General features: G+C 40.9%; 1 protein-coding gene across 3 annotated transcripts; it reads right to left on the reverse strand.

Annotated features, from left to right (window-relative positions):
* Positions 1-2,592: 2,592 nt before the first annotated feature.
* Positions 2,593-32,676, reverse strand: cpeb4b (cytoplasmic polyadenylation element binding protein 4b). 3 transcript variants are annotated; one of them, XM_086225684.1, is made up of 11 exons: positions 32,219-32,676; positions 30,173-31,404; positions 19,750-19,840; positions 15,811-15,861; positions 11,931-11,954; positions 10,236-10,406; positions 10,046-10,135; positions 9,466-9,584; positions 9,264-9,378; positions 8,145-8,326; positions 2,593-6,598 (listed from the first exon to the last, which is right to left on the reverse strand). In XM_086225684.1, exons 2-11 carry the CDS (start codon positions 31,355-31,357, stop codon positions 6,371-6,373), a joined length of 2,256 nt encoding a protein of 751 aa, XP_086081810.1. In that variant the 5' UTR covers positions 31,358-31,404; positions 32,219-32,676; the 3' UTR covers positions 2,593-6,370. The 3 variants fall into 3 exon arrangements, with proteins under 3 accessions (XP_086081810.1, XP_086081811.1, XP_086081812.1); XM_086225685.1 differs by lacking the exon at positions 11,931-11,954; XM_086225686.1 differs by lacking the exons at positions 11,931-11,954; positions 15,811-15,861.
* Between the last annotated feature and the right edge of the window lie 31,077 nt (positions 32,677-63,753).

Genomic DNA, 63,753 nt, shown 5'->3' on the forward strand with positions numbered 1-63,753 from the left:
TATTTTTAGCACAATTTATTCGAATTTTAAATGGGTTCTTTTTTTTCATGTTGCTTCATGCTACTTTTACATGTAATCTTGATGCCTCTCATGCAGCGAGTGTTGGATTTTCCGGGACTGTTTTACCTTCGGGGCCCTCAATTGGCAGTCGGCAGCTTAATCTGAAAAGAGAAACATGCTTTTGATGATGACCCCTGTTTTAAAATAAAAAATGTTGCTCGGAAGCATGTCCCTGGAGAAAGTCTCATCTTTCAGTTCTTTATAATTATATGGTGTCACACATTTTACCTCCATCTGAAAGAACTGCAGCTCTTGCGATTTGGTGATCACTCTTTACTATGATTTAGCTGGTATTTAGATTCATTGTGCAGCCCTTCACGCTCTCCTGTGGTTATTTGTCGAAGCAGTTGTGCTCTTACGCCGAAGTGAGAGCTGTATTCTGTGTTCGTCTATCACCCGCAGTCATGATGAATACAACTATTAACTGCTGTTTAATGGCTACTCCGAGCTGGGATGGTGGGCTGTGTTATTACTCAAAGCTGCATCACACAGCCGGAGCATCTTACTTGCACAAATCAGTTTTGCAAGAAAATGAGAGCTCACGCGTGAAACATCTTAGCCAGCAACATTAGAGTGACGGATGATCAGACTTTCTCACACTGGATAGATGCAGCCAGCTGGTGGTGTTACTGAGCTGCTTTAACAGCCAGACAGCCTGTCTAGTATTTCTAATGATGTGAGCGAATGGGTCGTTTGCGCACAAGCCTCGAATTAAGTTATCATGAGTAGGTGTCTTGGCAAGGCTCAGAGGAGAGCAGCTAGAGGTGAGTTCAGTAGCCTACACACTCCTACGGATGAATACGAGAAGCTGAGGGGGATGATGAAGGTGTTTAACACACAAAAAAGAAATCTTTGTAAAAAATCTCAATGTCTGGAACAACCCGGTATCGCAGCAAAGAAAGTACATTTGCAAATTAGCAAATCACTGGCAAGGTCATGTCAACCCAAAGCATGCAGCCAGAGGTGCGTCACAGATCCTGATGGAGGACAAATTAGAGGAAATGCCTGCTTTTAAATGCAACATACAGTAAAACTACAATATCAATAACATCAAGAGACCATTATGAGATGAGGTCACGCCAGCCGCAGCCTTTCCCATGAGTACTCAGTAATCGTTTTTACATTATGACATGAGTAACCATTGGTCTGATCACACCAATCTTCTGCACTTCCCGATTAATCAGAGTGGGAAGCCGTTTCCAGAAGCTTTCACAAAAGACATGAAACATTTGATTTTCTCAGGAAAAGGTCAGATATCTCACCGGGAATTGACCAGAATCAAGCAGTCATGCAGTGTGAAAGAGATTTACAGTTGATCAACTCAATATTTTTCATTTTATTACATGCTCCATGACAGTAAAGTCTCTGATGACACGTGCACGTTTCAAAGGAGGTAACATTTCTGAATCAATTCTGTCTTTATCAGCGTGATTACACAAAACCTAATTTTTCAGAAGCACTTTAAGGAAGCCGTCGATGAGTCACTGAGAAGACCAGGTGGCCGATTTTATCGTAAAAAAGTGTAAAAAGTGACTGGACTCCCCATCAGAACTCCACAGGTTTGAAGAGGCCTGTAAACGCCTAACTGAGTTTGAGCCATAGTGACCCCTAGTGGTTATAGGAAGTTAACCTGATGCAATAAACAATCATTTACATCAAAATTGCAGTGTTTTTCTATTGACATACGATAACAGTACCTTGTGTGTTTTCTCTAGCGCAGCCTAGTGGATACAGGAAGTGACATTTGCGCCACCCGTGCTGCTTCATGCAAAACCCAAATATGAAGCCTCAAGCTCAGCTTCAAATGTCGCTAACGTAAATAAGCACACCGGGGGACATACTTTCATCACAGTTAAGATTTATTTCATTCAACATTTCACATTACAAATATTTAAAAATTATGCATACTGTTATAAATAGTTGGCCGCAAACAATTAAATAACATTAGATTTTTCTTTTTCGTTTCACTAGCACTTCTACAGACCAACTCCTAGAAATATGGACATATCCGTATTACATAACTTAATTAGAAAGGAAAATACAAAAATAGGAACTTATAAAGTGAAATGACAATAAAAATTAAGGTGATATCTTAAGTAAAAAATGCTATTAATAAATACAACAACCTTCCCATACACAGTTAAAAACTATTGAAATCTTGCCATTAAGTAACATCATTAACAGACAAATATTTAAATATTTATTTTCCTTCAGAAAATGTGAACCATATATTGTGGAGCACAATATAGCAATTAGTAAAAACTAGACACTTTAACATATTAAAAGCTTCACCTCAAAAATATAACAAAAATCTGATCAAAATTATAAAAATCAATTATACATTCCAATTAAAAATATACCAATAAACAGCTAAATACATTGTTGACCTAATAATTACAATGCAATCAATCACAGTAGCTTAAAATAAACAAAATAAGCAAATGAGCACAAAACCTTTAATGTTTTAAAAATAACTTCAATTATTTATATTAGTACAAATAGTTTGATTTCTTTTCTTTTTTACAAACACCAGCATGAAAAGGATTACAATAACAGTAGAAAATGACTGTGAAAAACATATTAACATCTTCTTTAATTAAATGTCTGCAATTAAAAATGGCATTAAAGAATTACATTGCAAAGAGTCTTTATCTGGAAAAAGGTTCAAAAGAAGTATTGCACATAACAACTTGAAGTTAACTTGCAACATTTACCACATTCAAGTCTTTAAGCTCCCCTTCCTCCAGATAGGTCTATATAAGATCACCTCGACAGACAGCGGGGATGAGTTCTCAAGTCTTTTTTAACAGTGTTCTATACGGATGCTCTAAGTCCTGCACTGCCAAATCCGTTAAAGATTATAGATTCTGTCTGGTTTCTTTATGTCTCATGTGCATCCTGCTGAGGTCTGCGAATGGGGAAGCGAGGAGATCGACACATGGGGAGGGAAGAGGGGTGAGGTGAGGTGAGTGGGTTTGGGGTGTCCTTAACAACTTAATAGTTGAGAAACATTTGGTGCACACCACAACGATTAATTTTAATAGCTAATTTATGTACTTGTCTTTTTTTTTTTTGTCATGCATGCTAAGGATTACAATAGGTGCTAGTTGGCAAGTTCAAGAATATATATATACTTTTTTTTTTTCAAATATTAAAATATCTAAACACCAAACATCCATTCTTGTGATACGAGATTCAGCATTAAGCGTGAACCAAATTTTGCATTCTCCTCATAATAAGTTATACTCCATCTATGGAGAGGAAACCAAGACAGAAGTTACCATTTTCCAACTAGTATAGCCATGTTTAGAGACATTAACATCGATTTCAAATTACAACTTTTTCTCGCCATGCTATTTTTGACCAGATTGACTGGAAACATCTAGTGTACGAAAAGCTAAGACCAAGAGAGCGATACACTTTGGTCTTTCCTCTGCAGATCTGAAGTCGCATTCAACACAAGTGCGCACTTAGTTGTAAAGATTCCTCAGCACTGAAATGTATAAAAAGCATAATTGAAAATAATATATATTGAAATCACTCAACTTTTTTTTTCTTAAAATGAACATTTCCATATATGCAGATCTCTCAGTAACAAAAGTACAAAAGCTACCTTTCACAATGTGAAAAATTGAGGTATTGCAAAAAGGAGTTTCCCCATTTGTGAAAAATGTGCCTAAAATGACTGTTGGAAAAAGAAAAAATATTTAGAAAAGTAGTGCATAATAAATGTTTATATGTGCATGACAAAATAATTTAGCTAGAAAACACTGTACCAAAAATCAGCAGGCCATGTATAAAATAATCTTTTTTTTCTCATCTCATTTAACAGCAAATTCTTCACAAAGTGTTTTAACTTCTAAAATGCTCACCCACCACACCCATAAAACTAATGTCCAGGGTGCAAAACTGGTGCAACGACACCACGCCGATATGAGGATACGTTTTTCACTAGTGAGTATAATCAAGTTTCTGCACTAACTCCCTGACATATTTAAATGCTCGGCTAGTAGGATACCACTGAGTGACTTAAAACGTCAAATAAATGTGAGGATCGGTTTTACTTTCGCTGTGTGTGAATGTGCACTTTGTTTTGTTTTTCCAAACATGCGGACCTATTTGAGATTTTTTTGTTTTTTTGAAAAGAACTGGTGCCTATGAGTGTACACCTCCACTTTGAGCTATGGAGAGTGTGAGTGACGCCGTGTGTGTGTGTGTGTGTGTGTGTGTGTGTGTGTGTGTGTGTGTGTGTGTGTGTGTGTGTGTGTCTGTAAGCCCTGTTGTTTCTCCATTGGTCTTCTAATGGGTTTTGACTCCACTGTCTAATATGTATGTATATAATTATACTGTATGTACACATACATATATGTATAAATACATATTATGTTCAAGGCCAATCTTTGGTTTGCTGGAGTCCGTCAGGGCTTGACAGTTTAACTGGGTAGGAGTGACATTAAAAAAGAAGAGAGAAGATTATCCTTGAAGAAATGAGAACAAAAATAAAAACCTAAACAGGAAATGAGCTGCAGTATGACCCACTACTGCACAGCCATCTTTGGTTCCCAACAAAGCCAACCTACTGGACCTGCAGTTCAGCCATCAAGAGTAAACTGGGTCACGAGTGTGCAGTAGTAGAGCACGCTGCAGAGACTATCTTCATTTATGCTTCAAAAACACTGGATGCTGAGTTGGATTAGCTTGGCAGGAGAAAAGATCGAGGGTTCGCCGAAAGGGCAGATCCCTCCATGACTCAAATGTGTGCTGACTATTTGGAAATCAGATGAACTTTCATTGCTTTTTCCATTAAAGTAGCTGACTCTTGGATGCAAAGTAGAACCTATTCATTAAAGACTTGGGAGAATTGCACAAATGCGTTTAAAAAAAACTAACAAAAGACAGGCATTTCCCATTTGGTGGTAGCCCCGTTAAAAACTGCAATAAAAGTGGCTACTTCAGCAGCCTTTCCTCGTGGAGTCACCTTCACCTCAGTCCTGAAAGGTCTGAGTTCAAGTCCCGCTGTGTGCAGGCACACCAGTGGGTTCTTGACCTAGCCAGCCTGCCCTCGATCCGCTGCTAGCTTAGCAACAGAGGCTGCAGGCAGACATGAGGAGGGGGAGGGATGTTGGGCTTCTCTCTTTCTAACAGTACGTCTGTCTCTCCTGTAGCCTCCCTATGCAATACATTCCCATAATACACTCTATACTGTACGATGCTCCCGTCTGCCCCCAGCACAACGATAGGTTTGATTACAAAAATAAGGAGGAGATGAAGCAAGTCAGTACAAAACTGTGCCAGTAACATCACACACTGCCTGTTGCATCACTTCCCTTTGATTGTAGTTCTAAGGAAAGAACACCAGCAGGCGTTCATATCGTCTTTCTTGCTCTTTCTTTCTTTCTTTTTTTTTTTTTTAACTGTATTCGGCACATTAGCAGCTGAGTTTGAGGTATTAGTTTTGCATGTCAAAATGGAGATCAAAACCCAAATATGTTTTGCTAACATTTTGTTGTGATTTTAGATTAACATCAAAATATTTGTGTGGTCTTGAAAATCATAAAGAGAGAGGGGGGTGGGGGTTGATCTGGGAGGGAAAAGAATCGTTCAACAATGGGCCCTCTCTGCAGTTAATTAAGTTTCAGCTTTGGTTAACAACTAAGGGTCTCGTATACTGTTATCAGCACTCTTTTAAGCTTGAAATAAGTGCACTCTTCTTTAGCAACACCTTTTTCAATTCACATTTGCTCTGGAGCCTCTTGTATCAATAGAGAACCAAATCCTTCTTCTCAGAAATAAATAGCCAATGATATAATAGAATTTTCTCTGGAGACTCACATATATTAAGCAATAGCTCTGCTACGAAATAAGTCAATCAAATGTCAAATGCAGACTATTCGTTTAGGGGCTTCTTGTATCAAAATTAAAACCACATACATTAAGAAAAGCATGCCAATTGAATAGCAGAGTACCATAGCACACCTCAAACTTTCCTATATATGCATTTTCTTTTTTTTTTTTGAACTAATAAAAATATTTTAAAAATCAAAACACATAAATAAAATTATGTTACACATCTTTTTTTTTTTCCTTGCTGGACATCCTTGGATATAATTCCAGATTTTCTTTTCTATCTTCAAAATATAGATATATATTAACTTAAAAAAAAAAGAAAAAAAAAGACAAAAACGGTTTGTTGAAATTAGAGCAAAAAGGAACCAGCAACAGAAAAGTGCATTTATTTGTAAAATGATTTGCGACTCCTGCACTACCTGCCTTCCTGCTCCCCTGTTGCCTCTCCCTCTCTGTCGGCCACTCAGTTCCAGCGGAAGGAGATATGACGGGGGCGATCGCCTCCCTCCTTCACCAGGGGTTTGTGAAACTCTCGTCCTGCACGTGAGTGGATGGCCGCCCAGCAGTACTCGCAGTAGTACTGCAGACAGGTGACGTTAGCGCAGAAGAACGGCGCAAACTTCCCACCGCAGCGAGTTCCCTGGCACTCATCGCATAGCTGGTCGTCCAACACGTATGGCTTCACTTCCACCTACGGTGAGAGGTGGGAATTCCAATGTTACAACTTTGTACGATTCTCGCTTCTGTATAACTATAATTCAGTTTTGCTACATACAACACTGGAAAGCACAATTTACAGTTCCGCAACACAGAAATTCACATCCTTAGGTGCCCTCCTTACTGCTGTAAGGCATTCGTTCCACTGGGAGATATTCACACACCCAGCTGAGTGAGATGCAGGTGTGCTGGAGAGTTGGAAAATACAATTTGAGTCATAATAAAAGTAGCTTCCACACACTGCTTGTGCTCAGTATCACAATGTATTAATCACGACCCCCCCGGACCTTCATTAGGAGTCTTGGAACACTCCTGCTAGGAGAAGAATAGAGTGCAGGAGCTACATTTTTTAAGCTCCATGGCACAAAATTACAAAAGTATACTCCAACAGATTTTGGTTTTATTCTGTGCAACACCAGTCATTGTAATTGAATTGTGAAATTTGTGTAACTTCTCCCACTGCTTAGCATTGAGGGATTGTGCTATTAGCACATGGATGTCATTAAAAACTCGCCGTGTTCAAATTCTAAACACCAATTATGCTAATGAGCCTGCGTATTATTAATCTAGTATTTTGCATTAGGCTGTCGCCTCTTCAATAATTCCTGTTAGAAATGTGTTCAAGTTGTCTTTCAGTTGTGCAAATAATATAAGTGTCAATTACGGGCCACCGATGCTGCGTCGCAATTCCATAGCGGCAGAGAGCAGGTGGTGAATCATTGATTACGTTTGTACACGTCAAACAAATGTATATTCTGTGATTGTAAAATGATGGCAAACAATAAACAGCAGCAGAACATATCAGAGTAGTAAACTATATATTAACGTCTGTACTGTGTTCATCTGTTTTCACTGTGCATGTCTGCTCACTGTCACTGTTGTGACTTGGTGGGTTACTTGTTTGTGACCTCCTGTGGTGTTCGGAAAAACCTGTAGTTCGACTTTGACGGGTCAAAACGTCTGAACAGCTTTTAGTGTTACTGCAGCAGCGTCATCAAATCATCTGGCAACATCAAAACGCTTTCTGTAACTGATTGCCAAAATTCTGTGTGTACATCCAAGCTAACGTGCACTTTATAAATAAGGATAAACAGTTAATATAGTAAATAAGGAGGAAGCGACATACTTATGCTGATCTAAATTGAACAGTCTTTATGAAGAGTGCACTATGTTGTTACTATGTGGCAGACATTTTGGTCCTAGAGTCAGGACAAGTATTACTCATTTCTATATTCATTCATTCATCAACCATTTTCTCAATTTTCCTAAAAAAAATGGCGTTAACAGTTTTTCTAAAACAGAATGGAATGAGGAATAAAAGTCTGTAAATGCACTTCCTTTTTCTTCTACCATTTCTTCTCTCCTAAAATAAAACCTGTAAGACCTCCTCTCTTTTGTGCAACTCAAAGAAGCGGGGATTTGAAGGTTTGACAGTTTGAGAGATGGGGGGGAAAAGGAAGTAAGGTGAAGACGAAGAGAGAAGAAGACCAAAAAGTCAGAGTTATTTTCCTTCCACTGACCCGTTTATCAATTTCTCCATGTTGCAGCTGTACAAAGCGAGCACTGATAGCAGCAATGTAGCTCTGCTGATTAGAAAAGGCGACCCGCCCCGCTCCTTTGGGGTACTTCAGCTCAGGATCGGTGTCAATGCCAGCGTAGCAGACCCCACCGTACAGGCGGTCCATGATCATGGCCAGTTCCACTGTACACAAAAAAACAAAACAAAAATACCTCAACAAAATATCTAGAAAAAACACTCAGGAGCATAATCCATGAACACAATAACTAAGTAGCAAATACAGCAATTACGTGCCGACTCACGCAGCTTAATACATAAACCCGTGCACATCTCGCCTGTGTATACAAACACACACCAAGTTAATGAGGGCTGTTGATCTGAGAGCTTAAGCCATCAACACAGATGGATTAAAGGTCAACAGAGTTTGATGGAGCAAATATCAGAGCTGGCCCCTATAAACAGCGGCCATAAAAAAAACAACACTTTTTATTGAAACAGAAATTAATAAATATGCAAATAGGGGGTCGATAACCCAGCGTACTTACTATGCAGTGCTGTGTGTTGGAACATCCAAAAATGTCAAAATGTAAATTTAGACAGGTCATAAAACATTTAATGCACTACAGGGCATGATGAGCCTGGTCATTAGCACTCTGCAGAAAATACTGACACACAGGACACACAACACTGCTATTAGGAGGAAAATAATGTATCCTGGAATTGAATATTCTACACAGCTGATAGGACCAGTGCAGGTCAAAGCTATTTAAGCAGCACAGCAACCCTCCGCAGGCCTGATGGTAATTATGAACACAGGTTGATCACATTGCAGCATCTTACCAAAGGACACATTTCGCTTACAGCAGCCATTCGAAAGAAAATGGCTAAACACAAGAAAAGGTATAGAACACACTCATCGTATTGAAAAGAGGGTCAAAGCAAAGGTAGAATACCAGGCTCTGGGGTTTATTTTGTGTTTATGCTTTTCCATAAATGTATGAGAACAGGAAATACAGGTTAGAGAAAATGCATGTGAGATACAACTCGTATGTGTTCATTATCAACACTCATTCCCCTGATGGTGAAAATGTAAAAAGAACACCCTAAACATATCAGATACCTGCGCGGAGTGGGCGGGGGACACCTCCTACAAAGATGGTTTTCCTCGGGTCCAGAGGTTGAGATCCATCCATCACAAAATCACTGTCGTTCAGGTTCCACGGGCGGATCTGGACCTGTCGACACAAATTCAACAGTTATTCAACACATGGAACAATTTGCAGAAGCCGCACGAGCAGATTTTTACTTGTATTCCCACTGACCGGCTTGTCTTTGATGGTGGGGCTGGACACGCAGAGGTATAGCTTGCCGTCCTCCTCAATGCAGGCGTCGATCAAAGCCTGCACGGAGCTCTCATCCTGGAACAGCAGGAAGGCGTATCCTAAACGAAGTACAGCGGGGTTATTCATTCTGCTGGCGATGATGAATATTGACAAAGAATCATCGTGGAACTGCTGCGACTGTATGAGTGATCACAAACTTTCTGCATTCACAGCCAGATTAGAAGCTTTTATATGTGCTGACAAGGAAAGAGACAAAGAGCCCAGACGTGGTTACAAAAAGCTTCAGATGATATCCTGAAAACAAAACAAGACTCCACAGATTGATCGTGTTGGTGAACGGATACAAGGTCTGTTGTAGCAATGAAAATGAAAATCAGTTGCGAGAAACAAATCTGCCTTTTTCTTCATGCTGAAGAACATCAGTTTAAAACCCGAGATGGAGAAGTAATGACGGATTAGTTGGGGAAGAGGTTCAGATAAATGGAGGCATCCAAAACAAAACCCCAAAATTATGAGATAATATGACACAATATGAAGAGGAGAGGCTAACAAAACTTACCTTTGGGGGGGAAATAAGATTTGCTCTCAGCTTTATGAGGCCAATCCACAAAAAGGTGTCCAAAACGCCGGAAACTGGCTGTTATCTCATCTGAAATCAGACAAAATACAAAATGACTTGCAGCCACAAGATTATGAAAGGAAATGCTGAACATTTGCTGTGTACCATGCTTCACACGTAATTGTCGTACCTTCATCTATATCCGGAGGCAGTCCTCCCACAAAGACCTTACGTGAGTAGCGTTCAACGCGCTCTCCATTCTGGTGAGGAAAGCAATGTGGCGATCCCAGACCTGCAAGACCCTGGTCGCCGCGCTCATCATCAGGGAACCCATCCTCCATTGGGAAAAGAGAGGAGTGGCCTAAGAGAGGAAAGAAGGGGAGCAGGAGAGGTTTATTCCCTGGGGAGTTCAGTAGAGGTTGCTTATGCTGTTGTAACAACACGAGCACTAATTTTACTTCAGAGCAAGTATCGTGCATTTTTCACAGTGCTGAGTCATCCGACTGTGGCTGAGTAGAAAAAGGTAGAAGGAAGCATTCCTTGATCTGACATTTAGGCATGTGAGGAGCATGTAACACAGTGACACATTAGATCATATATCATCTATTCCCTTGAGCAATGTGGGACTTTGATACCATCTGGCAAAAAATGAAATATTGCTGGTTTTTCTCGTTCAAAAGATTATCAAGAAAAATCTGCTGTCTGAAGGAGAAAAATAAATGGCAGTTAAAACGGAATATACAGCGCGGGTTAGTAAGGGACGGAAACATAATCAAACTTCAAGTTTTACTACAAATCAGTCCATAGTTCTTCTTATAGTTAAAAGAAACAACACGGACACGTCAAGAAGTGAGTTAATTCAAGTCATGCAGCATGACATCACAGTCACACATGAAAGAACTGGACTGAACAAAACAAAAATGTACAGCATCATGCGTTATTAGCTCAGTCAAGAGGTTGCATTTCTGGAATATCAGCAGGACCAGGCAAAAATTACCAGGCCGATTTTCACGAAATGTGGTGGAAGAACCCATTACATTTTGAGGCAAATCTGAAAAACTGCATTTGGTTTTTACATTAGCGTTGGAGGAGCTCTGCACCCTCCAAGGTTGCCTTCAATCTATATTTCTTGATCTTTAATTAGTTGTCATGACTCACACACAGGCAAGCAAGCCTGGAGGAATGAACAAGCATGCAACTTCAAACACACACTGGCTCTGTCAGTGAGTGAGTCTGAGTCGTATCACAGAGGACGGTGCATAAGTGTACAAGTGTGTGAGTGTGTGTAGAGGTTAAGCCCTCCCTGGCCTATTCCTGCTCCCATACAACCTGCCTGAGCTGCTTTATAAAGATTTATGCAAGGGAGTTAGCCTCAGCTTACTGTGTGTGTGTGTGTGTGTGTGTGTGTGTGTGTGTGTGTGTGTGTGTGTGTGTGTGTGTGCGTGTGTGCGTGTGTGCGTGTGTGTGTGTGGCCATGTGCCTGTACATGTGTCTATAAATCACACAGCATACTTTGTGCGTCTCTTTGCCTCATTAACTTTCAGCTAAACGTGACACCAACAACCTACGATGTCAGACTTTATAAAAAAGTGTGTGTAAATGAGAGAACATAGTCACAGACTAAACTTTACAAGCTTATAACAAGTCCCCACACAATCATGCAGACAAACAATTCACTTTACTGCAAAGACACAAATTGAAGGGAAAATCACAACTGATGTGAGCATTGAAATAAATCGATTTTACAACAAAGAAACAGCCAAGAGCGAATTAGCTTAAACACCACAGCTGAACATCACAAAACAAATTACAATATTTGGATAGCAGTTGAATGTATGCTGACAGAATACACATTATATCCATGATTATTATTTATTATTATTACCTCGTCTCCTGCTATAATTCCTGGCTGCATGTGAAATAAGGACAAATCAAAGAAGACGGTGATTATAAAAGATGCATAATACACTGGTCAATATAGTGTCAGGTGGTACGTGACAATGGAAGGATGCTCTGTAGCCTGCAGGCCTTCCCATCCTCTAGTTCATCGATCAGCAATGGATCAGCTATAATCAGCCCATGGCACTGCCACCTTGTTATGTCACTGACTACAGAAAGTAGCGTTTTAATTTGATCTCACTTTAAGCACATTTCATGTCAGACACTTGCAACATGGCTTTACATGCAGCATTTCAAAATAAAGCTGCAAATTGCTTCAAAATCAAAGGAGATAACAGACACAATCCAAAGGTCCAAGGAGGATCAGTAGAACAGAGGGCTCCACACATCAGCAACACTTCTAATGTTATTATTACATTTCATTTCGCAGTAAAAACAAAAGTAAATTCAAGCTGTGGATGACATTAGCCAGGAAATCTAAAATATAAAAAGGCATGTGAGTCAGAAATTAAACGTGACAATGAAAATCTGATAATCATAAAAGACGTGAGGTAAACTGCTTCAATCATCAGGAAAGATTCTCAAGGACAGACAGAAAAGAGGCATCTGTGTTTTTCTCCCACAAACACACTGGAAAGTCTTGATGGTTGCAAATAACTTAATTTATAATAATAATTTATATAATAACTTGCAAATAACAGAAGAATCTTTTATTCACTTTTCTGATTTCTATGTTTCACTGTATTAAGAAAGACAGATCAATTAAGTATTTGAGAGCTAATTCATGTTTGCATTATCTTGCCAGATAATTACTTCCATGAGCTGCATAGAAACGGTCCAGTAAGTGAATCTTCAGTAGCATCCCAAGTAAATACAGCAGACCATGCGGATTTAGCGAGAAGCTCATTTTTCTTAGCGGAACAAAAAGGTGCTGTCCTTGTGTTCAGTCCTTTTGAATGTCTCAAGGATCCACTGTGACTGTAGCAGACAAGGGAGGATGACGACATTGCATCACCTTGACCGATGTGGACCCCCACTGACACAGAAACCATGTACTGACCTTTAGTCAGGGGGTGGGGTACTATTTGGCGCAGTCGCAAACACAAGGTCAGTCAGCACTGACATACTGAACATCCATGTTAAAATTGAACGATAGCAGGAATGGACAAGAGCTGAAATGCCTCCACTACATCAGCATGGCTTTGGTAAATTCATACACAGCCAGGAATGACAGGATACGCTCAGGTTGCCTCGACTATACTCACGTAAACACGACAGCAGCCGATGAAGGAAGCCAGTGGTGGCACCAAAGGCAGAGAGGGCAACTGCCACACTTACATGTCCATGTCCACAGGTTTTCTGCTTATGTAGTCACTTAGCCACGTAGCCACTGTGAGCTTGTTGTGTGACCATAGCAACCGCAGTATACACATTGAGGGAAAATGTAGCGTTAACCAGTCACTTTTTGAAAGCACTGGCTTTTAAAACTATTCCATCCAGGAGACCGAATATTCTAAATGTACATTTTTTTATGCACTTATCTCACTAGAAACACAGAGAGCTGAAATGAAATGACTTCAAATATAGACACTGAGGAGATTGAAGCAGTGAACCATCTAAAACTCTATGAACACAGACTGCATGAACAAGTGGCCAGAATACACAAGCAATAATCCCCAACTCCCCAGCTCAGTGGACTCCAACCCAGATGGACATTAACTCTGGGGAAGGTCACAGAGAGCTAGAGAGAGTGAGAAAGTGAGAGAGAGAGAGAGAGAGAGAGAGAGAGAGAGAGAGAGAGAAGAAAACAGATTGAAACAGCTATAAAAAGATTGTATGTGTGTGAGAGGGGGAAAAAAAAGACTGGATAAGATAGAGAAACAAGCTGATAAAAAAGCAACGTGGGGGTGAGAGAAAATGAGAGTGAGCAAGAGAGATGTGTGCAACCTCTGAATCCTGCCTATCCGCTGGCACCATCTGTCTCAGGGCTCGCTGACAGGTCCTGCCCATGTGATCTACCCATGTGACACACTGATCTTGTGACGAAAATACTGCCATCGCCTGTTTTACATCCTAACCCGAGACTGCAGAGCAAAAGCTACAACAACACAATTACGCGATGGTAAAGGGAGAGTGTGGACAGGCAAAGAGAGAGGGAGCAGATTATTAAAGTGCTGCATGTCAAAAGAATTTGCTGGATTTTTTTTTTTTTCTTCACTGACTGGAGAGAGGCATTGCTATTTATATACAGTTCAAAGGAATTCTTGTCTTCAGAGCAGCAGGACCATATGAGGAAACACTAGCAAGGGTCAAATTAGCAGCTCTGAGAAATTAAAAGCACCGTCTTCATCATCCTTAAGACATTCAATCAAAGCAAGAAGCACAAAGGAGCCTACATGTTGAATCAAGGCCACTGAGATCAGAGGCATCAGCAGTCTCGGACACATACCACAAAATTGTCATGTCTGAGTTTCACCCACTTTTTCTCCTTATTTTGTCTGCGTCTCTACTGTATTTATCAAATGGAGGAAACTCTCATTAAAAACATCTAAATTTGAAATCTGAAACATAAAACCCTGTATGTAACTCAGAGAAAGAGACATTAATTACAGGGCAACCATGTTTTGGCGCAAGGAGCTAAACTGACACACATCGAGTCCCATTTTAAGCCATTTTCTTGTTTAATCCATCACCTACCCTCACGCTCATTTCCTGGTGTCAAAACACACTACTCCCCCTTCTCTTTCATTCCCTTCTTCATCCATCTATGTATTTTGAGAAAGGAAGCAGCACCAACAGTCAAATGAAAGGGAGGAGCCTGACAGAGATGACAAACTAGGTGAAAGGTCATTGTGTTGGTGAAAACTGCTTTTCCTGGAAAGAACAATTAAGTTTGGCATTTTATTATGCATTTTGAATATGAACAAAGCAGAGGAGCACAGAGATGATGAAGTATTTGGATGATTCACTTACAGTAGGCTACAAAGTACCCAGTGAGCTTCAAAGGTTACCTCACACAACCGCAACTATTCCTGATTTACTTAATGTCACCTACTAAGGGATTAAACAACTTTAGAACGCAAAAGCTAAATTGAGCAACTGATACTTTATATAAGTGTGTTTAACTGCGAAAAAACTTTCATGAATTTACAGAGGTAGAACTAAGAACATTTCTTTGCTATTTTGCTATTCAATTTTTCTTCCATTTAAACAGCCAGTTTGGTGCATATTTTCAGAGTTACAGGACATTTCAGTTCTGATGGAAGGAAATTACTTTAAAAAGTAATATTTTATGAAGTAAATGACACCTTGACATTCTATCAGAGGGTGTTTTAAATGAGAAATTCATTTACGTTAGCAGATTACTTTTTCAAAACAGTTCCCGGGGTTCCACTTCTCTTTGTGGCTGAATCAGTAATCCAGCAGTAGAAACTGCTCTGCTGCAGAATATCTGCGTGATCAAGGTGTGCCATTGGTACAGCAGTTGAGTGTAGGAGTTTCAAATTGGATGCTGCTGCCCTCTCAAGATGAATCAGTGAAAATTGGTGTCAAAGCTCTTCTCCTTCCCAGCAGATAAACGCCGTAGCTCCAAATTGACAGCAAAGGAAAATTGCCGCTAATTTGTGTGTTTGCGCGAAAGCCAGGTGGCTGTTGGTTTGTAGCCTTTTTCCACACTTGTGATGGTGGCGTGTTGCAGGCTGTCATTTAGTACTCCAATGAATAAAATAATATTAAAATGAAAACTGTAAATGTTACAAACACACTGACAATCCCTGGGACAAACTTTAGCTTCTAATACTAAAACAGGTACAGGTACACACTGAGTTTTGACCTAGCTATTTAATGTTAGTAGTTAAGATACATACCATTGAGGGGCAGAGGGTTGTCCCCACCGGGATGGGGGAACCCCAGACGACCTGCACAGGGAGACAGAACAGTCATATTTAATACGAAAGGTCCTAAAAATCACTGAATGTCACAACACATATATTTTATTTCCCCCGGTGCCTTTGCTGATGTCTCTGTGAATGGAGTAAGACCGAACAAACAGACCAGCACCTATGCAGACTCATTCTGTTCTGAACTAAAGATGCAGGATCAACTTCAGTATAGTGATCAATGTATGGCATCTGGAAAACATTCCCTGATGGCAGTTTGGATCAATTTAAACTTCTGTGTTTACCTTAGACACATTTGAGACACATTAAATAGTGAGCACACTGACCACTGACAAACAATCAGAAACCATTTAGCACCACTATGTATTAAGCACTTCCAATAACCAGGATAATGCTACCGGTTGCTGTCTCAAGAGCACCCATTTACTTTGCTGATGGGTGCTATTAGAACAAATTTTGCATGTAATGTAGGACATATTCCCGATAAATGAGCAAGGTTTCAGTTTGAACTAGTTTATCTTCTTAAACATTGGGAGTCTGAGAGAGTTCATTAAGAGTGATAATGCAGAAAAGACTTTGGCAGTGACAGCTATGAGCACACACAGAGTTGCTTCGACATCAATCTCATTAGAGATTACATCTGTGGGATACCAACCATCGCTCTCCCTCTCATCGACCTCCATTTCCCTGTCTGTGCCTCTCTTGCTCTCCCTCTGAGCCTCATATCATACATTTTACACTGAACCATTCGCCAGGACAATCCTCCCCACACACACAGACACACACAGACACACACACACACACACACACACACACACACACACACACACTTGCTCGCACCCACACAAATACATGTTGTGATGCCAAACAAGCTTCAAAGTTATTCGAGGCCCGCTTGCAGCAGTGGGATAATGAGATGAAAGAGCTGAAATAGTACAACCATTGTTGTATGGGCACGGACCGCCCTGTGATTGGTGCATTCCAATGCCTCGGTCACATGGAAATCTGCTGGCCCCTCCCCCACACCGCGCCTACTGAGCCCCATAGTCAATGTAGTGCACAAAACAGAACTAGGACTTGTAAACCACAGAAACCAGGACAGACAGACCACCCATAGCTTAAAGAAATGGATCAAAACCAGAGCTTTCTATATATTTGAACATTTTATCATGATTTGAACATCACGGGACAAAAGGTTTATTTTGAAAATAAAATAAGAGGTGCCAACCAATAACAGGACACACAGAAAAGGAAATTTCCACTTGGTTGCACAGCATCATTCAACAGTTTAACTCTGTCTGTAATTTAGCTGGGTAATTTATGGGCCAATAGGTCAACACCTAAAAAAAAAAGTCCATCTGATCCTAATTCATCATATTAGATTTTAAGAGTTGTTAAATAGTGTATGAGTGTTGTGTTTGAGCTAGCAAGTAAGCACACAACATCCCAGAGTGTCTACAGGGTAGCGTGTGCCCGTTCAGTGAACCTTATTTGCATGGCCCTGGTCGTACATGTACAGTACAGTCACAGTCGAAGCACATGCATGCACAACATGGCGGTGTGTGCGTGTGGTGGCTGAACAGAGAGATCCATTCTGTCAGTCAAGACAATGCTGGAAGCATTTCAAAGCCAATTCAACTGTGGACATTTTGTTTCAGCCGTGCCCCTGCTTTATTGCTCTCACTTTGTTCAATATGTTTGTTGGAATGAGAAATTTGTGCTCTGCACTTGTGTATGCATATTGTCTGTGTTGATTATCTTTGTGGGTGTGTGTGTGTGTGAGAGACAGAGTAGGAGAGAGAGAGAGAGAGAGAGAGAGAGAGAGAGAGAAGGGGAGAGAGAGAGAGAGAATAGGGGAGAGAGAGTAGGGGAGAGAGGAGAGAGAGAGAGAGAGAGAGAGACGGATGGACAGCGTGGATGGTATCCATGCCCAATGCAAAATGTGTTGTAACTGCGTTTTTCGTCCTACTCTGCTGTGAGGGATGGAAAAGGGAAGGATTCACTTAATTCATTGCTACCACTTGGCACAGCACTGTAAAATCCTGGACTATGACAACAAGAAACAAATTGTGCAATATTGTGCAGGCCAAAGGCTACAAGACCAAAAAAAAAGATATGGTGTGATACATCATGTGATAGCAGTCAATAACTAAGGTACTGTATAGGAACAAATTTAAGAAGAGGATGCCTGAAGAAAGAAGAAGACACATGAGTGTCAACATTAACCACAATAACATAGTGAGATTAACATGCCATATCACAGATCAATGCAGCTAAAAAAAAAGGTTATTTTTCTTCAAAATAGACAAAAAAAAGAGCTGTGACACAAATTGACAGAGAATCCATTCACACAACAATTATAGGAAGATCGAATCAAAATGACTTCCTCTAAAGAAAATGCACTTTAATTTCAAAACCCTACATGGTTTGATTCCTAATGAAGCAGATGCTTGTTTTGTATTTAGAAGATAAAGTGTTTTGTCTTCTGGTGCCAAGCTCTTGGATCTAATAGTCGCAGGAATCTGTGCCAGCGTGGCTGGAGCTAAGACACCAAAACGTGGATAATGAGGTAGCCTTGCAGTCCTCTTCTCTTAATATTAAGGGAGGATTTACTAAGGTTTGACAGCAGAACATTAGATCACAGCTGGATGTGGCTGAGCTCAGTGGGTGTAAGGCTGGAATAAATACGAGGTGTGAAGTGTCTAGAGTTTTTACTCATCGTGGTATTCTGGTAGTGAAACTGGTAGGTGTATGCATACGTTGTACATGGCTGTAAACATGAACAAAAAGAATGCACGCACTTGATATGAAACAGGTAAAACTTTGCACCGCCATTGTTATTTTTGGACAAAAAGTGGTGAAGTTTGATTTTCATTTACAGATTTATTTTGGAGAGTTCAAAATGGAAAGATTCTGTTTTTTTCTTGAACAAACCCCTGAGAAACAGATCCAGTAAACCAGTTTTGCCTTTTAAAACAAGAAACACCACCTGCTGCTCGCTACATTCAATAGCCTATTTCTGGGTTACCAGTGACCAATGTTGCACAATATTGAGCCAATCGCTGACATCGGTTATTGATTAACAGAGATTCGTCAAAGTATGACAGAATCTAATCTTAGCCCATTTCAAATGGAGAATTCTTCAGCTAAGAAAGTGTCAGCTCCTTCTTTGTTATATGTAGATTATAATGTGAAAACAAGCAAATCTGCAACGAGCCTCCCAAAAATAGCAGTTAACCAAACACACATAACATCAATCTCCATATTGCAGAGGTTAAAGCAACATGCACTTGTGTCTACCACAAATTGGCCAGGCGTCATTTTTTTAACTACAACCTCAGCTCAGTTCAGTGAGTTCTTCCATCGCATTCACAAGCCCACTCTTATATATAAACTTTCACCCTCCACCACCCTCTAGTCTCCAAGTGTCTCTTTTTTTAGAATGCATGAGAAAGAGAGGTCATCCAAATTTCACCACAATCAGGCACAATGACAGAGGAACATTCAGAGACGACTTCTACACAGGTTGACCTCTCTTATTAGTGTTGACTGGGCTGTCCAGATCAAGTTGGAAAGGGTGGTCCTCCGTGGTCCAAAATAAAGTCTGTGAGTTTAATTGATACATATGATATCAACAGTCCAAGACAATCATGAGTCCTGGAAAAAGAATGTTTTTAAGTCAAATCCTTAATGTGCACACAGCAAATGAGGGATATGCACGAGTCATGCTCCTGTTTATACTGAACAGTTCATGCATGCATGACAATCATAATAATCTTATCATCATGTACATATTGTCAAATACTGTTGTGTCATTGAAACTCTGTGCACTACATGTCTCGATACAGTATAAAAATGTCAGTATTGTTACTTAATGTTTGCATGATTGACGGCTGACGTCTTCACCTTTCAGGTTGTCCTGCTCAGCCCTCATGATGTCGATCAGGGAGCTCTCCAGAGTGTTCATGTTGAAGCTGTCAAATGACCTTGTACGTTCCTAAAGAGAGGAGACAAGGAAGGACAAGCCATTTACTTAACAGACTTTAAAGCAAGAAGAATTTACAAAAAAGGTTCAAAATGCATGGAAACCAACAGTGTTTAGTTTTGGGCATGAAGCAGCTCCGCCGGAGCATTTGAAGCAATTAAGTCATCTACATCTGTATATAAGACTCGCTCAATTAACCCAAACTCAACAGTCATGACCACAGTAACCTAAACCACATTGAACAGAGTATCACCCGACAAGGATCAAATGAACAGATAAATTCATTTGCATCAATATGCATCTCATTCTGCCATGCTTTGAAAAGCAACGTACTGTATTGTGAGAATACAAATGCTGCGTGGCCTCTTAATTATTTCACTAAACAGCAGGAGTGACAAACAGATCAAATTAGAAGCAGACCCCCAGGAGATCTGCCTCAGAGTGCAATAGGCTCCTCCTTGAGCCATGCTTCATCCCTCCACCAAGCTTCATGAAAATTGGCCCCATACTGTGTGTGTAATCCATCTGGCAGGCAGATGCAGGTGAAATCACAACCACCTCCTTGGTGGAAGTAACACATTCAATAATCTTCAAGAAAAATATTTTACTTATCAACTCTGCCATGCCATTACAACCAGAAAAATACCTCATTGTCCAGGTTTGTGAAGGTTTGACAAGGACTTGAAAAGAAATCTAGCTATGAGAGAGAGAGTCCTTATTTGGATACAGATCTTTAAGATTCAAATCTGATTTCTGCTGCCTCAACAAATCCCTTGGTTGATTTCTGTGTTACTTTCTGTGTTCTGTGGCATTAACTGTACTCCAACAGACGGGGGTAAACAAGCAATAGAACCAAAACAGGAGCCAGTTCTTGGGCAACAGCTTTGTCATGTGCAACAGGGACATCTTTGGCATACCAACTATTCTTCAAGTAGTTTTATTTGTATGCTCTCATGTCATGAGCATGTGAGAACACACCCATAAAAGTGTGTATACACAATGTGCGCACATCTAAAACATGAGCCCATACACAAACACAGACACACCCCCCCCCCCCCCCCCCCCAGTGCTGTGATGATAAGGCTTCTTTCTGTCTTGACTCCGCCTCAGTTAAACAAAATACACTATCCAGCAACATGTAAACAAACTTCTTCTTTGTTCAAAATCATCAGAATCCAAGCACTCCGAACAGTAAGAGATGTTTTTCCTTCTTATTGGTACTAATTATGAAATTTCATGCGTCCTCTAAATACAAGTCAGTTGAGTGCCTCATTCCTTCCTGTATCTCTTCCCCATTTTTCCCAGTCCCCACCGCCACCATGTGCTAACTTAAAAGCAGAAACTCCTTTTAAAAAAGTGTCCTGTTCCTCCTTTTTTGCATCAGATGTCACACTTCACACAGCTGACAACTCTTCTGGCTGCAAGCTGATATGAACAAGATGACTAAAATGTTAAGTCATGATGGGGTTTTTTTTTTTTGGTCTGGTCACGACTGATATCACAGTTTTCTGCATCAAATCCATCAAACGAGCCTTTTGATCACAGGTGTAGTTTGTGCTGGTTCGGGGGGTGGGGGGGGGGGGGGGGTTTGGGTGCTCTCTTAACCCCCCTTAGTGATGGTAGCCAAAAATGCCCTTGCCAGTTGCATAAACATTTACAGGAATTGCCCTAAATCTGCAGTTCCTGTTCAAGGTCCCAATTCAGTGCAGACTCACAAGTTCAAGCCATAAATTTGCTACACCAAAATAACAACAACAACAACACAGAACACACAGAGGAAGCAAAAAATGGAACATAAGTATAATGCAGCAATCATCAGTTCCCCTTCTTCATGTCTAGTGGGATCTATCAGTATTGAGCTCAACCACAAGGTTTTTCTGGGCCAGTCAGAAGTACCCACCTTGGAGTAGGTACTTATCTACCCCCCCCCCCCCCCCAAAAAAAAACAGCCCTGAAAGAGATTCTACAGGGGCTGTGTTTCTGCACTCAGACAAAGATGCAGGCTGGCCTAAAATGCCCTGCAAGTTCCCGTGGAGGAAAACCGCCTATGAGATTGTATAACACAGACAAAGAGCCCTTTAACACAAGCTAAAAACATTTAGCACAGGGATAGGGAGAAGGAGGGCCTGCTGGACCACTGGACTGTGTTTGTGTTTTAGGTTCAAGATTTAAGTTTGGAAAAATTCTACTTTGAATAGATTGAGCCTGACAAGATGATGAACTGATTTTCAACCATTTAAAACTTAAAAACCTCAGCAGCAACACAGGTATAATAATATAATAAAATGTATCGATCATCATCTCCTGAATCTTTCCTCTTAATTGAGAAACTTGCATAGGTTATGAGATAAGTAAGGTTTCCATTTTATTATGTGGATTCTGAAGAAGCTCTGACATCTCATAGTTTCTTACAACAATGGCAATAAAAGTACTTTGAATCTTTAACTTTGAATATTTTTTTCCAGTTCAAAAACAAGAAACAAAGACTAGGGTCATGTAAATAGCATGGGTCAGTGTAACAATTTACCCTTAAAAAATATATTTTCATTAATTCTGTTGTATAATCACATCAGTCAAGAAAAACAGAGAGTGGGCTGACATTGCCAGGTTTAACGTAACACATTAACCTTAAACAAGAGGAGCATGACATTGAATAGAAGCCTGTTGGTTTAAAAGAAGAAGAAGCTGTAAGCGGTCAAAAGGAAAATCATGACACAGTCATACAGAATCAAAAGATGTATGTCAAGTTCACCTTAACTTCCCAAAAAGTTAGAAAAAGCTTCTTGACATCAACAGTGCGTGATCAGCTCTGCCCTCAGCCTGACTGATTATCGACGGGCCTTACACAAGAATTACCCAACAAGTCTGCCCAACTGCATGCAATCTCTCTGAAGAGACACTTTTACCACTAATTTTGTCTTTATAACAGATGCAACTATGCCCAAGCTCGTATGTACTTGTTCACCAATCACCCATGACACACCCTCGCTACATACTGCAGCCAACATTTGGGGAGAAAACTTCCAAGTGTAAAAACCAGCTAGGAGAAGAAGCCCGTGACATACTATGACACACCATGAACTCCACAGGGGTCAGATGTTCAGAAAAACAGACTTACGTCAGTGATCCACATGACCAAAGGCCAAGCAGGCAGGGGACTTTCTTATCTACTTTCTGCAGTGATTTCTAAAATTCAATAACAACTTTTACAATCTCATCAGCCAAAGACTGTGGCTGAATGTCTATCACATGGGCTCATGAAAGATCCAAATTTTACCAGCATTTTGGCTGGTGCAGATTACCCACGCCGATAGAAGACATATACAGTACTGAAACCAAGATGATGCATATATGAAGAACACACCCAGTATACACTCTCCTCCAAAACAAATATCAACAGAAGGATATAGGCCAGACTCTGTGTACCACTTTCTCATATCCGCCTCGGTACCTTAAGAGGACTTAGGCCATTGCTTTGAGTTAAATAAACCAAACAGTCAAAGACAAGGGGGGCAGAAACAAGTGACTGACTAGTGAGTACATGCTTGCATAGGCAATCACACATGCTGTTCATTAGTCACATCATATGAATACAGATAATAGGTGGAACAACGTGCAGTATTTCTGAGACACACCACAAATCTAGAGTTTATCTAATTAATGAAATAATATAATTTGAAATCCGAGCAGAAGCAGCAAATAACAGCCCTTCCTGCTTTTGTGCTTCCAGAGCTTCAAACTGAACGCATTCATTAGGTCCTAATATTCCTTATTGTACCATCTCCTTGGTACAGATTTACTTTGGCTGGTGAAGTAAAGCAGAGTAATCCTGTAATATTGTTTTAGAAGAAAAGGAAACCATTTTGTGGCTGAGATGGACTCAGTGTTTTTGTAATGAAACCTGGCTGGTGCAGCGCAGTTGCTCAGCATTAGCCTGAAGTAGTGTTGTGATGACACCAAAGTCATGACTTTGATATCTTGATACATTACCACAACAAAAACCTAGAACATGAGGGAAACTTCATTAAATAGGAGATGAAAGAATGTAAAATGTGTCGATATTTTTTTAGATGGTACAGTGTAGGGGGTGCAAAAGCCATAAAGTTGATAAAAATGTTGTGTTATGTTGATAGAAAATAGTGAACCACAATCTGCACAGGGCATTTTATTTTGAAAATTGACTGGATTCTCTGCCGTTCCTTTTTTTGATTTCCTCCATGACTCTATCTGCTTCACACGGCTTCTGTCAAAAACAGACCAGGCATATGATCTTTTCAAAATATCCTTCTAAAAAGCCCACCGAATCAGTTTCAAGACTGCTTTCCTCATGGGTAACTATTTAAAATATAAACCAAATTTAATCATATGCACCAATAAACAAATGGGGCAACCTTAAACAGATCTCGTAAAGAAATTCAGAATGATTGAACACAACACGCTGTGGGTGATTAATTCCAACATTAATCTTAAATGTCCCCTGCTTTTAAATGAGAAATGGAGAGAGGCTGGAAGGGAAGAAACAGTACGTCTGGTGAGGCCAGAGTGATATATATGGAAGCAATTCATGGTTTTTTTTTCAGGATTTTAGAGGTCAGAGATTATTTTTGATATTTACATTTAAGTTGGTGGGGAGTTGTTATTGTGTTTCTGATCGCCACTGAGACAAAAGAGCGAAAGAGGAAACCAAAGCAATGAAGGGAAGGGGGAAATGACAGATGAAAGAAGGGGATGATGGAGAATGGGAAAGTGTGGTGAGGTGATGAAAAAGAAAAAAGACAAGAAAAGGGGACAGGAAAGGGAAGCAGGTTGAGCTTTTGATGCTTGTGTTTATGGTTCCACCGGGTCAAAGTATTTCGAAGGCCTGCTTTGACATAAAATATTCATAACTGTAAAAACAACCAAGTGTGGGCTGAGTGGCCCAGTATTTGAGTATGTGAGCATCCGGGGTGTCACAGGAGTGACAGAGGTAGGAATTCAGGAGTGACAGAGGTAGGAATTCTAGCACAGACCTCCCTTTCCTGAGGGATTGTATAAGACTGACTTACTGTACCCAATAAACTACGCTAAACAGAACTCAATACTTCCACAGGCATTTGGCTTTGTCTTCTTTTTTCAAGACACATGTGCAAAACACACAGGCAGGGGACTAATTAGAGCCCTTGTAGCCAGGAACATGTGCACATGCACACATAAGCATGCACACTTGCTTTCTCCTGCTTCTGTCAAGGGTGTTAGAAGGGCACAATGCGGCTGTATGGGCGGCAGAGTTATGTGCTTGCCAGGGTAGTACAGGCCACTCATTAGTCTAAAAAACATTTCTCTCATTTAGCGCCAATGTCACAATGACCAGGGGTAATGGTCGTAACCTCAGGCATCTACAGCTTAATGGCTCTGTCAGAATTAGTGTTTGTAGATGTGCATGCAAGAGAATTTGCATGCACACGTCATGGAAAAGGGCAGAAAAGCTTTTTGAAATGCATGAGGAGTCTCTCTTCAAATGAAACCCACCAATGTCAACATGAACCGGTTTCCTTCATAAGAGTCTTATACCACATGCAGGAAAACAGGCAGCTAATTATGTGAAATTATAATGTAATCATCCTAACCCAAATTACCTTAAATGTTGGATTGTATTGTCAAATCATCAACATCACGCATAGGTACAGGTAAGAAGTGTAGCCCAGGTGTAATTCATGCTTTCAAAATGAAGCTGTCAGCTGACAACTTATTGTCAGGACATAATTCATGCATTGCTCCTTATTATTTTAGATCATAATTCATATTTTTCCCATCAAACTCACCTTACCTGCTGATAAAAACTGTGAATCTGTACATCACTGGTGTCATACTCGGGTTTGCAGTTTATGCTTGCTCATAACCATCAAAATGATTCAGTGTCCTTTCAAACAATCCTAAATTGGACAGAAGCTGAGCGCTAGTCAGACAACAGATGCTAAGTATGCGTTTCCAGCAGAGGCCAGAAGAGACTTTTTAATAACCGTCTTTGGTATAATAGCACTGTATATGTAGGAGACAATATATCTAAGCTCTACAAACAGTGAAGGTTGAGCTGCAACCCTGAGTTACCCAGGTGGCTTACTGAGACAATATCCTGTCCTGGCTTACTGCAGGTAACCCAGAAAATCTGACACAGGAGCAAGTCTTCGACCTTGAATCTCACATGTGATGAATTAGCAATAAGGGAAGAAAATCAAAAACAAAACAGAAGGTAGGGCAAAAAAACTGAAGGCTTTCCATTTGAGCAAAATACACATTTTTCATCTGAAGCTTGTTAACAGCTGACCGGTGCATTAGCAGTTAGCAGCCGTGTGCCTGGCCAGCAGCCCATCCCAAATACTAAAGCTGCTCTAATACAGCAGTGTCCCTGCCTGCTGCAGCCAAAGCTACAGCACTGGAACATTTTCTTCTTCCGTATTTGCCGTGGTGCTCCGTGTTACTTGTGAGATGAAATTTCCAACAAACAGCATATGGCGACGCTTTCAAATTGCATCCGCATATTTTGTAATAATACAAACAAAGAAATTGACAGTCTTGCCCCAAAGAAAATCAAAGGATAATAAAAATCAATTGAAGAGGGTTGAGATAAGGTTACTGCACAGCAAGCTGTTGCAACATACCTGACCAGTGGCTTATTGATGTGTTATTACCTCCTAAAGAGCATCCTACTACAAATTATAGACCACTTGGTGGCTGTCAAATATCTTTGTGTCCCTGTGTACCAAGAAACTGACAGTGATTAATTAAATCTGATCATCACAGACAAAACAATTCTAAATACCATCATGAGGAAAAGCCACACATCCTTCATCTGTTGTTTCAGAAGAAACGAAGTAGAAACTATGTGAGGCAGCTGAAAAGACTTACAATGGAACAGTGTGTCAACACTTCCTCATGGAGTCTGTTTAGTTCAGAGTCACAGAAAGAAACTTAAATTACAAAATTTACGGGTGCCTTGTGTAAGGCAAAATGTGTCACCAATCATCTGAACAGCGTATCATCTCGGAACCATTTCCACTACAGTTTTATATAAGAAATAACAAATTCATTTTTCTGACAGGGTTCATTTACCTCATCCAGAGGCTTTGTGGCTACAAAAACAGCCACCAGCAGAACAGCCATAAAACAATATTGTGTGACTACAGTACTTGACAGCTTGCTACAGCTATGTTTGATCTACTGAGGTATAGGAGTGCAACAGCAGAAGCTCATCTCCTCTGACCATGTCAAGGCCGAGATAGACATCACGACGATCAAACAAAATGGCCTTTGAGGGACAAACATGGCACTAATGGTATAGATCACACAGACTGCTTCTGATATGAAATTTAGCCACATATCTGAGACTTATATATTCCTTACTTTTCACTGCTTTGAATATTTTGTTTACCTCATGATATCAGTTTCAAATTATCGGAACTAAGGCTTCCGTGTTGATTTTGTTGTGCTGTAATTGAAAACTGGCTGACACAAGAGCAATACTTAGGAAAGAGGGAGCAAGCAAGAGAGCGGATGAGGCAATGCTAACGTGTTGCTGTTAAGGAACAATGTGGTCAATTGCATCAATTGCCTTTTCTGAATGTTTTACATGTGTTCATATGTATAGCTATGGGGAAGCGCTTTAAAAAAAAATACGGTCAATCCCTGAATGATTTTGACAATGGAAATTCTTGATTTATGAAATGGGAGTGAATGAAACGAGAACTGCTCCGACATATATGGCAAATTTAATGTACAGTAAATTTAAGCCTGGACACTTAAGAGTCCAAAACAATACTGACACGGATGTAATTAAGATGGAATTACGAAGAGGAGGCCTCTGAAGAATAAACCTGACACTTGGTAGCCTGAGTAATAATTCAACAGCGGTTTCTACAGTGACGGCCTCCATGCTGCAACATGATCTATATGCTCACATCAAAATGACATATTTTCCAATTCAATTACGAAGGTTGGAACAATACTACCAGCTTACGCTTTAGAATCACCCATGATACATGTTCACAATTAGATACGTGCTGGTAAATTCTTTGTTTATTTCCAGAAGGCTGACGTGTTCTAAAGCATGTGAGCATGTCATAGATACAGCAGCAGAAAGGGGAAGTTCTAGAGGAAAACACGTAACAGGTTCCTGGTAGGATATATTAGCCTATCCAAAATGCAAATGTCCAAATGAAACTCATCAATTGGCTCTTGAAATTATGTGCTTCTTGTTATGAACACACCTAGTAATTACAAACTCTGTCATTTAAAGGCAACTTGTCAATGGCTCTATCTTGAACTCCTAGCAGATATGCTGCTTATCAGTTTATTTTACCCCAGTAAAATACAAACAGGACAAAGTCAAGGTCCCAATGATTTGGACTAGGTCACTTCTAAATGTGTCCCATGCATGCATGGGATATATATAACATACATATATAACATACATATATATATAACATACATATATATCATATATATATATATAACAGTCTAAGTACTGTATATATATATATATATATATATATATATATATATACACACACAGTACTTAGACTGTTATCCAATAGTTAGAAGTAATCTTTGATACTTGTTCAGCAAAAATAATCCAGACATGTCAATACAATGTCCTTACTCTGTGGTTTCAGGAACACTGAGTCATTAAATGCAACTAGAGATAAGTGGATAGGCACTAAGTTTATTTGGAGGATTTTAAATCAGTTCTAAAGACAATGTTTCTTAAAACCAATTGAAAAGATTCACATGCCCTCCTCTTGGTAAGACGATTTTCAATTACTTCTGTGCGTTCTACTTCATAGTTTCCTGCCGACACTATTTTTGTCAAGCTGCGACTGCGGGAAAATTTGAGTTGTTTCTTTCTTTATTCCTAATAACGGAAAACTCTGGGCTTGGAGCCAAGAGTGTAACACTTGTTGGGAGATGGGCCTTGTACTGTAAAGCAGTGTGACTTCCACACACATCGAAGAATTCTGCAAAAACTCAAATAAGATTGCAGGTGTAAGCATGTCTGCTACACAATTCAATTATGTGACCAAGATCAGAACACTCCACGTTTTTATTGTGATAATTGCTTCCTCCAATTATGGCCTTGTTCTGGTTAAGCTTTTGAGAAAATGGTATTAAATGGCAGTGCAGTTTACTTAGAGAACACTATTAGTTGGATTAATATCAGAATATTGCCAAGAAAGTTCTTAGAGTATTGACAGGTGAAACACCAAGCAAGTATTCAGATAACATAACCACCTAAGATGATATTGGTACTGGGGGCATCCAGGTATGACTGATCCAAAGTTAGACTGAAAAAGCAGGCAGCCAGTAAATGAATGAACATCATCCACAGTCAAAAAGGCAAGGGTTGCATAGTTTACTTGAAGAAACCTTAGAGAGCACCAGACCTAGCTGAGCCTGTCACAGCCCTCATCCCTCCACCCACCTTCTTGTGATGACCTAAACAATCAATCACAAGCTGGATCAATAAAATGAATTTATCTCCGTGCTCCCTTTAGCCCTTCCCATCAATCCCATCAGACGTTTTCTACACGTGATGATGCAATTACTGGTGCCATCTTCAACATATGTAGACACAGCTATCAAATGGAATAAGCTGACATTTTGCAAATGAGTGCTCCTGCTTAATGAAGCAATAATCCTGAAAAATAATTTGGCTCCAACATGCTATATTGATCATTTGTGATGAGGAAGGAGTGAAGAATTGAGCTCAGTTCCCCCATCAACACTATTATCTTTTATTTCTTTGTTTCTTAACAGAATAAAAGATTTTTACATCTCCGTCATTCTAATTCATTTACAACCAAGTGTTCCCCTCACGTGATTTATAAACCATCTCTTCCATTTCCATAACCTTCTCCCCCTTCTTTTCTTTCCATCCCTGATGCCTCTCTACAGCGATGCTTCACTCCAACCCCCCAGCTCGCATATGTGGCACACACCGCTGCAGTGACAGAGCCACATTAGTCATCATCAGGGACACACAGCTATGGAAGTGCAAAACCCAACGACGGATAAGCTAAGCTAACACGGTAGCAAATGCAGCAAGTAAATCCGAGCCTTCCCCTGTGTCTAGGAATAGCAGCTGCACTACGTTTACTGTAATATAATTAACTACCATAAATGACAGGTTGAAGTTTTAGCTTTTTGACAGCCCACAGCCTCTGCTCATTTTATTCTTTTATAAAAGCAAGAACAAATACATGCTTGCATAGAAAAAAAAAGATTTAAAAGTGTTTCTTTCAATTTAAGTAATAGCATGCCAAAATTATTTATAGGTCACACAATGAGAATGCAATGCCAATGCAAACAAACCTGGAAGGGGAAGATGTTATCACTGCGGCCGACTCCGTCATCCATCCAGGACTTGGGATTGAAACCTGCAGGACTGTTTCGAGGGTACTTCTGGGACGCCACGTGGTTATTGGGAAAGGTCTTTTTCAGTGGAGAGATAGAGTTGATAGGGGTCATCCCTCCATTCAGCCCTCTGCGATAATCTCTGCCCTGAGACCCTCCCCAGCCACCGCCACCACTACCATAACCTCCTCCGGGACTCCAGGAGGTAGAGGAGCCGGGGGAGGGAGAGGGGCTCTGATAGCTGGCTGGCCCCCAAGGGGACGGGGGCTTGTTCAGGCTGTTGGACAAATGTGGCAACTGGCTGAAGGCCGGATTCCTGTGCGGAAAGGGCGGAGGAGGGTGTGGAGATGCAGGGGAACGCCGATGCTGCTGGTGTTGGTTGTGGGGATGTTGGAAGTGGGGGTGTGGTGGGGGAGCAGGGTGGTGCTGGGACAAGGCCGCCGCCGGTCCTATTTGAGGAGAGAAGTTTCCACCAAACCCTGGACTGACATGATGTGAGAAGTTCTGGAACAGCAAGGGTCCGTTGTTAGCTGAGGCTGGGTTAAAGAAGCTGACGTCCTCATTGATGATGGTTGATGGCGCTGGTGGGATTGCAGCTGACCAGTTGTTGAAGCCAGTGAGCGATGAAGAGGTTGTACTGGACTGGACTGGGCCAGTTCCCCCTAGACCAGATGTCTCCTGGTAATCGAAGCCTGTAAGGACTGGAGACTCAAGACGTAGCTGCTTCTCCTTTCCATTACTTCCTTCAGATGCGCTGGTGTCTGTCTTGCCTTCCTCTGACCGGGCTTTTTCCAGTTCTGAAATGATCCCACCACCACTTCCACCCTCCTGGTGACTCCCAGGGGACAGTTGCTTTTCTTGCGTTTCTTGCATTTCCTGTTGCTGCTGTGCTTTGGGCTTCTCTGAGCCCCCGAGAATTTCGTCTTGCACACTGTTGTGGGTGGCAGAGGCAGGGAAGAGCCAAGGAGAGCCTCCTGTGGTGCCATTCCCTGCGGCTGTAGTGCTGTTTATGAAAGCAGCAGGGCTCTGCGACACATTTTGGTGGTGGTGTGGGGGCTGCAGATGCGGGTGGATTCGGACTGGGAATGCAGACTTGTTGCCAGTGTTGTTTTGAACTAGGACTCCAAACCCGTAATCCCCCATTTGTTTTCTGCCCCCACACACAAATGCTATCCCGTGATCGTTTGGTCCTATTGAGAGAGGAGCACACAGGATGGCATGCACAGAGTTAGCAGTCAGCCCCTCTAATTCCACTATAGATGAAGGGATTATAAAACAACTAGGTGATGGACAGACATTTACTAGTGACATAAAAGATCCTTCTCTATTGGATCTGTTTTCCTGCCTCAGAGAATTCACAGACATATGATAATCACACAACTCTGTCCTGAATGAGCTCATTCTCTTACTAAACAATCTACCCTTATTACTCTGGGCAAAGCCCACTAGTTAACATTACATCTTTAGCTAATTATAACCCCGTGACGTTGCCAGCTTGTAAGTCTACAGCTGAGCTGCTGGCAGCCTCTAACGTAGCTAGAAACACTGCTGTGTCGAGCCGACACATTCTCAATTTGGAGACGTTATCTTGACGCAACCCAACTGAGACACAATTTAAGACACACAGTATAACCTAAAGGAGGACACAGAAATGTAAAATACCACTAAATGAATGTGAGAATAGTAACAATAAACGAACGTGACGATGTAGAAAACCGTCGATCTGTTTGACAGCTGTCAGGAGTCGAACGATAGCGTCAAACCATAATTTTAACCAGATATGGGAATGGGACTTTACTTTAATCGAAGTGTGGCAAACACATAGTGGTTACAGTTATTGTCCATTATTCCCTTTGAACGCTATGAACGACAGTCGTATGTTAAACGGTTAAAATTAACCAGTTAGCTGATTCCCATCGTTGCTAGCAATAGCTAGCTAGCCATTAGCATGAATGCTAGCTGGCTGGACAGAACTGGATACAGACGAGTAAATGTAATATTCACCTTCTGATCACCACCTTCGACCTCGGCGATGTCTTTGTCGAGATCCTTCCCTCGGGTTGCTAGCGAGGTGGTGTCCTTGAAAGGCTGTGAAAGGCAAGCGGAGTTTTTCTGAGGCGATTTGTTAGCTGACTCGTACAGTGCAGTCGGTCAGCTTTTTTTTTCCTCCCTTCTCCTGACGTGTCCTGCCTGCTCAATGACACAGCTCTGTATCTGCTGCCTCTAATCAGGACTTTGTCATCCAAGACCTTTGTTGGCGTGGCAATGTTTGAAATATACACGGCCGCGGATCGCTCACAAGCCTTGTTCGGTCGGTTTCATTGTTCGTTTGATTTCGATATATTTATATATGTATGTTATATTTTTTTCCTCTCGCTGTCTTTCCGAAAGAGCCAGCCGATTCCTGTGAGCTTCTTGGCTGCCCCTCTCTCCTGAAACCGACCGTGGCCGAATGACAGCGAGAGATCAGCCGAGACACACTTCCGCTTCTGGCACCGCCTTCTCTATGATAACCACACCCTCCAAGGGCCACACCTCGACATGTGATTGGTTGCAAACCCGGCAGCCTCGCCTGAATTCCTCAACGTTTCTCGGAGATGCACCAATAATAAAGCCATGCCATGCACGAATACGCCCCCACTGAGGTCAGAAATGATCTGAAAAATCTCCTCCTAGCACCGTCCTGCCTTTTCACGATGCAGCCGGTATCAGGTCGTGAGAAAACTAAGGCACCCAACCCCCCCGCCACCACCACCCCTCCTTCGAAAGGATGCAGAGTCTCAGAGAAAGAGCACACAGGCCCGAGCTTTCTGCTCTCATGTTTGTAAATGTATTATGCAAGTAAATCAGTAGATTGTCGTTAACAGTGTTCGATTCTCAAGGTTTGCTAAACAGGGTTAAAAAGCTACGATTTTCTCACATCCCATCCCCGCTTTACTGATTTCATCCAATGACGTGATCTCCTTTTTCCTACATTTATCAAATTAATACAATGAAATACTCTCTGTAACAATCATTATGATGATGCATTGTGTATTTGTAATTTTGAAATTATTGTTAAATCAATGCATTTTTTTTCTTTCATAACTCTGTACCACTGAATCTCTTTTTTTGTTGTTGTTCTCCTAAATAACCAGTTCAGAGGTCAACCTCACAGTCATCGTTTACATTAAACACTCAGCAAAAGACTACATTAATGCTGGCAGCCTCGTTTCGTGTCTGATTCCAGATATGATATGGGGCACCAATATGGAAATATCACAATACCAGGGTCACAATGAGATTGTTTCGCATTCTGGTGTTGATACCAGGAGCTGGAGGATCAATATAATATCAGGGGGAAAAAATCACCAAATATATTTGTATTGATTTTATTACACAGCCTTCAGTGTAATAGAGTTCCACTATGGGAGCCAGTTATTGTACAGCAATTGATTTTAGTCCTACAAATGTGTCCAAATTTTAGGATTCCATTTCTATTCTCTTGCCTTCTTTTAATAGTCTCTTTTCTCAGCGGCCATTTTGATTTTTGATCATATTGCAGGGAGAACACAGGTGTAACTACATCAACAGTGACACTGTTCTGTTAAGCAAGCAGGGTTGTAGTATTGCGCATGCTAAATCACCAGAAAGGGTGTGACACACAACACAGAACAAGAATTAATTGCATTAATTATCTGTTTTTATTATCTGCTATGTCAAAATGGCTGCTGTGAAAAGGGTCTATTAACTAATGAATTTGCAAATGAGGGTGAAGTATGATTCATTGTATTATTCCCCCCAGTTCTTCTCCAGTATCACACTACGCAAATATATATACCAGCTACGATCTCCGCTCAGTGCTCCGCTGCCAGATGTCTGACCATCCAACCCGTTTCCCTCAACCCTTCTCCTCATCTCCACCCATACCATTTCCCACATCCCTTTATCTCTCTCCCCGTCCTCTTCGGTGTCCTTCTCTCCTGTATGGTCATTATCACCTGGAGGTCATCGAACAGCTTTGACTCTGTCAGTCTCACCAACCCTCATCTGGTTGTGTTTCACGCAGCCACAAATGGCTATCTAATAAATCTGTCACCTCAAGTCCAGCTGGGAGAGGGTGATAAATTAGGGAATCTGTTGTGTTCTGCATTGTTGAATGTGTACAGAAAGGATGAGCAGGCAAAGGGAGGAGGATGGCAGGTATTGGCAGAGTTAGCTGGTGACCAGCTTAAAGTAATCCGATTAAAAAAATAGATTACAGATGTCTGATAGTAACACCATTTACATTCAGCTAGGGGACTGTTGGGAGCTGTGCAAATACCTGCATTTGCAGGTAAATACCCTCAACAGTGGTTCTCGGTTGTTTATTTTGACAACTAAAATAATGAATTCCAGGTGGTGGCATGGCTAAGAGGTTGAATGGCCATGTAGCAACTGAAGGGTCGCTGGTTCGATCCTCACTTCCCCCCAGTGTCTTGCTCTATCCTTGAGCAAGACACTGAACCCCTGATTGGTCCTGTTGGCCCTGTGACGGACTGGTGACCCGTTCAGGGTGAACCCCGCCTCTCGGCAATAGTCAGCTGGCATAGGCTCCAGCCCCCCCCCCCCCCCCACGACCCTTAACGGATAAACAGTATAGAAAATGGATGGATGGATGGATGGATTGATAATTAAATCTGCAATTAGAAGAGAATTTGAATATTCAATCTTACTTTCATCCTCAGTTTAGTGCTGATAACTATTACGATATGTTATTCAAAGTACTGTAAACTTTAAAAAGGTGAGCACATTAAAGGTTTTTTTCTATTCAGTTAATCAGTTACCTTTAATTCCCTCCATCAAGGAAATAATGTGATTACCAATGTGTGTCTGTGCTTTTTTTCGCTGAACATCTCAAAAGCTAATTTAGATCAAATCTGTCGGAAATATCGGGGATATAACAAGGACATGCCATAGACAAATTTCAATCAGATTGAGGTAATCATCTTCAATTTGCATCTGTGACCTGTTTTCAATAAAAGGGCTGATTTCAATGAAGTATTTCAGCATATTTTTATAAACTTTCTTGAGCCCGTCTATTTAATTTAGAGGGATAAGTATTAAGCTCCCAGAGATGGTGTGGATTGTGTTCTGGATCTGGAAGACCCTCTTTTTTTTTGTCTTTTTTTTTCCAATTTGGGAAAAACATTTACGAAAACATTTTGATGAGGCTTTGTTCATATTCTCTAGTCACGTAGTGTCTGTTGTGGACATATTTATACTCAGAGTGCTTCATAGTTATAGCATGAATCATTTGTAATTAATATTCTGCATCAGGTAATACTAGACTTTCCAAATTTAGCACGCAAGTCATTGCTCCCGGAAGGTTGGTTAAAGGTAATATAATAATATGACAATGACTCATAATTTTTTTAATTGAGCACTATTAATAATGGCCTAAACACTGATATCATGCATTTCTATCACATTCTATTGCCTTATTTGCTTTCCTTATCTTCAGATCTTTGTTCTCTTCATAAGCTAAAGTGACATTTTAATTATGCAACAAAGGCTAAGGATTAGCCTGAGGTCGGAATGAGGTTTGACATTCCTAAATGAGCTATTTTACATAGGACGGGGTATTTTTCTCACAGTGGGGTGGATGATTAGTGCTTGATACAATAAATGGTTTTCTAGGACAGAATAACAGGTCTTTCAGGCCTCTCACATGAGGCAACACCCTTCACCCTCTCCGTCCCTTTCTCTCTCTGTCTACCACACACTCTCACATGACATGTTGTAACCCTCTGTGGTGTTACTTGTTCCACGAGCCTCCAAGCTGCGCCTCCTTCGGGAGGTTGTATGGCCCACTTGGCCATCTGAATTTGCCTGGGCGTCATCTCATTCATTTTATAATCTAAATGTTGCAGAAATTTTGGTCATATTCTAATTTATTAATCTGCTCCTCCTTTGTTGCTCTCCCTCAAGGTCCATTTTTGGGGGATATTTTTTCCTCGCTGTGGTCGAGGGTTGGAGGAGAGAGGGCGTCCTTCCTTGTACAGATTGGAAAGGCCCCTGAGGTATGATGTGAGGCTTTATAACCACACATTTGCTTACTTTGGGGGATTTTGCATTGACTTTCATTAAATTCCTAGTGTTTTTGTCCCCAATTAAAAATGTTGTCCTCAATTAACTGGTCTTCTGTCAGCTCTGTGTCCTCTATCAAACTGTCCAAATGAAGGCTCCTGGCCTATGAAATGATTTACAGCTACATATGTCCGCCTACATGGAGGTGTAACCAGGTCATTTGTCCCCGGGCTCCAGCCCAAAGGGGGCACAGAAATGCCCTCTAACCTCTAAATAATCTGCTGTAATACTTTGTCAAAACTAAATTGGGAATCGTCGAGTCCCCAGGCACGTGGAAGACACACGGCGTGCCTGCAGCTACATGTAGATGAGAGATTCACCCCAATTTGTCTGTGAGATGTGTATTTTCTCTTACCACCATGCGTACTCTTGCTGGACACAGTTTTGTGTGTCTGCTCTGCCAAGACTGGATAGGTGCTATGAATAAAACATTGAATCCATTAAAAAATTAATCGTCGCTACCTTAGGCATAATTATGGTGCCATTCCGCCCAGTATGCATGACTGTTCATCTGTAGTGTGTGTATCTCTGTGTGTGTGTGTGTGTGTGTGTGTGTGTGTGTGTGTGTGTGTGTGTGTGTGTGTGTGTGTGTGAACATGTACAGCACTCATAAATGACAATTTTAGTCGTTAAATTTCAATTTGAAAAATTCTCCACTTAGGTGGTAGAGAAAATTGGGCTTGTGAAGTCAGTCCATGTGGTTGAAGGAATTCAAAAATATCTAAAAAAGCTGAATAACTAAGATGACATTTGGGGGGAAAAGGAGGATTGGACTTTGACAGCTATTGTGTTTTTGTAAATTATGTAGATGCTTGCATGTTTGTGTCTGAGAGCAGGATAAACGGTTTGAGCATTGTAACAATGCTGAATGATGCGTCTGGGTAGCATGAAATATTCAGAGTACATGATGCTAACAAAACGGTGTGGAGGTGCTCTTGGGTGGATTTGCGCAACAAAAAAAAGTGTGTGTGTGTATATGTTTTTGTGTGTGTGTGTGTTTGCAGGGGGGTGTCTGTGAACGTACCTTAAATACTACAGTACACTTGATTCACCATTAATATTTGTTTTAACACAATATTTTCTGTTTTTACCATATTACCTAGTCTTAAACCAATAGGTTATTTGTAATACTTGATAACATGACTGGAAATACAAATAAATTCAATTAGCTTCCTGCATTACATTATGCAATTCCTCTTTGTGTTTTTGTTTTTTTTGTCTGACAACCTGAGACCTTTCACATTCGTCATCCGTCTAGTGTAGTTTGCCCTGTTGTGTCCCCCCGGGGACTCTACACTAATTAAGCCAAAGAGGTCTCTGTTGAGTAGCGGGCCAATGCGACTGCTTGAAAAAGACACATGGACCGACGTGTGTGTTTGCGTGTGTGGACCGACGTGTGTAAGTCACTAAGGCCAGGCTGATTTCATGACTCCACTGGGTACAGAAGGGATAATAAATTACACGAGAGCAGCAGCTGGAGGTCTGTGATGTGTGTGTGTGTGTGTTTGTGTGTGTGTGTGTGTGTGTGTGTGTGTCTGTCTGTTTGTGTGTGTGTGTGTGTGTGTGTGTGTCTGTCTGTGTGTGTGTGTGTGTGTGTGTGTGTGTGTCTGTGTGTGTCTGTGTGTATTTGTGTGAGCACAAGCATGTGCATAGATTCTGATTATTCTGTCGCCTCATGAATGTCACATAATGTATCAGGTTTTATAAAGAAATGGCCGTTCCTAATGTTCCGGATAATGTATCAACAGAAAGAAACCATTTTTAAAATTTTTAACTTGGAATCAGCAGCCATTGATACGACTCAGATTCAGGGATTAAAGTCAAGACATTACAGTGATGACCCTGAAACCAAAGTCAAAGTTTAGTCAAGGAGGTTTTATGGCATCGCTCAACCAATGGTTCCTCAAACAATTGCACTTCTTACATGAAGTCCATGAACAAAGAGAAACTCACCCACACTCTCACTTACTGCTGGAATATTCAATCACCCAACATTTCAGTCTGTCCGATTTCTGGTCACTTGGAAGAAAGGTAACTATTGTCTTTTCAAAATGTCAAAGCGGGAGATACTGTGGCAGCCAAAAATCCCAACCAAATCCCTGAAATAAGGACTGAGAAACTGTCATTCCCTCTCAACAATGAGCCAAAACTTTTGAGTCAACAAAATGACCGCAGCTATTCTTTTCTCTCAAAACACAAACATGTCTCATAGGCAGCAGATGATGGACAAATTGGTGTCTATCAAAGGCCTTTAGAGGGAGTTCAACCAACATCAGGCCGGTGACATTTTATTGCCATTCAAAGACCTGGAAATGATTGCTGACTAGTTGTACAGCAACTTGGGCTGTAGGTCTGTTTATGTGAGGCTTATTGTCTGTGTTTGTCTTTCTATTGTTTTCTCTTTCCTGTCTGTCCAGATACACACACACACACACACACACACACACATACACACACACACACTGCTGACATAGGCTGAAAGAAAGAGCAATGGACAGAGGATTGCTGAGTCAAGCAGACCACCCCCCCCCACACACACACACACACACACACTCCCTCTCCCAATAAATGTACAGAGCATGTGGGCTCATCAATAATAGAGAATCCTCCTCAAAGTGTCACCAACGTATAAGAGAAAGGAGGAGAAGTAACATTTTTGCATTATGCTCGTTTGTTAATACGGACATCAGACTAGTCGTCTTGCATCTTTGTGTCTGTGGTTGGGAGGAGCACACAAAAAGACACGGCTAGGCTTATATTATAGGTGGAGCTCCACTTATCAGTTGACGCAGATGTACCTTCCAAGGACACTGTGATGTACTGATGTGATGTACTGTGGTGTGTGCCTGCATGCTTGTGTGTGTGTGTGTGTGTGTGTGTGTGTGTGTGTGTGTGTGTGTGTGTGTGTGTGTGTGTGTGTGTGTGTCAGCGGGCAGATGACGTTTCCAGACATGACTACACGATTCTCCTTCCAGCTGCTTTGTAATCCCCTCTAAAATCTTAGTTTCTTTTTCTGTGAACTGGGAGTGCTGGAATTTCCACAGGCTGACCCTCCTGCTACACATGTGCAGAGCAGCTTTGGCTGTGACAAAGTAATCACTTGTGAATATGAATATACACCAATCATCTGGGTCACCTCGAAGATTAATTAGTAATGTGAGTTAAGAAATGGTTTTATTATTCACAAATATAGTTTCACAGGTTTTTAAGACGTATGTTGATAGAGAGGGGTTGTGTTAGGTATCATTATTATTGTTAGTATTACTGCTACAACCCCCATCAGGTGAATATTTGAATATTTTTTGCTTTTATGAAGGAGCATATTTGTTTATAGCTTTTAATTTTAATAGGTTGTTGAAATTGGATAGAGTTTATCAATGTATTTGTATACATGTTTTGAGCAAAGGCAGTTCAAAATTGGTTGGAATAAGTATGTGTACACTTCCTCCCTATCCTTTTGGAATATATATTACTGAATTTGTGTTGTTTATGAGTATTTCTTTGATGAGGTATTGGTCATTTTCATACCACCTCATGACCCTTACTTGTGTCTATCTCCTTTTTTTTTTCCATGTTTGAATGTTCAAATTAAAAATTCCTTCATTTATTTAAATCAGTCAATATGGAAATACATGTTTTATTCAAATGAAGAAGTTGCATGAGTACAGCTGCAAAGAGGTACAGCTGGCATCCATTGTCAGATGTGTTTACTGAGGGGATCAGCTTATCCCAATTATATAACATAATGTAAACTGGATATTCTGTATGTACCGTCCTAATTCCAGTGTCTCAACATGAGCTGTCTGCCTCTGCTAAACTTTCACCAGCAAAATTTTGCTAGTGGTCTGCTTAGCGTTGAGTTTCATCTCAACATCTGTGTCTGTGATGTCTAAGCCACCCTGCCTTCTTTGAACTACTTTACGATTTTTTCGGATCTGTTTTTTTCTCTAGACATAAAGATGAGTGGAACTACATACAGCAAGGGTAGCTAGTACAGGTCATGTATTGCAGGAAACTAAGGTATCAATTTTCTCTTTTGATTTTTAGCTGAAAGTGAAATACATGGTGACTGAAGTATTTTATTTTTTGTTTGCGTCAGTTAAAATTCCATCCATCCATCCTTTTTCTACCACTTATCCTGTTAAGTGGGGGGGCTGGAGCCTATCCCAGCAGCCCTATCCTTGGACCGGTCACCAGTTCATCACAGGGCCAACACATAGAGACAGACAACCATTCACACTCACAGTCACACCAACGGTCAATTTAGAGTATCAATCAGCCTCGTCCCCTCTTGATGTCTTTGGACTGTGGGAGGAAGCTGGAGTACCAGAGAGAACCCACGCAGGAACAGGGAGAACATGGAGACTCACACAGAAAGACCCCATGCAGGACCCGGGGTTTGAACCCTGAACCTTCTTGCTGTGAGGCAACAGTGCTGACCACTGTACCACCGTGCCGCCCTGTTAAAATTCTGATAAAACAAAACATTGTCCTTGTGGGATATTATATGTATTATATGAACGCATGATACATTCCATTATGCAGAGAGTAAATTAGCTTAGCTTAGCTTAGCTTTGTTTTGCTTTGGTTTGCAAAAAAACAACAGAAACAGGAAACACAAGGCTTATTTTCTGACAGCCAGATTGTTGTATCTTAGGTATACCAGAGGTTTCCAGATGTTCTCTGTGGTTAAACATCTGTTTCTGCTGCAGCTTTTAATAATTTCAACCTGGTTTCTTAAATATACAATATTGAAACATTCATGATTATTGGGCACTGGAGCATCTGGTTGCTGTATGTAAAGGCTGAGTCATATAACATGATATTTCAAATAATTTTCTAACCTGTTATGAGAAAACTGATCCCAAACATTATTTCAAGACCATCTTTCAAACAGATTTGAGCAAGGGTTATTATAAATGGAAGGTCAGGAGTGCGTAAGAGGTCACTGGATTTTACAGGATTTCATTAATCCTGTTTGATGTCTGGGTGGGAGATGATTGCTGGATGAGCTGCGTTAGCATTATTATCAAGCCAAAAGACTTTGTGACCTTTCCAGTGTGCGGCCGTGCGAGGCGGGGGCCTTTAGTAAGAGATTGATCCCCCCTACCCCTCAGCCCCCCCCCCCCCCCCTTCCACGATCTGTTGTGTTTATTGACCTCAGTTTGAAGAGTTCACAATCTGGCCCATTGGTAGTTAGAGCCATTGATTGTAGTATAACACATAGGTGATCAATGAGTTAAAATCGCTCTGGCTGGGAGTTCAGCCAGTCACCATGCCTCTTGGGTCATGGAAGGTGCACGGCAATGTGACTGTTTGGGGGGGGGGGGGAGGGGCTGGAGCCATATTTGTCTCTTCATGGAAACAGAAGAGCACTTTGTGTGCACAGATGCATATCCTTTCAAAACACATTCATCTTACACACACAGAAACATGTAGCATGTGCTCTGTGCACATTAATCATGAACACACCATAAACACTCTCTGTGTCATGGCAGTCAACAATCAATACCTTACTAAATCAATATCATACTGTTTACCATACTCTTTGATCATTCACATTGCTCCAAATGGCTAGCACAACGTATGAATATTTTTCATGTATTTGTTGATGCTATTAGTGATAAATGTGGTAAAGAGGTAAGTGGATGTGACTGAATCAACTGATGCATAAAGGGTGTGAAGGGAGAGCATCACTGGTGTATTTTGGGTCATCACTTTCCTGCTGGCCGGCCATGTTTATTCGTATCACTTTATCAAAGATATGACTCATAGACTTAAACTATAATCCTCAGAAAAACGAACAATGGTTTAATTGTTTTTGTTAGTTAAAGAATTTTTTTTCTTGTAATTGTTGTGATAAAGGTGACTGACAAATTAGCAAAAAAAACCCCAAAAAAACAGTAACTTTATTTTGTTTTGTTTTGTTTTGGGGTTTTTTTTTGGGGGGGGGGGGGTATAACTTGCTTATTGGATTTGCACCACCATAAGAAGATATTTCCAAGGGTCAGACCAGTTTTACCAGATCATATTTCTTGTACCTAAGTGCCTGTGCTTGTGCCAACCAAAACATATAAGGTTCCCTACTGAGCAAAATCCCTTTCAATTCGGGGGGGGGGGGGGGGGGGGGGGCAGAGCATGACAACATTTGATGAATCATACGATTTATATCCTATATCGGTATTGCATTTAATCATACATTCAAAGATTAGTAGTGCCTCCTGTTCGATGCTGCTCATATGACACATGAATATATGTGATTATCTTTTTTTAATTCAATGTCTATGTTCATGATTTCTATCTGAAACCCCCAACCCCCCCCCCCCCCCTCCTCTCACTTCCTCTCAGCCAGTAGTAGTGGACAGATGGTAGGATCAAAACCCATCAAACATTTACAACCTCACAGACAAGGCCTCATCACACTCTTTCCCTGACATCAGAGAGGCCCAGCCATGCCACCCCCACACATACATACTCGCACGCACACACCTGCCCTACAGCCGCAAGCTCCAAAATTGCTCAAATTAGGAGTTTGATGGAGCTTTGATAGAAGTCTGATTGGAAGCGCTTCCTCCTCAATATACTGACTGACTATTTTTAACCAAAATGATCCTATAGGTTCCACTTTTCTTTTGCTAAACTGCCTCCAGTTTTTGTTATATTGTTGAAATTTGGTCAAGGACTCCCATCAGGACATACTGAATCCATCAGACTTGTTTTACTGCAGCCTTGAGTCCCCAGGGACCTGTATCTCAAACAAAAGGAGAAGGACGATAGAGTAGAAGGGAGAGATCACGAATTGGAGGAGGAGGAGGAGGAGGAGGAGGAGGAGGAGGATGACAGTGTCAAGGAGGATGGCAAAAGAGAAACACTGATGATTAGCAGGTGGGGGAGAATGAAGGGGAGGAAGAGGAGGAAGAAGAAGAGGAGGAGGCACAGCGACTAAAATGGATAGTGCATTGCTGTCACGCAAGAATGTCCTTCAGGCTTTCACTGAAACAACAACTGGAGTTTTGCACCCACTGAATGATGATGATAATATGCACCAGAAGCATTATAGCACCGTCATAAGAATCATTTCATGTGCTGCGCTGAACTGAATGTTACTTAACCTATGAAGGAATTGTGTTTTTTTGGCAACACACACATACATCTGAACACACCAACATAATGAACATGCCAAACAGACATGCAGGTTTAAAAAAATGGAATTAATGATCAGTCTGTTTCTATTTCAACAACCCCATGGAGATTTGGTTGCCAAGTCAACCACGGCCACCTCAATGACAACCGTGCAGCAGTCAGCTTGTCTTCACCTCTCTTCTACATTCAACTACTCACTGATTTTCTCATCAATTTTTGCCCCCCCAGCTTTCGGGAATTATGGCACAGTTGTTGTTGATCACCGGTTATGAATGATTTTGAGATCTCATTGCATGTTTGATCTCTATTTTTACTGAGGCTTTTGGTTTGGATTTGTTTGACAGATTTCTAGAATCTGTTCAGCGATGTCCGTAGGGACACAGAACCCTCCATGTTTTAGGGACATACTGGTCAGGCCAGCCAAAGCCCCTCCCCCCACCACCCTAATGGACACTGTAGTGAATCAGTAGCTATCTAAAGATGCTGGTACCTTTTTATTTTGTCCAGTCATTAAAATCATGACTGCTTTAAAATAATAAAGAAAATGATCACATTTCTCATTTACTTGACCACAAAATGCAGCATTTTATCATAACCTTACCCAAACAATGTCATTGGTGAAGAAGATGTATATATATAGAGAGAGAGAGCATTCTAATCTTAGTTGCTTGTCTGGAATTGTATTTAACACCTGGTATACATACCTACATTATACTGTAGGCTTGTTTATGCTCATATGAAAATAAATACATCCTTTTAAAATGATTTATGATTTATGATTTGAATTACTGAAGGCATGCGTTATGTAGGTATGGTTATTGTGTAATACATCCACCAAGAGGGCAGGTCAGACTCCATCATGTCTGACCTGGATAAGATCAGGTTAATGTGCAAAAGAAGCAGTATAGTATTAAGTTTGGATGGCTAGATGGCTGGATGGATGGATGGATGGGTGGAAGAATGGAAAAAGCATGGAATAATCTATAAGAAACTCATACCAGCACCTTAATACTAAGATTGTTTTATTTTTCGGACAGCAACAGTCCTTATGCAATGGCCAACTAAGGTATTTTTTGCATCCTATTTCCTATAACAGAAGTGAACAGAAACTTCAAGTGGCGTGAAAGGAAGTATCATGTTATTTCAGGCTGGCCAAGCAGTCCAGCTCAGTTCACAAACCCTGATATATGAGCTGATGATCAGCTGTTCTAAGCCAGCCCACTGCATGACTCAGCTGATTCCCTGAAACACACTCATGCTAACGTCTTATTTAAGCTGCTCCGGTCTCTTGTTCCCCTGCAGGACGTCTTGCAACCTTCCTCCAGTCCAACTCCTCCTTTACATTCAGTATCTGACTTCATCAGTATTACTTCTGTTGTCGTCGTCGCTGACTCTTTAATTGGGAGATCTTTGCTGCTGCTGCTACTTTTCTCCCTGCCGTTGACTGACCATTTATACACATGGAAGGGCAGGGAGGTCCTAGAATAGAGCCATACAGCCAAATTAAACTTACTGCAATTACTGATTATTAAGTTTTCTGTTTGATGAAAGTGATCCTGACGGTAATGATTTTGATGTAATCTCACTGCAAAGTTTATGAGATGGGCAGGTACAGTGACACTAATGTGCAGTGAGCGAAGCCCATTAGGAGGAAAGAAACTTTTGCTGGAACTTTTCTTAATCCACTCAGAGTTATAATGACAAAGAGAAAATACAGACAGATATTAAAAAATACAAGGATGATGATCAGTCTTGTGTTAATATTCCTAAAATACAGTGAAAGCAGCAGAACGTGCAGCTTCAATGGTACGGAAAGGGAATGTTTATATTAAAATCTTGCAGACAGAAAATAGCTGTAGAGTTACAAAGGTTTACTTATAAAGGTCTCAGGGAGTAAAATGCATTGCTGGCAGCCCAACGAGGCTCAGAGTAAATGCTGGAGAGTTTACACATTATTCTGGCTGCATGTTTGCAGTGAAACAGTTCCAACATGAACTAAATCATTTCAAACACGCAGACACGCACAAACACTAGAGGCGTCCGTACTGTTTATTGTCTAACCTCTTCTATAATAAGCTGCGTGAGTGAGTCATCATTGCCACGTAATTACCCATAATGACTTTGGGTATGCAGGTCACCAGGACAGAGCCGTATATTGTATATCTTATTTCTCAATAACTTTTTGGTAATATGTGCACCCAAGGCTCAAATCACCTGAGACAAACAGTGTATTAAAACACATCTCTAAAATGAGTATTTGAAAAGAAACCATTGATAATAACCCTTTCTCTTTGGTTCCAAACACACACACACACACACACACACACCTTAGCTCATAGAAACTCCAACTAAGCGATGGGTGTGAATGCTCCCTCAGTGTTGACAGTGTTTGACTCATTCTGCAGTGTGCCTGCAGTCATTGAGATGCATAGCTCGGTCTAAACAGAGCTCTGCCAAGTTGTAGGCAGCCATTTAACCACTGCGAGCACACACACTGATGCAGACACAGATGTAGAAGAGAGGAGAAGTGAGAAACCCAGACCACGTGAAAATGCGACTTTTGCCTGTGCGATGCAAATTTAGAAAATATATTTGTTGTGTCAAGTATTTTAAGAAGAAAAATCCATTAAAAATGCCCAGCGTTGCAGAGGTGGTGGATTGTATCTAATTAGTTCAGGGGATCATCATTGGAATTCATCCACTGGGGAAAAAATATCTGTACAAAAGTTCAAGTTAATAAATTCAACAGCTCTGGAAAGATTTCAGTCAGAACCAAAGTGGGGCAAACTGCTAAGACCACCATTGTTACATCCTCCAAGCCAAATGTCGATAGCATTTATGCAAACTCATACTCACCCGAATGCAAGCTGCAACCAAAGTTCATCCTTTGTAACAGGATAATGAACTATTACCTGTTGACTTGCGTTCATTTCCTCTGACAACTGTCTGCCCCAGTAAATAAATAAATAAATATTAACACTATAAAGCAACATTCCTAACAGTTTTCATCTACTGCTCCTTTGAAAAGATGAATGATTCTGCTCCTGCAAGAGGAGCAACACTCAATTTTCCTGTTAGAGATGACGAAACAATGCAGAAACTGCTCAGTGTGCTTCTTTCAAGTTCGTCTTGTGTCGGGGCAGGAGCTGATGTTTTATCATCATCAAACGTGATTCTGGCATCCAGGATGATGCTCCAAACAGCCTCCTCATTGGTTATTGTATGAAATGAGCATCAAGGTTTTACACTGGGAATGTAGAACGTGTTTTGGTCAAAATATTTTCAATAATTCAAGATTTAACGTTTAACCATTTCTTTGTGTACCTGCAAACATAATCAAACCCAATGTTTGTTCCTCCCAGTGGGAGAGGAAATAATATTCCTGTCCTCTATTAAATGAAGTATTTTTCTCATTTGATTTATCAAATCAGGCCTGCACTGCCAGATTTGCTGATTATTTTATTCACACCTATATTAAGATGTTATGATCTGAGTTACTTCTCAGTGAAACATCAACAAGTGTGGACTCAGCTGACATATTTGTGATGCGAGCAGGTGTAGGAACCAAAAGCACACTGTTACACCCTGATGTATAATCTGGAAGGAATGTTTAGTGGAGTTCAGAAAGTTCATAAGTCAGCAGTTCATCTGCATGCATGAGGAGGGAGGAGGTGGCACAATGAAGGGATGGTCATGTTTGTGTAAGAGTGCCAGCAGGCTGAGGATGATCAAAGCTGAAAATGTATGATATCTTCATGACCATCTCACCACCATCCGCAAGGCGCCTCGTGTTTGAGGTTCCTTTCTTTGTGATTATCAGTTCAACACTGCAGTTTTAGAGGCACTGTAGATCCTGGATCTTGAGGTGTGATCCAAGCCAATGGCAGGATATCACTACTGGATCTGAATTTTGAAAAACATCCTTGTGTGAAAATGAAACAGTTGAAAGAACATTTCAGCTTTTGAAGATGATCTTGGTGGAGGCACGTGCCTTTTGGGTGCTTCATCAACAATCGCAGACATTCAGTTTTTAAGTTCCCTTCTTGCTTCAACAATTTTTTTTCTTTTTTTTTGCGAAAAATGATTTGACAGAAAAAACGAGAATTTGGCAATGATGATGGATTGCACACTCACGCACCCTTGGTTGGTGCCATTATCAATAAATTCATATTGTCACAGTCGCGTATCAAAATCAAACATGTACATTGAAATGAAATTCCTGTTCTGGATAAAGAATAGCCTTCTCTTAATGACCTGCGCCCTGCACCCTCAGGAATAACTCCTACTTATGCAGCGAGCAAAACAGTCAGCAGGTCTTTGTTGCATCCAATAATAAGGCTCAGCTACATGTTGTGGAATGTAACAGCCAGTGCAGCTTACAGGGCTCAGTAGCAGGGCTTTCCTCTCATCTGACATCGCTGTGATGGTGTTGTTTCCTGGAACATCATCGTCATCATCATCATCATCATCAATATTAGGGTAAAAGCCACAGATAGGGGTTAATGATGATGATGCAGGAACAAGACCAACACAGCAATATCAGATTGTGCATACACTTGCACTTATCTAGATAAGGGTTATTTATATTTTTAAGGGGTCATATGGTTGCTATACCCCATTTAAACCTTAATGTTTCATTTTGTGCATTTACATGAGATGTACAGGTATATCATATTATAACGAGGTATATAAATTGTGAAGTGTCATGTACAAGGATATCAATTTACTATTCATCTATATTAGTTAATATTCCTCTATTTCTCTGACAACCCACATAGGCGACTATACATCCAACTCTTTCTCGAAAGATAATCACCTGCCGTTATAATTGGGGTCAAGGAGAACTCATCATTTATGAATAAATGCCCCCCATTGTCCTTTTCCCTCCCTTTCTCTCCATTTTATCATCTTCTACAGAAAGTGTAATGGCATCCACAAAAAAAACCCCGAACCTTCATTCTGATATGTTTGTCTGTGTGGTTATTTAAAAAAAAAAAAAAAGGCCTCATAGGAGTTTTTTTTCACACAAGCACTTGACAGCAATGTATCAGGAGCCCTTAACCACCAAAACACAGATGAATACACAGAAACAAATGTAAGACGAGCAGAAAAAAGGCAGAGAAAGGCACTCTAGGACATATTTTCTGCAAAAGTCTCTGCCAAAGGGAAACTGCACTGTCACTCGTAACGCTGCTGCCATTTTGCTTCAGAGTCGGTGCAGTACCAGTGTATCAAGGTTAGATCCAAGCTGACCATGCAGGCACATGTCAGTGTGCAAAATGATCAGAGGAAGTGTTTGGCTCTCAGTCTGTCTCATTCTTGTCTCTTTCCTTCTGGTCATTTTTGTGCAGTTGACACATGAACATGCAGTTTTCATGCCACGAATCCGTGTGTTTCTCTACCTTCTCGTTCCCCTGGCTTTCATCTTTTTTTTCCTAGTATCTCTTCGCTTGTTGTTGATTGCAAAAATAAAAATGACGATATTACCATGACAACATGAGGGAGTGACGTGGCAGTTATATCTGAGGCCTCGCGCTCCATGGAGACAAACTTGATGACACAGATGAATCATCATCAGGACTGGTGCACTCTTCCTCCTCCTCTCCAGATATACACACTGTACACTAAACATGTTTAACTTTATTGACTTCAGTGTTATCTAATGATCCAGGAAAGGTTTCTTGATGACAAACCATCTCAGGGGTGGAGCTGAATCCTTTGCTCAAGGGCACCATTTCAGATGCTGTCAAGAAAGACTCATTCAGTTTTCTCTCACAGAGTTTCATGCCATGGAGGCTGCACCATCTTCTGACCCCCATGATGATCACAAACCCATTTTTACCTGACACGGCCGCCACAACGCCCCGTTGCTTCCTCTTCCTGTTGTGTCTTTCACCTCCTGCTGTCTTCCTCTATTCTGTCTTACTCCTGCTCATCATCAGCAGCAGCATCATTGCATGGTCTCCATCTTTCTTTCCTCGTTAATAGTCTTGCAAACTCCATTTTCGCACCCTCAGCTTCGCCATAGCAACCAAAGGGATGACAGCCTGCATGTGGTGGTGGGGGGGGGGGGGGGGGGTAGAGGAGAGGAGTGGAGTGGAGAGAGTCGGTAGTTGCAGCCTGATTGAAGAAAGATAGTGGGGGGAAACGCCAGGCTTTGAAAAGATAAGTAGGTCAGTCCTAATCTGGGGTTGAGTTTAGCATATAAATAAATAATGCAGTCAGCATCACAGTAAAAACACCATCTAGGTAAAAAAGTGCCGCGATATGTACTGCGTACAGGTGCTGTCTTAATCTAATCTAATATCTGTCATCATAAAAGCAGTTACACGGTTTAACTTTCACTCTAGTGATTATTTCAGTGACAGAGACAGATGTTGCGGATGGCCTGGAGGCTGTATGGGAGCTTACACCGTCAGATAGTGAGAAGGTGATCGCTGCTGCGTGAGAGTGAGAGAGAGAGGACGAGAGTAAAGCCTGTACTTTGTTGTGGATCATTGCTGGAGATACGAGGTGCATTAGACAGATGGGGCGTGTGATAGGTCACATCTGGTGGAGGAGAGGAGAGGAGAGGAGAGGGGAGGAGCGGAGAGGACACAATAACACAGATTAGCTTATGTGTTTAGCATAGCTTAGCATCAACACTTCGAAACAATCAACATGGAAACAGTCCTGATAGAAATTTTATTAGAATACAAAAACTCTGGTTCAGCAATTCAGCGCTATGGGTGGCAGATGTTATTTTGTCATTCAGAAGCCCATTATTTTACTATTATTTACTGAAAATAGCTTCTTGAGAGTACATTAGCTAGTAGAATGGAGCTCAGATACTTGTCTCCCACTGCAAAATTCAACATAGCAACAAAAAAACTCAAGGTAAAAGTTGTGGTTTGGGTTTAGGTTGTCAAAACGCAGTGATGTGGACTCAGGGGTCAAAACTTGTCTAACATGAAAAAATAAGAACAAGCAAATACAGGATTAAGGTAAATTTACATATGCATGTAATAACTGTGAGGTCTAGATAGAAATTATGTCTCTCTTCTTTATCCAACAACCAAGGCTCCTGTTTTCCTCCAGTGACTACTCAATATCCTTCACACAACAAATGCATCTGTTATATTCAGTTGTTCCACCTTGGGTGAACCTCTGTACACAATATCACAGCTGATGTCATGCCGTATCGTGAACCTTGATGCTAGTCTTGCCCAAGGCGCTTGTTCTGATCCCGGTGTCAGTGCGCGGCATTCTGTAAAATCCTGCTTCTGTAACATAGATCTTGTTCTAAGGAACAACACCTATACTTGACCCTGCACTCATATCTGGGACAGCGCTGTGCTGCCTGACACACTTCTTTGTCACCATCCACCTCGACTGATTGGATCTATTTTCCTTTGCTTTAGTAGGGTATTATGAAGCCACCTTTCATTTCCCTGAGTTGAAAGGAGCAAAGCAAACAATGATTGAAGTGGACTCAGCCGACACCTTCCCTACTGACGTAACGTTCGAGGTCCCTAATCTCAGCCAGCCATTTTGTTAACCCTGTTCACACCAGCACTGAAATCTCAGGGGGTTTTATGCATCATTATATGTGTTGTAGGTGATATAACTGAATATATAGGTTGAACATTTGAGAGTCCCCGCTGTTCGTTGGCAGTCACCCTGAGTTGACATCACTACTCCTAAGCTCAACTGTATTTGTGTTTTTAAATGCAAGTTAAAACTTTTTCTTTGTCTTTATTGGGGGGTCAAAATACTTCATTAAGAAATGTTTCCCAAAGATAATTATAGTTTCACACTTCCTTTTAAAATCTACTTACTTGGAGCAAGGAACTTTGTCAGAAATAGGTAAGGCTAACATTAGGTTAAAGTTAGAATTTAAAAACAATGGAGGGCAACATCTTTACCAAGTCAAGTCTGTCCAAAATATGAAACAAGTGTAAAGCGGGTCAGTCGGTACTCACTGTCATACTACACTGACCACGGCTGTTGCCTGAGACAAAGGTGTAATCAATTGGTGGATCGTTATTGCTACGGCTGTTTTTTTCCTCCCCTTGTCACATGACATCGCCATCCACCAGACGATTATAAAGACATAAAGTCCACCAAAGAAGAAAACCCGCTCTATCCAGCTGACATTACCCGTTGTTGACAGCCCAATCTTATTTTAGGCTTAAGACAAAATAGTTTAAGTGAAATATTCTGTTTTATTTGTTGAACGTTTTATTCTACATATAGAATGAATGTAGTTAGTCAACAATGTCCTCCAAATATCCTAAGAATGTTTCAGTTCAAATGTTTTGTCTCAGAACACAATAAATCTTTCTTACAATACCTTGAAATGCTCTTCAAACTTCAGCTTAAAATATTTCCTCCAAACCATCTTCTGAAATCAGAGGAAATGTTAGCCATCGTTCCCACGATTCCTCGTGTCACAGCTCTGATCATCCATGCTAAAAATGTTCTGATAATTAATGCCACAAACTTTTCATATCTTTGAAGGATGCTATCCTTGCTTTAGAACGTCTATTCTGGGAACATAAATATTCCTTGCTGCTAAAAAAAAAGAAAAGATTCAAAGAAAGGTAGAGAGCAACAGAATTGCCAAGTGGTTCATACTGGTGCCAGTGCCCTGAACAATGATTTCTTGGTTCGATTCCCGCTCATAGCTCATCATCATCCCATTTTCTGTCTCTTTCCTCTATCGCTCTCTTAAAATGCTTGAAAAGAGATTTTTAAAAAAAGAATGAGGCATAATGTTCCAATATTTTCATTCCATTCATAATGTTTTTACAGAATGTAATCCAACCTTTAGGAAAGAGAGAGAAAAAAAACAACAACTTCCCACCAGAAACACTTTTTGAACATTTTCAGAAGGTAATATTCTTGCAGGGATGTGGATGTGGATTAAAACCATGAAGACTCTCTGAACCGGCTCCAGATTGATGTATACGTGTACCAGGTCACTGAGGGCTGTCTGTAATGGATGATCTGATTCCCCAGGACAATGGGTGACCTCACCATGCGATTGAACACCAATGTGGTATCTCTGGTTACCGTCGCCGTAGTAACAAACATTCACACTGCATGTCCTGTCCGTGTTGAAGATGACAGCCTGGCTTGAACAGTTAATCCCCATCAGCAGAATCCTCCTCTGAACTCCTCTCTCTTCTGTATCCCTCAAATTAATCGCTGTTATTCTCGGTCACAGCCTGAGTTTTGTAAAGCTCATAAGGGATATTGTTCTTTCCCACCAAGCCTACTGAAGTACATTTTAAGATTAATCAAAATAAGTGTGACTCATGTTTTATTGTCAGTACCAATATGGTGATACAGGTAGTATTTATCATTTTGCATGATTTTAATAAAAATACTTGGATGTTTAAAAGAAAAAGTACAATTTGCAAAAACTCTAATATTTCACATGCCACTTGTAATATGCACTATAGACCGAAATCAGACAAATGAACCAATATAATAGAGCCCTGCTTGCTTGTATTTTGTCAAGTTGCACTTATTGACAAAGTAAAACGGTTAAAATCCAGCACACACAGCAACAAGCAGCTCAGCTTGACAGTATTCGACTGACAGGACAGAAATACAAACGACATTGCAACATTCACAAAATAATAACACTTCCATGCTGATACTGATGCTACTGCTGATTAAAAAAATATGGAAATCACTAATTCTCCCTCTAGGGAATATGAATGTATCAGATTTTGTGGAAAGTCCCTCCAACAAATGCTGAACTGTTTCACTGACACTTTTAATCAGCTGATCGTAGGACTGAATGAGAATCAGTCAACCAAAAATCATCAAAGAACTTATTCCAACTATGTTCAAACTTGCACGCCGTCTTATCTTGAAGATTTTCCGTCTCTTTTTTTCATATGGATCAATGTTAGCCTGTGTAAAGCTGTGTAAACAGTGCAAAACATATCTTTTGAATTTAAATTACAAATAAAATCAATGCAAAGTCGCAAATTTTCATCTGTTTCCATCAGATAGCACGATGGCATGAATAATGTGGTGAAAATGCATGAAATTCATAAGTCTAATTCAAATTTTCACCTCTTGCGTGCAGCAATGTGGAGGCAGATGGCAAGGAACCAAGCATGTTAGCAGTTTCTGCTAGCTGGGAGTGCTAGCTCAACAGTCACAAATTACAGTTTTAAACACCTACATTATCACAGAGGTGCTTTAAATGTAAATAAATGGAAGCAGTACCCCAACAATATCAGTTTCTTCTCCTCTAAAGAGAACATTCAGAGATTCTTGTTCGAATGGGGGAAGTAACACAAATAATGAAACTAAAAACGATCAAACCCCCACAAGTAAAGAGAGCTTCACATTAGCCTCACATTGAGTGTTAAGACAAAAAAAAGTTATCTCAATAAACACATTTGTGTATAATCTGTCGTCTTGTGCCCCCTTCATGTCTGTCGCCAGGTTTGAATGACAACTAAGTTTCTACCTCACACTCATCTGCCCACTCTACAGAGAGCAGGATGATCTCATGGATAATAGGTGAAATGACCTCGACCTCTTAACACCACATTACACCGTGGTGGCACACGATATGTTAAAATTATTTGCCTGTACTAAAGAAACAATGCCACTGACAAACAATGCTGTGGCACATTAACCTGCGTGAGGGATTTATCCATCCTCGGTGGCAGTAAACACAGCACATGACCTGCTGATACTTGGGCAGTGTTCAGAGCGTGTTAAGACATTTACAGCTGATGAATAGAAATGTTAAACAGCATGAGCTGATACAACCCATGAAGCTGGAGCTACAACCCATCAAACACTCGCTCAAAGAGCCATGTGCCCTGGACTTCCTTTATTTCTAGTGCTGACAGATGTAAAATATGTAAAATGCATTTGTTGGACACACTCCCATTGCTTTCATCATGTTTCCCTGCTGCCCTTTCTGTCACCTCAGAGTGGGGTTCATAGAATCGGAGTGCCCTGTGTGGCCTGACTGAGCACAGCTGCTGTTTATGATCTCCTGTTGCTCCATTAGGACACCACAGAGCAGCTGAGGTAAACAACAAAGGCAAAGACAGACACACACCACAATAGTATTCTCAACCTTGAACCTACACAGTTCCTGGTAAACTAATTTCCTGGAGGAGCTGAAGTCGATTGCACTAGTGTAGCGTATACCTCCACCCAGCTGGAGACCGTGGTATGCCCCACCACCAAGTTTGGCTAACATCAGCTTTTTATTTAATCCTGCTAACTGAAGAACACACAACACTCAACGTCTTGCGCTGAGGTGATGAGAGAGTTCTCATTCATGAAGTGGAATTTTGACTCCCGCTCAATCAGCTCACTTTGCCTTAAATCACCTGTAACATAAAACATCACCAGGACCTTTAGAGATTGACTTATAATGTCTTGAACAGTTTCTAAACCTTGCCTGTAGAAGCAATCTAAGTTGTCATGAGGAAGTTGGTCAGTGACTCTGCACTGTAACATATTTCAAATTTTTTAAAGACAAAAGTTGATCTGCTGCCTTAAAGATTTGAGTAAACTCAACTTGAACTAAAGTTATAGGTCTACAAGTTCTTTGATTAATGATAATTTTGTATAAATTTGACACACCATCTTTCCCAAACTGGGGTATGCATAGCTCCAGGGGGTATGCCATGGCAGGGGGTACTTAGAAAAAAAAACTTGCAGTATTCTCTCAGCAAGACACTGGATGAGTTTAACATCCATCCATCCATCCATCCATTTTCTACAGCTTATCCTATTAAGGGTGGGGGGCTGGAGTCTATCCCAGCAGCCTTCAGGCGAGAGGCGGGGTTCACCCTGGACGGGTCACCAGTCCATCTCAGGACCAACACATAGAGACAGACAACCATTCACACTCACAGCCACACCTACGGTCAATTTAGAGTATCAATCAGCCTCTTGATGTCTTTGGACTGTGGGAGGAAGCTGGAGTACCAGAGAGAACCCACACAGGAACAGGGAGAACATGCAGACTCACACAGAGAGATCCTGTGCTGGAGCTGGGACTCAAACACGGAACCCTCTCACTGTGAGGCGACAGTGCTAACAACTGCACCACCCTGCTGCCCATGAGTTTAACAATTGAGAACAAAAAGTTGTGATCAGGAGTTGTGGAGGTAAAAAGAAGAATCAAAGAGGCCACAGAGGGGAAACTGGTTCAGCACTGCCACCATTTTTTGACTGAATTCTGTCAATAAGGCGTCATTATGTTCCTTGATAACATACCACATATTTGCCCGTTTGTCGAGTACATTTTCCTGTCCAAAAAAGTAGGGAATGCTGTGCACAAATGTTGCAAGAAAACAACTTTTAGCTTTCACTTCTCCCTAATGTAATCAATGCTTTGGAAGAAATAATTTCATACTATAATATGGTATTTTATAGAGTGAAAGCGCCCTACTATTAAGAAAGAACACCTGAAACTTTTATTTCAATTTCTGTTCTGTACCTGTTGGAAGATGCATCTACAATCAGCGATCATGTCACCGATCGTCAGACTGTTGTTCATGAGACCCCCACTTCTGTCACATTGAGCTGATGATTTGTAATCTACATAATAATGTGAGATTGTTCTTTTTCTGGAGAAATTGCTTTTAATGCCCTTTTCAGGCAGATAGCAAACAGCAAAAGACACACCCAAACACACTAACTGTACTGTTTTTCTCAGTAAACACACACACACACACACACACACACAGAGGATTGTTGTGTGAGGCGAGTTCACTAGGCCCCAAGCAGCAGCACATGGTGAGCCCATGTGACCTTATCAATGTGACTCTCTCTCTCTCTCTCTCTCTCTCTCTCTCTCTCTCTCTCTCTTTCTCTCTCTCCGGAGCACATCTGCATTGCTACAGGCTTGAGGAAACAGAGCACATATGAGATAGAACACTGTAAACAGCAAACGTGACACACAAATGAGCAATAAACACATAAATACATGAAATCCCTCTGATCAAACTTTTTCCAACGGCTGTAACACACACCTATTTCATGTGACTGTGAACCTGCTAAACCAGTGTCGTTTGGATGCATTAAAAACAAACGCTTTTCTCATACTGTGCTAAAATGAAAAGCCGAGTGAGTTAACTCAGCGATGACAGCTGATAATAAGTACAGCGTTGTCTTGGAAACAAGCTTGGTGACCATCTGCAAACACAATTTGACAAACTAATTCTTGTTCTGCTAAACAAGCTAAAGGTCCTCATGTTTCATCTCCGTTCTTGCAGCCGATGTGTCATGGAGAAATTCACAACCACCAGAGAAAATCTGTGACAGGACATTGCAGCATTTCCCAGCGATGAATTCAGATCATGAATGAATGTGCAATGCATTGCAAATCATTGCGGAACAGACTGAACCTGCACACCAAGACAGATTTTTGGAGAAATTTTGAATTTATTGAGGGAATGCTCACGCTGGGGTGAAAGAGGTTGAGGAACTGATCGAGACGAAAAGTAGATCTCAAGGTACAGTAATTTGAATCAACATGGCTAAATATGAAGGACTGAAAAGTCATAATATTCCTCTCTAATAGGGATTTGAATTCTAATTTAACAGTATTTCCTTTGTATCACGGATGTGATGGTTCCTGTCGCCTCACAGCAAAATGGTTCTTAGTTCAAACCTGCCAGCGTCTCTGTGGACGTGCTCTCCCTGTCTATGGCTCGGCTCTCTCTAGGTTCTCCAGCTTCCTCCAACTGACCAAAGACATTTTTTTCATTTGGAGACTCTACATTTTTGTGACTTTCAAAAAGTATTCATTTTAGCTTGAGCTCAATACACTTGTGTAAAATAATCAGTCACTATTCTGAACATTGTATAACCTCCAAAACATGTTTTCACACACAGCGTTTTATGTTTATGCACTGTTGCCTCACAGCAAGAAGGTTCTAGGTTCAAGCCCCGGCTCAGGCGCGGGATCTTTCTGTGTGGAGTCTCCATGTTCTCCCTGTTCCTGTGTGGGTTCTCTCTGGTACTCCAGCTTCCTCCCACAGTCCAAAGACATCAAGAGAGGACGAGGCTGATTGATACTCTAAATTGACTGTAGGTGTGGCTGTAAGAGTGAATGGTTGTCTGTCTATATGTGTTGGTTCTGTGATGGACTGGCGGCCCATCCAGGGTGAACCCTGCCTCTCACCTGAAGGCTGCTGGGATAGGCTCCAGCCCCCCCATGACCCTTAACAGGATAAGCAGTGGAAAATGGATGGATGGCTGAGCTGTTGGCTTTCAGTATCACTGCTGTTTCGTTTCCCTGCACTTTCAGATCCTTTTCACAGCTGACATGTTGTCTTGTCAAAGCAGGAAAAGCAAACACGATCATCCATTAAATTGCCACTACACCCAAAAAGTGTATTTTGATTTTTGTGTACTCATAATTGAAGGTCTTACCCTTGCAAAGATGTCTTACCCACTTTATAACTGCTTTGTGGTTACAGAATGCAGAAAGAGCCAGCCATGGATATAGCTTGAGGCTAATGGCAACTGATGGCTAACAACAAACTCTCAAGCACATCATGCAGTGTGATCCACATCTTCTTTATCCATCTGTATCCTCATTAACCCTCAGATGGTTTGAGCTGAGCTGAAAAACAAACAACAACAATTAGCTCAATGGTCATAATGGAAACTGTTTGTGCTGATTTTTTTTTGTTGTTGTTCAAATCACAGTACTTGTGGATTATTGAATATACTGCTGGATAGAGAAGACGGATTATACCAAACAATGGTAATGCTGAGAGTTTGAATTTGAGAGTGCCTCAAGGCAAAACACACTTACTGGGTGAACTATCCCTTTCATTGTCCCAGAGTCTTTTACTCACCAGCCTTCATTAACGTTGCTAATTCCATCCATGATTTTCCTGCTTTGACAAGTCAAAATGCCTTCCATGAAAAGAGCATATAAGGCTGTAACACAATGCATACTGGGAGGTTGAATGGCAAATTCGTTTTCAGAGACTGAACCATATCATACTTCACACCCGCACAATACATTGTGTTTGAAAAAGATAAATCTGATATCCCGGCTAATATGGGGATTCTGCTAATTATCTTGGTGATTTTGTTTAATCTTTATGTAAATGTGCAATTTTTATAATGTAGGAAAATCCATGAGTCACGAGGCAGAACAATAGAGGATCACGTTGACCACATGACAGGACATAACAGCAGTGTGTGTGTGTGTGTGTGTGTGTGTGTGTGTGTGTGTGTGTGTGTGTGTGTGTGTGTGTGTGCGTGTGCATGTGTGAGGATGATGCTGCCCTTGTGAGGATCCTTTGAGCATTTTAGAGGATGTGAGGAATGAAAGAAAGGGATCACTGCTTATCTCAGGACCTCAAGGTCTCTTCATCCCCGGAACATTTTCTCCCGCTGCACAACTACTCCCGCCTCGTTCCCTTTCTCACATATGGGGCCTGATTATCTGGCCAAACACAGATTACTTAATTGCACGTGCAGTCATACATATTGTACATTTTGTTGGTTTACATTTGGATGATCAACTAGGAGAAACTGCTTGATTGACAGCAGTTCAAAACTTTGTGGAGGCAGGATTTAAATTTGATTTAATTTTCTTTAGACAACAATGATTATGATTGTTTTGTTTGTTTATAGACGACATCAAGAGTTCATTTTCAAAAACATTTTCTAAACATAAATGAATAAATGAAAATGCCATCCATCCATCCATCCATCCATTCATTTTCTTTTCCACTTATCCTGTTAAGGGGTGCCAGAGCCTATCTCAGCTAACATCAGGCATGAGGAGGAGTTCATCCTGGACGGGTCGCCAGTCCATCGCAGGGCCATCAGGAGCAATTCGGGGTTCGATATCTTGCTCAAGGAAACTTCTACATGGTCATGGGGGAAGTGAGGATCAAACCAGCGATCCTTTGGTTCCTAGATAGCTTCTCTACCACTGAGCCATGCTTCCCTTTGAAAATGCCATTAGAATAATTTGAAAAACACACAAATTAAGATTGCAGGAATGTTTATGATTACAAAAATTGCATTTTAGTATATTTTCAATGTCCGGTATCCAGGTTGTGTGTGTTCATGATGTGCAGTACTTTGGGAGTCACACATCATCTGCATTTAAGCCCTTAGCTTGTCTAAGCTCTCCAGGATTAAATCGCTGAATAGTCAAAATGTTTGTATTATTTTTTCTGTCACGAGTGGTGAAAATGCATTCTTGACGCATTCTTCCTTTTCGCCTATGCCTCCTCCTTGCCACAATAACAGCAGCTGCACTCATTTGAAAGACACAATCCTAGTGCGTAGCCTTAGCAGATCCATTTGCACATTTATTTGTCAGCGCTAAGTTTGCACGTTTTTAAGCACACAACCCTTCAGTAAATCAGGTTCATAGTTTGTTTACAAAGGGAATTTTTACCAACAGCTCATCCTCGTATCATCTGTCTGAGTGTATGAAGAGCAAATAAAGACTGGTGTGTTTTCTGTAATGTCATTTTGCTGCATGTGGAGTCTCATCTACGGACAGGGAAAGGATAGACAGAGGAGGAGATAAAAGGGAACTACAGTCCTAACAATGTGTCCTGCAAACAGATGAGCTGGTTTGTATCGCAGCCCAGTACATGTGGTTTCATAAATGGGAGTCACTTCAGGGACTTCATCTGTTAATATGAGTCCTGGCAGGGCTTCTGGTCAGTAATGTGTTGTTACTACCCACTCAGACACATCTATCAGCTTGAATGTGATAATACAAGGTCAGCATCTGTGGACTGGTCTCTCTAGATCCTGTGACACCTCTGTTGCAGTCATTTTTCCCACACAAATTGAGATAGTGGAGCACATGCACTTTAGCTGAATATTTAGATCATTGCCGAATGTAGTAATGTCTGTTTTATTGTCAGTTAAAATCAAATGCATATAGTTTTCCCGAAAAGATAGAAATGAGGTTTCACTCTGAGTTGGTCTTAAAACCTGAGTTTCTGGTTAGATACTTTAAGATCGTTCCACGTTTTGTTCTATCTAACAAAATACATCAGCAAATGCAGCATTCATGAATTTCAAAGCTTTCAAAGGTCATTGCTAACAAGTAATTAAACGAGACTACAGGGGTTTTGGCGAACATTAAATATCATCACTCTGAAAACACAAGAAGTGCTTCTTTCATTCATGGTCTAACGTTAACTTTTTACTTCAAGCTATTGAACAAACATTACAAAATTGGTGCTCATTAGTGAAGATTAACTTGATGAACCAAAAAGTCTCCTTAACGTTCAACTGCCTCAGCGCTTACTTTCAGAATGAAAAATCCAGCGTTATAATCCCATCGGGACCCGTGGTGATGCTAACTTCCAGGTTCGCCGACAAATTCACTCTCCATATAAAGAAAAATAACCCAACCATGCATGCAGCTGGATGTTCTGCTGATGCAGATCACGCAGTGCACCGCAGAGGCAACAGCATATCCCACATCTATTAGTGCTGTCTCACTTCCCAACCATAACTGCTGCATAAGGAAACATGAACTAAAAATGTCTGATTGAGAGTTTGGTGAAAAAAAATAAAAAAAATAAATAAATGAATAAATAAAAGATTATTTTGTTCCGACCACCTTTTTCCTTCTCTATAAGTCTCATTTACATGTAAATTCCATTCAAGAGGAGAGGAGAGGTTAAAGATGATGAAGCGGCAGGATAGAGGCGGAGATGTGGCCATCAAGACCTAATTGATTGAGACAGCTAACTTCCAGTAATTCAGCTGATGAAGCTTTTCACTCTCAGGACTGCTGGCTGGACACAAACAAACTCAGTAACAGGGCAGCAGAGGAGTGGAGGCAAAGATAGAAGAGCATTGAGGGGGGGGGGGGGGAGGCATGGTGTTTTGTTAACATATCAACCCGCAATCAACCTCCCTGCACCCACACATTAGCACCACCATCACCACCCAACAACTGAGTGGAGACAAAGTGCTGATAGAGCTTTTCCCTTTCCAGAGTTGGTGAAGGCACATGCATGGCTGGCTGGAGCTGTAAAGATAATATGGCATGCTAGGCAGTAGACAGGCCTACTGGTGCTGCAGAGGAATGTTGTCTGACCCTGTTTGGACTTTATTTTTAAGACTAGGCACAGCCTGAGCTCTTTCAAGCTGATTTCAAATCTTTCAAATTATCTCATCTAGCGCGTAGCCCATGCAAATCCAGCTGTCAGCTCAAATCAGCTCACTTCAACGCAGCCTCAACCCGACCGAATTCAAACATCGACAGCAGTGTGCAGGCAGATTACAGACCAGCGCTTTTCCTTTGAAGGCAATCCTGCACTTCTCACCCCTCCCCTACTCCCCTCAAGGCTCTCCCAATCCCTGCCTCGTTCTCAGCCATGCTGCTGCGTGTGCATGTGTGCCATAAATAGCATTTGAGAGGCTGAGGCGAAAGATCTGCAGATGAGAGACACACAGCCCTAAGATTACACCTGCTACTGCAGCATCCCAGCCCCTATCTGCCCTGGCATACAGGAATATGAAGGAAAGGAATATGACGGAGAGGAAAGGAAGGGAAAGGTGGAGGATTTAGAAATACTCCATCATATCTGGATTTCTACTGAGGTTTCTCAAGCATCTTGATAGATATTACACTGATATTTCATCATGGCAAAAGTACACTAGATTAGATTTCTGCCCTTAAATCCCTTTTCATAGTTAAGCATGAAATGTCTCTGGTATTAGTTGAAAAGCAATAATCTGCCTGTGAGGGGAAGCCGCACTGGATGATTTTATGAAAAAAGTGAGGAGAAAAATGAAAGACAAGAGTCATGAAGGAGCCCAATACAAGGATGGTTTGATGAAGGTGTGCCTGCTTTAACTTTATTGTTCTTTTACTCTGGCTTCAGGTCTGTAAGAGCGAATGAACGAGTGAATATTTTATACTGTATACACGTGAGATTTTACTTCAAAAGCCACACCGATTGCTCCTGAGACTGCAAAAAGATAGAAAATAGTCTGAGATGCAGCACTCTTTCAAGGTCTATCCTAAAACTTTAAACACCTGACGATGTTATCTTTCTAAAAAAAATAATAATGATGCAACAACTATGAAAGAAATATCATAGTGACACATACATTTGATGATGTTATAGCAAACAAAAAAATGGGCCACGAATCAGCCTGCCACATCCCATACTGAAACAACCCAGCCGTGACATGGTACAGGATTATAAACAGATTATTTGATGGCTGAATTCCATTTAGCTGCTTGGGGTGTCAGGTCCCTGTTTCTGTACTGAATACTGGCTCACTGACACAGTTTACTTGAATGAAACAGAGTTTATAATGTTAATAATGCTTAAGTCAAACTATGAAAAGGACCATACCTTTCACACATGTCATTTACACCCCGAACGTGTTGCAAGACAAATGTCAATTTTTTCAGGGATTTCAACCATTGTATGTTTTCCTCAGTGGACTAAAGGAGTTGGATTAAAAGTCTTCTGTGGCATGTATAGCTACATCCTGCTGGAACAGTCTTTAGTATGCGGGATTGACGGACTGATGCACATCTCCTCCAAAAGTTAATCACTTGTTCCTTGTACTATAATCTATCTCTGCACCAAATGTCTCAAAAATCCATCGGATAGTTTTTGCAACAGCCTGCAAATCAGCAGACAGATGCTTACTAGTGATCACATTACCCCTTGGCAGAGGATTTATGTATTAATTTATAAAATTTTACCACTATCTTAAGTATATTTACAGCTGACATTGCTCTTGAATCTCTTGACTTGTTGCCCGCATAGATTTTTAATGGAGCGAAATGGCAAACAGTAATAATGGGTGGGTGGGTGGGTGTTGGATCATTTGTCGAGCTGACCGCGAGGAGTCTTCAAAACGTCATTTCACATTAAACTGTGTTATTATGCGATATTGTAATTATGAATACTACTGACACAGAAATCTCAAGGCCAAATCTGTCACTCAAGCCCCATAAATCTCAAGTAAGGAAGAAGCCGTTGTGTCCCAGTAATTACACTGAAAAATTGCTCAATTAAATGGTGGGTGAAGGGGAACAGTTTTGAAACAGAGTGGAAAATATGTTTTCATTCAGGAGAATCGACATTTCCATCACAAAATCCAGGACATACACTCTCGATTTCAGAGCTGTTCATGTGAACTGCTGTCAGCGTTTCTGCTTTATAATTTAAAGAGACAACAAAGCAATTAAAAATGAATGACTGTGCATTTTCCTCTTTGCATCACAATATATATCTGATCACTATATACATAAATAAAGACATGTTATTGACGGG

The sequence above is a fragment of the Aulostomus chinensis genome, chromosome 15, assembly GCF_037954235.1.
Source record: "Aulostomus chinensis isolate RoL2024-O1b breed Wild chromosome 15, RoL_Achi_v1.0, whole genome shotgun sequence".
Lineage (NCBI taxonomy): Eukaryota > Metazoa > Chordata > Actinopteri > Syngnathiformes > Aulostomidae > Aulostomus > Aulostomus chinensis.

What these genes read in the sequence shown, in the direction of transcription:
- cpeb4b (XM_086225684.1), bottom strand. Translation starts at nt 31,357, where the DNA reads ATGGGGGATTACGGGTTTGGAGTCCTAGTTCAAAACAACACTGGCAAC. An exon ending in CCACCATCAAAGACAAGCCG is followed by an intron (nt 9,379 to 9,465) that starts GTCAGTGGGAAT and finishes TTGTGTCGACAG; the next exon opens with GTCCAGATCCGCCCGTGGAA. An exon ending in CCCCCGCCCACTCCGCGCAG is followed by an intron (nt 8,327 to 9,263) that starts GTATCTGATATG and finishes TTTTGTGTACAG; the next exon opens with TGGAACTGGCCATGATCATG.